The sequence below is a fragment of the Aegilops tauschii genome, chromosome 7 (genome assembly GCF_002575655.3).
Source record: "Aegilops tauschii subsp. strangulata cultivar AL8/78 chromosome 7, Aet v6.0, whole genome shotgun sequence".
Lineage (NCBI taxonomy): Eukaryota > Viridiplantae > Streptophyta > Magnoliopsida > Poales > Poaceae > Aegilops > Aegilops tauschii.
The window spans coordinates 251,930,664-252,002,752 of record NC_053041.3 but is presented as its reverse complement, the minus strand read 5'-3'; positions in this window follow the sequence as shown (position 1 = coordinate 252,002,752).

The following is a 72,089-nucleotide window of genomic DNA, read 5'->3' as shown; positions in this document are numbered from 1 at the left end:
GGATATCAAGACCCCATCTAGGGAAGGATCCCCATCATAGGATCATCAAGACCTCTCTCCTCATAGGATTGGGATGAACTAGTTACCTCTTGTATCTTCTTGTGTTGGATTTGGACCCTTGTATCTCTCCTTGTGTGATTGGATCTAGCATATGTGTGACTAGATCTAGTCAATTTGAGTGTTTCCCCTCTCTTGTGTTCTTCGTGTTCTTGGGGATTTCCCCTCCAATTCATGAAAGATCTCCATCTAGGGTTCCACCCTACAACATCTTGGTATCATGAGCCATAGTTTCTCACGAAATTGGAGCCCCCTTCTTGTTCTCTAGCCTAATTTTGTTGTGTTCTTCCCCAATTTTGAAAATTCTCCACCGAAAATAGCCCCAATTTTTTTGTGATTTGTTGGTTTGATGAGGTTTTATTGGATTTGATCCATGGATTTTCTTGGTTTCAAGTGGATCTAGCCTTCCCCCATCCATCTCCACCTTTCCCTCCACGAAATCGACCAATTTCTTCCATTTCTCCATGATTTTCCGCCCAAATCCGCGACCCCCGGGCACCCGGACCTCAAACCCCGGGCACCCGGACCCCCCATGCATCCCCGCTGACCACCCCAGGTGCCCGCACCCGAACCCCCGGGCACCCGCACCCCCGGGTTGTTTGCCCCGGACCACCCCGGGCACCCGCACCCCCCGAATTAGTCCAACACCATTCACCATTTCGGCCATAACTTTCGCTCCTGGAGTTCAATTTTGACGTTCTTTAGCTTGCTGAGTAGCTATTAACATCCCCCATCCATCTAGATAGGTTCCAACACCATTTGACTCCATCAAAATTTTGGCATTTTGGCATCTTTGCCTAGGCCATCCACCATAGCTTTCCGCAACCTAACCCATTTAGTTCCATATAGCATTTTTGGTTACTTGAGGGGTGACTTGAGTCTCCTAAGGTGTTTCGGCTACTTAGGGATGGTCGCTTCGTCATCAACCACCACCACCACCACTTCCGCATTGCTAACTCCGGAACCACCAACGCTTTCCACTACCACCATTTGACATTTTCCTTTGAGATTTTGAGCTTGCGGTTTTTCCTGTTTCCTAGGGTGTTTCGGCTAACTAGGAATGGTTCTACATCGACAACACCGCCACTCACTTTTGACAAGGATTCTCCATCGACCACTTCACCAATTTGACACCCTAACCGTAAGCAAGAACGGTAACCGCTGTATCATCTTGGTATCGTGGTATCCCATCATTGTACATTCTTGCCGTTACATTGTTAACCCCTTAGCCCATTTTGCGTCACTTGCCTATCGAGACTAGCCATTTGAGTATTGCCGGCAACGTTACTTGTGCACATTAGTGATCATTGATCTACACCTTCCATTGCATACATACCATATCATATTGCTATCATCTTGGTATCATATCATCCCTTGTGTCACAAGATTGTTCCTGCATATACACAATTGCTATCTTGGTTTGTGCATTTCGCATAAGTGGCCATATCAAAAAAAGAGAAAAAAAAAGAATAAGCTTTTAAGCAAAAGAAGAAGAGAAAAAGAAAAGAAACTTGTAAGCAAGAGCCGTAGCATCATACCACATTGCACATAATATTGTCATATCCGATCATCTTGGATCATCTTGAGAAGAACACCGGGAACATCATACATTTTGCATCTTATAGGTTGTGCACAAGTGTCGTATGTGCCTATTGAGCAATTGTGCTAGCGTCTCTCTTGAGTTGTGAAACACGAGCGTTTTCCGTGGATTCCACATTTTGTGCTCATTCCTTGGTTGCACGACCCCATTTATCTATCTGTGTGTGTGTTTTCGTGTGCCACATATTGCTATTGGTCTACTTGGTTTCACTTGCAAATTTGTGAATCTTTTCCAACATTATTGACTCTTCCTAACATTTTTGCATCAAGTTTTTGTGCCACTATCCCCATCGAGCTCCACCATAAGCCTTACCTATGTAGGTGTGAGAATTGACAAGATCCGGTACCAATTGTGCTATTTCCTTGATACATTATTGAGTGATCATTGATCCATCTTAAACATTGGAAAGGTACATTTGGTCTAGTTCTTTCCTTTCTTCCACTCACATTTGCTCGAGTCTTGTGATGGATAGGCAAGGCATTTCATCTCTGGTCTTCCACGACAACGACGGCGCGAACAACTACATCACCGAAACGTCCATCTTTGGACTACAACGAGCAATGCGAGGCATTGAGCGACTCACCGTTGACATTCACCAAAGCGAAGCACGGACAAGGGACTACATCGACACCAAGTTGAGCGCACAATTGGATGACATCCGACATGTGTGGGCCAACTACAAGTCTTCTTCCTCTTCGTCATCTTCAAGGCGGCGACGCTCTAGTAGCAAATCTTCGGAACACCATCGAGCTCAAGCACTACAACACCATCAAGATGAAGATGCTCGACACGCGCAAACCTACAAGTCCGAACATGCTCTACTTCATGCCAAGGATAAACTTCATAAGCACAAGAGAAGACCGCGAGACGAGCACCAACAAGACGGAGCTACGACTACTACCTCCACTTCGGCATCTTCTCCAAGTGTTATCAAGGCATCTTCGCATTTGGACGTGCGACATCTTCGCCTACCTCCGACGAGTACGCCTACATCGGCCTTCATCCACGGCGACGGTGACGAGATGATCGAGCATGGAATTTTCCCTTCGGTCATGGAGGAGAGCGATGATGTGCCATTTTCGGCCTTCATCCACGGCGACGACGACGACGACGAGATGGTTGAACATGGGATTTTCCCTTCAACCACGGCGACGTATGATGACTTGGGTGACTTGTGCCACCATATTGAGAGTGAGAGTGACTTCACCACTAGCCCCATATATGATGAGTTGCCACAATTCCCATGTGAGGAGAGCCACAACCCCCACCACTTGAGTGAGATGAGTGACTCCACCATATGTGACATTGAGTGCACCTATTTTGAGGGAGTGAGTGAACCACCACATAGAGAGAGTGAGGTAGTTGATAGGGCTTGTGAGGCCATTTCGATTTCTAACAACTTAATCTCTACCTCTATTGTGTCTTCTCATTTGGTTCTAGGTCCCATATATGATGACACGCCGATCCTCGACGACTTTGTCCTTCCTTTGGACATGACGATGGCCATGGTGGACTATGATGCACCACCCACATGGTTCCATCAAGATGAAGATGACCACCATTTGGTCTTTGCCACCTCACCTACACCACATGAGCGGATTGAGAAAGGTAAAATAGGTGAAGGTGATGATCTAGTCCCACTAGTGGACATTCTCGACATTGGTTGCTTGCATGATGTTGATCCACCTATTGTCATGCTTCATTCTAGTTCGACTTCCCCATGCGATGATTTACCCATTTATGATGAGTTTGATGATTGCCATGTGGAGTCTATTAGTCGTGATGCCATGTTACATAGGATTTCTTGTGATAATTCTCTCGGTCACATCATGTTTGATAATCCGCTTGACTTGTCATATGCTATGCATGATATCAACAATATGTCATATTTGCAATCTCATCGTAGTGACTATGCATATGCCATCAACATTAACCCAATTTGCACATATGGCATAGATGACAAGCCCATGGTTATTGGCATTTGTTTCTCTTGTGATGATATTGACATGTTCCTTTTGCATCATTTATCTCATATGCCATGCCATGACCACCTAGCTTTGGTTATGCATTGTTTTGGATGTTGTTCATATTCTCCATATGGTGTTTCCACTATTGCTCATGAGGAGACCCCCATAGTTTCCTCATACATTTTAGGAGATTTTGATTCATCCTATCCATTGCATGATCCCACTACTTGCATGCACCATATGAATTCCATGAATAACAATGCTCTGCATATTTCTCATGATGCATTACACAATTTGAGTCTCCATTATGCTTTACATAAGAACAAACCTCTCATGATGGATGACATATTTCTATATCATGCATCTCATTTATTTGAGCATTGGATATTTCGTGCTAACCAACACATACATGTATGCATCATAATGGATGATGTGTACATCTATCACGCACACACAATTTTTCCTTTGTATTTGTTTTGTGTAGGTACCCATGAATACTTGTCAACCTCGCAATCCCACGAGTTGACAAAACGAGCTCTAGAGAGCAATGCTGACTTGGGATCCCATGGATTGTCTTTCCCACCGCTCTCTTCGCGCAAAGACTTCGCGCATTTCTTCTACATGACCCTCACTTGGCTATGGGTTATTGTCCATTACATATTATATGCCCATCTTTCCATGTTCACTTTGCATGACATGCTTATTCATATTCCTTTACCATGCATTTGTGACCCATGCTTTGCTTTACACGCGGTGATTGATTCTACTACTTGTATGTGTATTTGCAAGCTTGGTGGAGATATTGCTCGTTCTTGCCATGTTTCATTTATGATCCATTCCCATAATGACACTATGATCTTGCTTTATGTTCGTGCTCGTGATATGTCATGTGCATTGCCTATGCCTATATTTGCTCACATGACATGATTGCCATGATTTCCTCTAGTGTGTTGCATCTTCGCTCCACTAGTTTGCACGACTTGATTTCTATGCTTTCGCATGTTGCATCCAGTTCTTGGATTACTTGCTCCTATCATATGTTTGGTTGCAACAATGTCATTACTTCACATATGCAATGTCCCATTGCTTGTCACATGATTGACTTAATTGCCTCACACATGATGAACAATTGCTCTTTCCATTGTGTTGAGCGCCACACTATTTTCACTATACCATGTGCACATTATGCTCGGATTGTCTTGCACTTACCCCATGTGTTTAGACATATCCTCTTAGTTGGTGTTATGAATGGTTCAAATGCATACCATAGACCATTTGTTGAGCAATTTATGCATGCTTGCTATGACATTGGGGTAGATGCTTGTTTACTTGTCACACATATTAGCACCTTTACCTCACCTTTGCATGATTGTTTCCATGATGCTTTTCCATGTGCTCAATTTAGATGCTTAAATGCCATGCCACACTTCTTTGTCAAATCATATGCTATGCTTGAGGACAACACTTGTTGGGTTAATCACCTCTCGAATGCTTGGTTTTGCACTAACGCCAACCACATTTGTTTTTCCAAGTGCTTGTTATCTTTGCTCCTTTTGAAGGAATCACAAGACGGTGCGACATTGGAGAGTGCCCATTTCGAGCTTCAACATGATACGTGCTTGGTGGTCATCCACTTCTACACGGCGACGCCCTCTCTTTCCCATGGTGATGAAGATCACGATCCGTGGATGGATCTCTCCCAAGGGGGGGAGATGATGCGGAGCATCCCTCGACCATCCCCATGGACGTCACACCACCACTGCAAGCACAGAGAGGACCTAGGATAAGGGCACATGCACGTGCCGTCGAAACCGAGGTTGACTCCTTCCCCTTCGAACTCCATTCGAATTCACATGAGAATCGGGTTCTACCTCAAACGGAATTGTTGTGCATTCTTAGGTACCAAGAAGAAGTCCATGAAGAAGCTAGGAGGGAGACCCAAGCACCTATGGAGGAGGAGGAGGAAGGACGCGTGAGGCGCGAAGCAAGAGAGGTCTCGGACCTCCCCGGGTGTCCGGCCACCAAGGGCCCGGGTGCCCGGCCACCACCAGCCGCTGGCTGGACGTGCCTCTGGCCACCCCGGGTGCCCGGCCACAGCTGGGCCTCGCCCCAGCCACCCCCCGGGTGCCCGGCCGCCCGCCCGGGCCACTCCAGCTGGCCCCGGGTGCCCGGCCACCTCGCGCCTGGAGCTGCTCCTGCGCGCATCGGGTGCCCGGGCCCTCAGCCCCTGGGTGCCCGGCCCCAACAGCAACTAGGCCGAGGCCTCTCTGACCGGATCGGGCCCGGTCCTCCGCACCCCGGGTGCCCGGACTACTCCGAAGTGTCTGCGTTTTCAGGGTCATTTTGGACCTTTGTATCCCTCTCTCCCTCTGTTTTGTCCCTAGACTATATATACCCTTTCCCTAGCTCATTTGTAGGATAGCAAAGCATTGGATAGACAAAGAGAGAGCTTTGCTCATCTTCCTCCTCATGGAGATCATGGCCTCCTAAGGGAGAAGATCGTCTTGTGGATATCAAGACCCCATCTAGGGAAGGATCCCCATCATAGGATTACCTCTCTCCTCATAGGATTGGGATGAACTAGTTACCTCTTGTATCTTCTTGTGTTGGATTTGGACCCTTGTATCTCTCCTTGTGTGATTGGATCTAGCATATGTGTGATTGGGTCTAGTCAATTTGAGTGTTTCCCCTCTCTTGTGTTCTTCGTGTTCTTGGGGATTTCCCCTCCAATTCATGAAAGATCTCCATCCAGGGTTCCACCCTACAACATAGGGGGTGACTAGTAGTCTTGATTACATCTTGTAGTTGGTTACTATATGGTTTATTTGGTGGAAGATTATATGTTCAGGTCCATTATGCATATTAATACCCCTCTGATCATTAGCATGTTTATTGTTTGTGAGTAGTTACTTTCGTTCTTGAGGTCACGGGATAAATCATGTTGCAAGTAATCATGTGAACTTGATATGTGTTCGATATTTTGATAGTATGTATGTTGTGGTTCCCTTAGTGGTGTCATGTGAACGTCGACTACATGACACTTCACCATGTTTGGGCCTAAGGGAATGCATTGTGGAGTAGTAAATAGATGGTGGGTTGCGAGAGTGACAGAAACTTAAACCCCAGTTTATGCACTATTCCTGAAGGGACTGATTGGATCCTAGAGTTTAATGCTATGGTTAGAATTTATTCTTAATACTTTTCTCGTAGTTGCGGATGCTTGCGGGAAGGTTAATCATAAGTAGGAGGTTTGTTCGAGTAAGAAAAACACCTAAGCACTGGTCCACCCACATATCAAATTATCAAAGTAGCAAACACAAATCGAACCAACATGATGAAAGTGACTAGATGAAATTCCCGTGTACCCTCAAGAATGCTTTGCTTATCATAATAGACCGTTTTGGCCTGTCCTTTGCCTCAAAAGGATTGGGCTACCTTGCTGCATACTTGTTACTATTATCGTTACTTGCTCGTTACAAATTATCTTGCTATCAAACTACTCTGCTACTTACAATTTCAGCACTTGCAGACATTACCTTACTGAAAATTACTTGTCATTTCCTTCTGCTCCTCGTTGGGTTCGACACTCTTACTTATCGAAAAGAGCTACAATTGATCCCCTATACTTGTGGGTCATCATCTCTATCATTGCAAGCAAGAATATCTCTAGTTGCTTCTTCACTCATAACATAACCTTCCGGTACCTTAGGCAATTCATATCTAGGAAGGCTAGTTCTAGCAGGTGTTTCAGGAGTTTCAGTTTCAAGCTCATCATCAGATTCAACAACATCATGTTGTATTACTCTAGCAATTTGTTTATCAAGAAAATCACCAAGTGGCACATCATCATTATCAAGCAAGGTACTAGCATCATCATAAGCATCATTCATAGTATAAGTAGCATGATCAACAACTTGCGACATATTAGAATTCATAGCATGTGGTGGTGTTGCAAGTTTACTCATAACATAAGGTGAATCTAAAGCAGAACTGGATGGCAGTTTCTTACCCCCCCATACTTGAGGGAAATATCTCCAGTTTAGGATCCTTCAGATTCTTCATAGTGATAATATGATAATAATCCCAAGTGACTCAACAAATATAGCTATGCTCCCCGGCAACGGCGCCAGAAAAAGGTCTTGGTAACCCACAAGTATAGGGGATCGCAACCGTTTTTGAGGGTAAGTATTTAACCCAAATTTATAGATTCGACATAGGTGGAGCCAAAGAATATTTGAAGGTATTAGCAGCTGAGTTGTCAATTCAACCACACCTGGAGATTAATTATCTGCAACAAGGTGATCTGTAGCAAAGTAGTTTGATAGTTTTGATAGTAGTGACAACAGCAATAGTAACAGTAACAGTGATAGCAGTAATTTTGTAGCAAGTGTAACAGTGATGATATCAGTAGTAACGCAGCAAGATCAATGTAAATAAATTCGTAGGCATTGGATCGGTGACTTGTTGGATGATATTCATCATGTGACAGTTATAACCTAGGGCGATATGGCACTAGCTCCAGTTCATCGATATATTGTAGGCATGTATTCCGTAAATAGTCATACGTGCTTTATTAAAAGAACTTGCATGACATCTTTTGTCCTACCCTCCCGTGGCAGCGGGGTCCATATTGGAAACTCAGGGATATTAAGGCCTCCTTTTAATAGAGAACCAGAACAAAGCATTAACACATAGTGAATACATGAACTCCTCAAACTATGGTCATCACTGGGAGTGGGCCCGGTTGTTGTCACTCCGGGGTTGCCAGATCATAACACGTAGTAGGTGACTATAACTTGCAAGATCGGATATAAAACATGGATATAATGATGAATTCATAAACGGTTCAGATCTGAGTTCATGGCACCCGGGCCCAAAGTGACAAGCATTAAGAATGGCAAAGTCATAGCAACATCAATCTAAGAACACAGTGGATACTAGGGATCAAGCCCTAACAAAACTAACTCGATTACATGATGAATCTCATCCAACTCCTCACCGACCAGCGAGCCTACGAAGGAATTACTCACTCCCGGTGGAGAGCATCAAGGAATTGGCGATGGAGATTGGTTGGTGACGACGAAGAACGAAGATCCCCCTCTCCGAAGCCCCAAACGGACTCCAGATCTGCCCTCTGAAGGAAGAACAGGGCTTGGCGGCAGCTCCATCTCGTGGATCACGATAATTCTTTCTCCCTGATTTTTTCTGGAATAATGTGAATTTATAGTACCAGGGGGTCATCAACGGGGCCACCAGGTGGGTACAACCCACCAGGGCTTGCCAGGAGAGGGGGCGTGCCCTGGTGGGTTGTGCCCACCTAGGGGCCCCTCTCTGGTGGGTCTTGGCTCCAAAAATCCTTATTATTGATATAAAAAATCATTGCAAAGTTTCGTTCCATCCCGAGAACTTTCATTTCTGCACAAAAACAACACCATGGTAGTTCTGCTGAAATCAGCATTAGTCCGGGGTTAGTTTCATCCAAATCATGCAAATTAGAGTCCAAAACAAGAGGAAAAGCGTGAGAAAAAGTAGATACGTTGGAGACGTATAAACTCCCCCAAGCTTAAACCTTCGCTTGTCCTTAAGCAATTCAGTTGATAAACTGAAAGTGAGAAAGAAAAACTTTTACGAACTCTTTTGCTCTTGTTTGCATAAATAAGCTTAAACGGCACCTAGGTTTTCAGCCAACATTATAACTAACCATGTCAAGAATAACTCTTAAAGATTATAATGACTCTTATCAATGACATAATCAGCTAGCGAGTGCTACCTCTTGAGCATACGTTGGTTTTTCCCTTGAAGAGGAAAGGGTGATGCAGCAAAGTAGCGTAAGTATTTCCCTCAGTTTTTGAGAACCAAGGTATCAATCCAGTATGAGGCCACACGCAAGTCCCTCGTACCTACACAAACAAATAATAACCTTGCAAACCAACGCGATAAAGGGGTTGTCAATCCCTTTACGGCCACTTGCAAAAGTGAGATCTGATAGAGATGATAAGATAATATTTTCGGTATTTTTATGATAAAGATTAAAAGTAAAGAAAGCAAAATAAACGGTGACAGAAATAGCTCGTTGACGGGAGATTAATATGATGGAAAATAGACCCGGGGGCCATAGGTTTCACTAGTGGCTTCTCTCAAGATAGCATAAGTATTACGGTGGGTGAACAAATTACTGTCGAGCAATTGATAGAAAAGTGCATAATTATGAGAATATCTAGGCATGATCATGTATATAGGCATCACGTCGGTGATAAGTACACCGACTCCTGCCTGCATGTACTACTATTACTCCACACATCGACCGCTATCCAGCATGCATCTGGAGTATTAAGTTCATAAGAACAGAATAACGCATTAGGTAAGATGGCATGATGTAGAGGGATAAACTCAAGCAATATGATATAAAACCCATCTTTTTATCCTCGGTGGCAACAATACAATACATGTCGTTTCCCCTACTGTCACTGGGATCGAGCACCACATGATTGAACCTAAAGCTAAGCACTTCTCCCATTGCAAGAAAGATCAATCTAGTAGGCCAAACCAAACTGATAATTCGAAGAGACTTGCAAAGATAACCAATCATACATAAAAGAATTCAGAGAAGATTAAAATATTGTTCATAGATAATCTTGATCATAAACACACAATTCATCGGATCTCGACAAACACACCGCAAAAAGAGTTACATCGAATAGATCTCCAAGAAGATCAAGGAGAACTTTGTATGAGATCCAAAGAGAGAGAAGAAGCCATCTAGCTAATAACGATGGACCCGAAGGTCTGTGGTAAACTACTCACACATCATCGGAGAGGCTATGGTGTTGATGTAGAAGCCCTCTGTGATCGATGCCCCCTCTGGCAGAGCACCGGAAAAGGCCCCAAGATGGGATCTCACGGGTACAGAAGGTTGCGGCGGTGGAATTAGGTTTTCGTGGTGCTCCTCGATGGTTTCGGGGTACGTAGGTATACATAGGAGGAAGAAGTAGGTCGGTTGAGCCACGAGGGGCCCACGAGGGTGGAGGGCGCGCCCAGGGGGGTAGGCACCCCCCTACCTCGTGGCCTCCTCGTATGTTTCTTGACGTCCACTCCAAGTCCTCTGGATCACGTTTGTTCCAAAAATCACGCTCCCAAAGGTTTCATTCCGTTTAGCATCCGTTTGATATTCTTTTTCTGTGAAACGCTGAAATAGGCAAAAAACAACAATTTGCACTGGGCCTTGGGTTAATAGGTTAGTCCCAAAAATAATATGAAAGTGTATAATAAAGCCCATTAAACATCCAAAACAGAATATATAATAGCATGGAACAATCAAAAATTATAGATACGTTGGAGACGTATCAAGCATCCTCAAACTTAATTCCTGCTTGTCCTCGAGTAGGTAAATGATAAAAACAGAATTTTTGATGTGGAATGCTACCTAGCATATTTCTCAATGTAATTTTATTTATTGTGGCATGAATGTTCAGATCCAAAAGATTCAAGATAAAAGTTTAATATTGACATAAAAATAATAATAGTTCAAGCATGTTAACCAAGCAATTATGTCTTATCAAAATAACATAGCCAAAGAAAGCTTATCCCTACAAAATCATATAGTTTGGCTATGCTTCATTTTCGTCACACAAAATGCTCTCATCATGCACAACCCCGATGACAAGCCAAGCAATTGTTTCATACTTAGCCTTTTCAAACTCTTTCAACTTTTACGCAATATATGAGCGCGAGCCATGGACATAGAACTATGGGTGGAATAGAATATAATGATTGAGGTTGTGTGAGAAGACAAAAGGGAGAAAGTCTCACATTGACGCGGCTAATCAACGGGCTATCGAGATGCCCATCAATTGATGTCAATGCAAGGAGTAGGGATTGCCATGCAATGGATGCACTAGAGCTATAAATATATGAAAGCTCAATAAAATAGACTAAGTGGGTGTGCATCCAACTTGCTTGCTCACGAAGACCTAGGGCATTTGAGGAAGCCCATTGTTGGAATATACAAGCCAAGTTCTATAATGTAAAATTCCCACTAGTATATGAAAGTGACAAAATAGGAGACTCTCTATCATGAAGATCATGGTGCTATTTTGGAGCACAAGTGTGGTAAAAGGATAGTAACACTGTCCCTTCTCTATTTTTCTCTTTTTTTGTTTGGGCCTTCTTCTCTTTTTTTCTTTTTGGCCTCTTTTCTTTTTTTTCTTCGTCCGGAGTCTCATCCCGACTTGTGGGGGAATCATAGTCTCCATCATCCTTTCCTCACCTCGGACAATGCTCTAATAATGATGATCATCACACTTTTATTTACTTACAACTCAAAGATTACCACTCAATACTTAGAACAAAATATGACTCTATGTGAATGCCTCCGGCGGTCTACCGGGATATGCAATGAATCAAGAGTGACATGTATGAAAGAATTATAAAGGTGGCTTTGCCACAAATACGATGTCAACTACATGATCATGCAAAGCAATATGAAAATGATGATGCGTGTCATAATAAACGGAACGGTGGAAAGTTGCATGGCAATATATCTCGGAATGGCTATGGAAATGACATAATAGGTAGGTATGGTGGCTGTTTTGAGGAAGATATAAGGAGGTTTATGTGTGATAGAGCTTATCATATCATGGGGTTTGGATGAACCGGCGAAGTTTGCACCAACACTCAAGGTGAGAAAGGGCAATGCACGGTACCAAAGAGGCCATCAATGATGGAAGGGTGAGAGTGCGTATAATCCATGGACTCAACATTAGTCATAAAGAACTCACATACTTATTGCAAAAATCTACAAGTCATCAAAACCAATCACTACGCGCATGCTCCTAGGGGGATAGATTGGTAGGAAAAGACCATCGCTCGTCCCCGACCGCCACTCATAAGGAAAACAATCAAAGAACACCTCATGCTTCAAATTTGTCACATAACGTTTACCATACGTGCTTGCTACAGGACTTGCAAACTTCAACACAAGTATTTCTCAATTTCATAATTGCTCAACTAGCACACCTCTAATATTACCACCTTTATATCCCAAAACAACTATCAAGTATCAAACTTCTCTTACTATTCAATGCACTTTATAAACTACCATGCTGTTCTAAAGGACTTTCAAAATAATATAAGTGAAGCATGAGAGATCAATAATTTCTATAAAATATAACCACCACCGTGCTCTAAAAAATATAAGTGAAGCACTAGAGCAAAATTGTTTAGCTCAAAAGATATAAGTGAAGCACAAAGAGTATTCTAATAAATTCCGATTAATGTGTGTCTCTCTCAAAAGGTGTGTACAGCAAGGATGATTGTGGTGAACTAAAAAACAAAGACTCAAATCATACAAGATGCTCCAAGCAAAACACATATCATGTGGTGAATAAAAATATAGCTCCAAGTAAAGTTACCGATGGACGAAGACAAAAGAGGGGATGCCTTCCGGGGCATCCCCAAGCTTAGGCTTTTTGGGTTTTCCTTAGATTTTACCTTGGGGTGCCTTGGGCATCCCCAATCTTAGGCTCTTTCCACTCCTTGTTCCATAGTCCATCAAATCTTTACCCAAAACTTGAAAACTTCACAACAAAACTTAACAGAAAATCTCGCGAGCTCTGTTAGCGAAAGAAAACAAAACACCACTTCAAGGTACTGTAATGAACTAATTCTTTATTTATATTGGTGTTAAACCTACTGTATTCCAACTTTTCTATGGTTCATAAACTCCATTACTAGCCATAGTTTCATCAAAATAAGCAAAGAACACACGAAAAACAGAATCTGTCAAAAACAGAACAGTCTGTAGTAATCTGTAACTAACGCAAACTTCTGGAACTCCAAAAATTCTAAAATAAATTTCTGGACGTGAGGAATTTATCTATTAATCATCTGCAAAAATAATCAACTAAATATCACTCTCCAGTAAAAAGTTGAAGCTAATCTCGTGATCGCTAAAGTTTCTGTTTTTTACAGCAAGATCGCAAAGACTTTCCCCAAGTCTTCCCAAAGGTTCTACTTGGCACAAACACTAATTAAAACACAAAACTACATCTAAACATAAGCTAGATGGATTATTTATTCCTAAACAGAACCAAAAAGCAAGAAACTAAAATAAAATTGGGTTGCCTCCCAACAAGCGCTATCGTTTAGCGCCCCTAGCTAGGCATAAAGGCAAGGATAGATCTAGGTATTGCCATCTTTGGCATTTATCTTTTTAATGGATTTATGCTCGGATCCGGGAGGTTCCTTACGTTTCCCTTCATACTCGGAGACTTTTAGATCTAAAGCATCTAATCGCTTATTGCAAAGTGTAATCAATGTATTCATGCGGTGAAGGTTCCCTCCAACATTTTTAAGAGGCTCAATAGACTTTTGCAATTCGCATAATTTCTCTAAGATTTGGGTTCCCTCTTGAGTAGGGGGTGGTCCCTTTTGTGGGGGAAGTACTCCTACTACCCCCTCTATAATTTCATAAGCAACACTGGGATCAACATCAATAAAATTCCCTTTGGCGGCAAAATCAAGGAGTTGTCTATGTGATATGGTTAGCCCAATATAAAAATTGCGAAGTAAAATCTTGAAGTCTCCTTCTATAGTCCAACCACAATAGGATTCTATCATCCTATACCAAGCATCTTTTAAGTTTTCTCCTTGTCTTTGTTTGAAGTGGAGGACTTCAAAATCGGGTGACAAAGGAGTAGATAAAGGACTAGCCATAATGGCACACAGGACACAAGGGGCAAGCGAAGAAAGGCGAACGGAAAGAGAGAGCGAATAAAGCGGCAAGGTGAAGTGGGGGAGAGGAAAACAAGAGGAAAATGGCAAATAATGTAATGCGAGGGATAAGAGTTTGTGATGGGTACTTGGTATGTCTTGACTTGTGCGTAGACTCCCCGGCAACGGCGCCAGAAATCGCACGTTGGCGGGAGTCTAATCTTTACTTGACTTGGTGTAAGCCTCCCCGGCAACGACGCCAGAAATACTTCTTGATACCTCTTGAGCACACGTTGGTTTTTTCCTTGAAGAGGAAAGGGTGATGTAGCAAAGTAGCGTAAGTACTTCCCTCAGTTTTTGAGAACCAAGGTATCAATCCAGTAGGAGGCCACACGCAAGTCCTTCGTACCTACACAAACAAATAAGAACCTTGCAACCAACGCGATAAAGGGGTTGTCAATCCCTTCACGGCCACTTGCAAAAGTGAGATCTGATAGAGATGATAAGATAATATTTTTGGTATTTTTATGATAAAGATTAAAAGTAAAGAAAGCAAAATAAACGGCGACAGAAATAACTTGTTGACGGGAGATTAATATGATGGAAAATAGACCCGGGGGCCATAGGTTTCACTAGTGGCTTCTCTCAAGATAGCATAAGTATTACGGTGGGTGAACAAATTACTGTCGAGCAATTGATGGAAAAGTGCATAATTACGAGAATATCTAGGCATGATCATGTATATAGGCATCACGTCCGTGACAAGTAGACCGACTCCTGCCTGCATCTACTACTATTGCTCCACACATCGACCGCTATCCAGCATGCATCTAGAGTATTAAGTTCATAAGAACAGAGTAACGCATTAGGTAAGATGACATGATGTAGAGGGATAAACTCAAGCAATATGATATAAACCCCATCTTTTTATCCTCCATGGCAACAATACAATACGTGTCGTTTCCCCTACTGTCACTTGGATCGAGCACCGCATGATTGAACCCAAAGCTAAGCACTTCTCACATTGCAAGAAAAATCAATCTAGTAGGCCAAACCAAACTGATAATTCGAACAGACTTGCAAAGATAACCAATCATACATAAAAGAATTCAGAGAAGATTCAAATATTGTTCATAGATAATCTTGATCATAAACCCACAATTCATCAGATCTCGACAAACACACCGCAAAAAGAGTTACATCGAATAGGTCTCCAAGAATATCGAGGAGAACTTTGTATTGAGATCCAAAGAGAGAGAAGAAGCCATCTAGCTAATAACTATGGACCCAAAGGTCTGTGGTAAACTACTCACACATCATTGGAGAGGCTATGGTGTTGATGTAGAAGCCCTCCGTGATCGATGCCCCCTCTGGCAGAGTGCTGGAAAAGGCCCCAAGATGGGATCTCACAGGTACAAAAGGTTGCGGCGGTGGAATTAGGTTTTCGTGGTGCTCCTCGATGGTTTCGGGGTACGTAGGTATATATAGGAGGAAGAAGTAGGTCAGTGGAGCCACGAGGGGCCCACGAGGGTGGAGGGCGCGCCCGGGGGGTAGGCGCGCCCCCTGCCTCGTGGCCTCCTCGTATGTTTCTTTGACGTCCACTCCAAGTCCTCTGGATCATGGTTGTTCCAAAAATCACGCTCCCGAAGGTTTCATTCCGTTTGGACTCCGTTTGATATTCTTTTTCTGCGAAACACTGAAATAGGCAAAAAAAACAGCAGTTTGCACTGGGCCTTGGGTTAATAGGTTAGTCCCAAAAATAATATGAAAGTGTATAATAAAGCCCATTAAACATCCAAAACAGAATATATAATAGCATGGAACAATCAAAAATTATAGATACGTTGGAGACGTATCAACGAGCAATTATAAGATATTTCAAACAGCAACATGTTGTGAAATCAACCATGGTATAATATGATAATAGTGTTATCTCGCTAGCCCTTTCTGAGACCGCAAAACATAAATTGTAGCGACCCGACCTCAGACGGTCAAGTCTCTGTGCTTAAGTGTCATCCCTGGATCGGGTATGCTGACACACACAATACTCGAGGATTTATAACAGAGGTAAATCACATGTATAAAATAACGTAAATACTATTACCTCAATCCAAATAGCAGAAGTAACAACAAGGTTGTGGATTCCCATCAACACCAACGGCAAAGTTGAGTGTAGAAATCGTAACCCTAACGTATCACTTACTCGTCGTAAGATTCCTGCAACATGAGACGTTGCAGCCATATAGGTCAGTACATTCAATGTACTGGCAATTTCACACTATAGAGCAATGCTGAATAATGGCTATCACTACATGCATATATGGCTGGTGGAGGCTCTAAGTTTAATTTTGCATAAAGCTAATTTTTTCCTACAACAAAGGAATATATTTTATTTAACTACAAAGTTTGTTGAAATATTGAGAAGGTTCCTCCAACTCAATCCCAAATTAACATCAATAACCCAACAAATTATTTAAGTAACGTGATGAGATCAACATGATAATTCAAGAACCAGATACTCAAGATGTCCATAACCGGGGATACGACTAACCATGATTAGTTTATACACTCTGCAGAGGTTTGTGCACTTTTCTCCACAAGACTCGATCTCCTCCGTTGAATTTCTCGCACTACATGATGTTTGAGAAAAGGATGATCGAGACACAGTCTTTCAGAAGCATTAACTCTTTACTCTGGGTAGACAGTACCACCTACATCCCCTACATCTGCTGGCCTACCACTGAAAGAGGTCACACAACATACTCAACTATGCGAGAGCCCATAATGGCTTGTGGCTGCACACGGAAGTTTCTAGCATGAATAATCTTATGATCCCTTTGAGCCTGGGTGGCATTCCATAGGGTGATCACACGGGTACTCCGGGATCCCCTAGGGCAAGCACTGGGTTCTCCAGGTGCCCGGGCAAACCACTGGGTGCTCCAGGGTGCCCCAACCAATCCACCCAGATGTGTATTAAAGTAGCCACCTTAAGTTAAACCTTAGTTAACAATAACTCTCACATCTTTCATGAATTCTCTCAAAACCAAACCACGTCTACGAGCATAGCATAGCAGTAAGCATAACGTAGTAACTCCCAAGGTTTGAATATAAGACAATAGGTTCTACCTCATCAACTACTTCCCAATACCCACATGTTATCAATCCTACTCATGCAATGTTTGAGGGTTGAAACTAATGCATAAAAACTGGGTATGAAAAGTATGATCAAAGTGTGAACTTGCCTTGTACTATTGATGAAGATGATTCACACTCATATCTCCTGATAGTTCTACTCGTCACACTCCGGTCAATCTATCGTGAGCAAGCAATTGCATACATAAGCACTCATGCAAAAGAATCGAAGAAAAGACCTGAGAAAGCTTGAAAAACAAGCAATTAACTCTTGCAACCTAAAACAATTTCTAACAGTACCAAAATTGGGTGAGTTTGGTCTTATTATAAAGTTTATGTCAAGAGCTTCAATTAGCAAAAAGAATCAATTAAATCGGAGTTATAAAACTCGAGTTACGATCAAACGAAGTTCAAATACAATCTGTTTGAATTCAAATTTTAAAACTTTCAAAAACATGTTTGAGTTGGATTACTGGATAGAGGAGATCATAACAAAGAAGTGGGCGTTGGTTTCGTTGGATTTGGATAAACGAGCGAGAAGTAGCGAAGGTTTGAAGATCAGGGCCTAATCTGTAAATAAAATATTCACGGATGGGTCCCTGGCCGAAATTAAAAAGAAAAAGAAAAAACTATCGAGCGAACGCTTGCTAACAGAACCTAAGTGATGAAACCGTTCACTCCAAAGGTTTAAACTGATGTTTGCTAATTAGAGAATACCGATTCAAAGAAAAACAAAGCCGATCTAATCCTAGCCATCTATTCTAGATCGGACGGACGGGAAGGGGCGGGGAGTTACCGCGGCGGCGGCGGCGAAGTCCGGCGACGCGGGACGGCGGCGGTGGCTCGGCTCCGGTCGGGGTGTCGGCTCTGGTCGTCGGGGAAGGCGGCGAATAGCACGGGGAGGGGCGGCGTGGAGTGGCGGTTGCGGTGATGGCGTCGGCGGCGGTCGACGGCGACGAGGGCGGTGAGATTCGGCGATGGCGGCATGAGATGAGGGGAGAGAGGGGCCGGGGCGGCGTACTTATAGGGGGAGGGAGGCGGCGTGATGCGTGGAGGAGGGGGCAGCGCAAGGCGGCGGCGGAGCGTGTCCCGGTCGGACACGGGGCGCGGCGGCGGCGGACGCTGTGCGGGAGGCGGAGACGGCAAGCGCGACTGGCTTGGGCCGACACAGTGGTGGGCCCTGGGCCGGCCCAGTCGGCGACGGAGGAAGTTTTCTTAAACAGAGAGGAAAAATAAAAAGAAAAAGAAAAAGGAAATAAAATATTATAGGCATATAATATATCAAAATTTTCAGAAAAAGATTTTCTACAACATGAACATTTTTCTAATGTCAAATAAAATCCACACAAATTGAAATAAAGCAAAGAGTGCTACTATCGCAATAAAACCCAACAAAAATCATTTTAGAAAATACCAAAATGATTTCAAATTTATTTCTCTCCAATTTTCTGATGTAGGGAATCATTTTACCCTATTTTCCATATATTTTATTTTTGGAGGAAAATAATTTGAATAAAACCAAGTAACTCCAAATTGAAAATAATTTCAAAAGGGACTTTAAATTTGATCCTTTTAAACTTCCAACTCATATTTCATATGTTTTAAAGAAGTCATTTTATCTTCTCTCATGAAAATCATTGAGTTGCATAAAGTTTCTGAGTTTGAAAGGTTTCCAAATGAAATTCAAATATTTTCAAAAACCCTTTTAATTTTAAATGGAAGAAGTCATGTCATCTTCTCTCTAGGGTTTTGTATTTGAAAAGAATTTGAATTCATGGAGATCATAAATGCAAAATGAAAATTTGGGAAAGTCCTTTTATTCCCTCTCATTTAACTTTCAAAAGTTTCAATTTCACTCACTTTCAGTCAATCAATCACACAACAATCAAACAAACAATCAAAACTATTTATTTATTATAACATTCCAAAATTTAGAATTTTGGGATGTTACATAAATGCAGAGCACCTCTAAAGTTCAAGCAAGGACTAAACATTGTAATTCATGGTAGAAAAGATCCAGTCATGATGCACCCAACATTAGCTATACACAATGCATAAATCATGACAGCTGTGCTCTACTCAGTTTCTGGCGCTTGTGTTTAGAAGGTGGTGACACAACATAAAAGTAAACAGAAAGTCCCTTCGCAGAGGGAAGCAGTGATTTGGAGAGGTGCGAGAGCTCAATTTTTAAAACAGAGGTAAATGATAATTTCGAGACATGCCCCCTTCTCATTCAGTTCACGACCATGAGTTATCAACATCTTCCATGTTAAGCACGCTAGTGGCAGTCCCCAAGCGGAAAATAAAAGTTTTGACTCCATTGGGGGTTTTTGTTTGATTATTCAAGAGATAAACTCTTTTTTATATTTGCAATTTTGGACTAGGCACCCCTAATACGGCCCATTTCCTCGTGCGATGGCGAGTGAATAAACACTCGATCTGAGGATAACATGCTTAGCACGGAAGATATCGACCACCTCCTGTCGTTCCATGAACGATCCAGGCACACAAAACAGATAATGTTTTTGAAGTTTTTAGAGGTGGCACATGCAAATTTACTTAGGACGGCAGGGTAATACCACATATAGGTAGGTATGGTGGACTCATCTGGAATAACTTTGGGTTCAAGGTTTTTGCTGTACAAGCAGAATTACCACTTAGTACAGGCGAAGGCTAGCAATTTAAGACTGGGAAGCGGCCAGCTAGAGAGCAACAACGATCATGACCAGGCATTATGCATAAGTAACATTGGACACTAGCATGAGTAGGATATGAACACCATGAACATAAACATTATAGAGGCTATGTTGGTTTTGATTCAACTACATGCATGAACATGTACCAAGTCAAGCCACTCAAACATTCGGAGGAGGATACCATATCATCATACTACATCACAATCATTTTAACGCTATGTTGATATCCAAGATAAATCATTATTGACTCCCAGCTACTTATGCATGGCATGAGAAACCATAATATCTAATTGTCGTTGCAAACATGTTTAATCATAATGGGTTGAATCATGGGCACTAGGTTAAACATATTTACACAACGAGAATAAGTCGAGTTTATACCGGTTTATCTTTGCCATGGCCAGATCATCAAATGTCGTCATTATTGCCTTTCACTTGCACGACCGAATGATATGAAAATAATAATAGTGCAAGAGTGCCATGGACTAAGATGGAATCTGCAAACATTTTATTCAATAGGAGAAGACAAGGTAAAATGGGCTCTTTATTAGTTCAACATTTATTCATATGAGAGCCACTCAACATTTTCATCGTGGTCTTCTCCTCTGTACAACTCGAATAAAAAGAAAATAAATTCAGAGAAACACACTGAAATATTTTTGGAGTTTTTATTTTCTTCAACAAGCAAATAAAGAGAAAAAACGAGAAAAATTATTTACACGGGAAAGCTCCCAACAAGCAAAAGAAGAACAAGGAAATCTTTTTGGATTTTCTTTTTGATATTACTACTAAGCATGCATAGAAAGTAAATTACTACAACTAATTTTTTTGGCTTTTCTAAAGTTTTTCAAACACACAAGAAGAAAGCAAGAAAATAAATCTATGCATGGATGATACAATGGAAAAAGTGTGAGCACCGACAGATAGAATAATATGTGAACATGAATATAATGTTGGTGAGAAACACGTACTCCCCCAAGCTTAGGCTTTTGGCCTAAGTTGGTAATCGATCAGTAGCCTGGAGGGTAGTAGTCGGCGTGGTAGCTCATGGAGGCTCTCGGTGCGGATGCATCAGCCTGCCGGGCTGCCACCACTGCTGCGTTGTGAGCTCGGGCCTCACTCTCAAGAACAAAATATCTTCCCCTGCTGTTACAGTCAAAGAGAGCAGGCGCAGGCAAATATGTGTCCACAACATGTGATTGGTTAAACAACAAATTATAAGTGAAGTTATCAGCACTTCCCTTGAGAATCTTATGATCTTTTAAGGCATCAAAATCTAAATACCGAGTGGGTAAAATGGGATCAAAGGGTAAAGGTGAAACACCCGGTCCTCGTGCTAAATGTATGGCGTAAATTCCACCATAGAACCAACCACTTTTGGCGTTATGCTGAAGTCTACGTGCAACAATTGCTCCAAGGTTATAATGCCTTTCACCAGTGAGAGCAGTGTGAATGAGGCTCAAGTCTGGCTAACAAAGTATGCTGCAGTCTTGCTTGCCTACTATGCATTTCCCGTTAAATAATGCAAAATACTAGATTGCAGGAAAGTGAACACTTTTTATTCTTCCTTGTCTCACTCCTCTATTTTTACCGTAAAAAGGCTAGTCAAGAAGGTCTCATACTCAGCCTTCGCTGGCTCATCAAGCGAACCCCAAAATGGAACTTTGCGGTGGTGAGCAAAGTTCTCTAGTGAAATAGTATATGGGTTATCATAAAGCATAAACGACACCCTAGACTCACGAGGAAAATATTTAAATCCTTTGGCAAATGATTCAGTGAGAAGGTGGCGCTGTTCACACTTATCTGAGAGGTAGGGACCAAGACCGGCATTGTGAACATATTGCTCAAATTCCTCCTTGATGCCCAACTGCACCATATATTCATCTTAAGGCCATAAGCATGTTTTGGTGGCGGCATCTCGCGTGGAACTTTCACTTGGTTCAACATAGGAACGACGAGCAGAACTGTCACTAGAAGACGCCCCCGAGGATCTTCTCCTCGAGGAACTCCTTCCAAATAGGTTCATCATGTCCGCGTACAGTTTTTCTGATGAACTAAAATCTGAATTTTTAGTTCACAAATTTTTTCCAACAAAACTAATAGCAACTACTCATAGGGATACATAGAGGCCATAACAAGCATTTAAACTACTTTGAACACTAAGAATTGAACTTGCAAGAACATCTACATCAGCACCAAGAGTAGCTATTTATTCAAAGTATAAACCACTAGAACAAAAACTAATTGGACAAATGGTGGAGTCACATACCAAGCAACAAATCCCCGAAACAGTTTCGGAAATGGAGCTTCGAGCAAAGAGATCGAAAATGTTAGCAAAATGGGCAAGAACGCGGGAGAGAGAGCAATGGGGATTTTTTTCTGGAGGTAGGTGACAATGTGGGATGAAGGGATAAGTGAGGGGGCCCACATGGGGACCACAACCCCCCAGGGCGCGCCAGGGGGTGCTGGTGCGCCCAGGTGGGTTGTGCCCACCTGGTGCACCTCCCTTTGGTTATTTTTGCACCAAAAATCCTTAAATATTCAGGAAAAATCATATAAAATTTTCAGGGCATTCTGAGAACTTTTATTTTTGGGTCATTTTTTTATTGCACGGGAAATTCAGAAAACAGACAAAACATGGCATTTTATTTTATTTAACTAATAAAAACAGAAAGCAAAAGGTAGGGACGGAAGGTAGTGCTTACTAAATTCATCAACTTCATACCGTTCAAAAATGATTCATTAATAAGGTTGATCATGTCTTATTAACAACCACTTTTGATTATCATAAAACCGAAGAACTTTCGTAAATCACTAAGTTACCTCAATGGGGATTTGCATTTCCCCAATAATAAGCATTTCATATTTCTTTTTGACAGTAGGTAAAGGTATTTGAAAACTTCCAATAGTGATTGTCGGAGATTTTTCAATAACATTAATACCATTCACTTGGAATTGTTTCTTCGGAAAGTGCACCGTATGCTCATTGCCATCAATATGAAAAGTGAACTTGCTTTTATTGCAATCAATAACATCCCCTGCAGTATTCAAGAAGGGTCTACCAAGGATAATCGACATGTTCTCGTTCTCGGGCATCTCAAGTATAACAAAGTCAGTCAAAATAGTCACATTACCAACAACAACGGGCACATCCTCACAGATACCGATAGGTATGGTAGTTGATTGTCAGCCATTTGCAAAGATATTTCAGTAGGTGTGAGTTTATTCAAGTCAAGTCTTTTATATAAAGAGAAAGGCATAACACTAACACCAACTCCTAAATCATACAAAGCAGTTTTCACATAATTCTTTTTGATAGAGCAAGGTATAGTTGGTATTCCCGGATCCAAGTATTTTAGGTACTCCATCTTTAAAAGTATAATTAGCAAGCATAGTGGATATTTTTCAGCTTCCAGTATTTTTCTCTTATTTGTGATGATGTCTTTCATATACTTTGCATAAGGAGGCATTTTCAAGATACCAGTCAAGCGAGTACGCAAAAAGACTGGCCTCAGCATTTCATCAAAGCGTTCAAATTCTTCATCATCATTCTTTGTAGTTGACTTGGGTGGAAAAGGCATAGGTTTTTGAACCCACGGTTCTCTTTCTTTACCGTGTTTCCTAGCCACAAAGTCTCTTTTGTCATATCTTTTATTCTTAGGTTGTGGGTTATCAAGATCAACAAGTGGTTCTATCTCAACATCATTATCTGGTTCTTTGTCATTGGTTGGTTGAGAGTCTTCATGAACCTCATCATTATATTTTTCATTATCACTAGGTGAGTGTTCATTACCAGATTGAGTTTCAGCATCAGAGATAGAAGTTTCATTTTCATTGTCAGGAGGTTTCTCTATTTCAGGTTCACTAGAAGTATGCAAAGTCCTATCATTTTTCTTTTTCTTTTTAGAAGTACCAGGTGCACTAGTGTTAGATATTTGTGAATCTTGTTCAATTCTTTTAGGGTCTCCCTCAGGATAAAGTGGTTCCTGAGTCATTTTACCTCCTCTAGTTGCAACTCTAATAGCAAAGTCATGCATATTATGATTCATTTCATCTAGCAATTCTCTTTGTGATTTAGCAACTTGTTCTAGTTGGGTTTGAACCATAGAAGCATGTTTTCCAACACCTCTAACATCATTTGAGATTCCAAATAACAAGTCACTCAAGCGAGCAATCATATCAGAATTATATTTCAATTGTTTCATAACATTTGCATTGAAGTGATCTTGTTTTCTAATATAGTTTTCAAACTCATAAAGGCATTGACTAGGATGCATATTGTGAGGATTATCATTTTCATTGAACTTCATAATAGAATTTACCTCTACCACCTTAGGCAGTGGTGGTGTATTAAGCCCATGTATTTCTTCAGTAGGAGGTAAAAATTTAACATCCTCTGCTTTAATACCTTTTTCCTTCATAGATTTCTTTGCTTTTGCATATCTTCAGGACTGAGATATAATATACCCTCTTCTTTGGAGTGGGTTTAGGCGGTGGTTCAGGAATAGTCCAATCATCATAAATTTTCAATATGTTATTCAATAATTCTTCAGCTTGAGCAACAGTTCGTTCCCTGAAAACACAACCAGCACAACTATCTAGGAAGTCCCTAGAAGCATCAGTTAGTCCATTATAGAAGATATCAAGTATTTCATTTTTCTTAAGAGGATGATCAGGTAAAGCATTAAGTAACCAGAGAAGCCTCCCCCAAGCTTGTGGGAGACTCTTTTCTTTAGTTTGCACAAAGTTAAATATTTCCTGTAAGGCAGCTTGTTTCATATGAGCAGGAAAATATTTTTCAGAGAAGTAGTAAATCATATCCTGCGGACTACGCACACAACCAGGAGCAAGAGTATTGTACCAAGCTTTAGCATCACCATTTAATGAGAAAGGAAATAATTTGAGAATAAATTAATAGCAAGTTTTCTCATCATGAGTAAAAAGGGTGACTATATCATTCAACTTAGTAAGATGTGCCACAACAGTTTCAGTTTCATAACCATGGAAGGGATCAGATTCAACCAAAGTAATTAACTCTGGGTCGATAGAGAATTCATAATCCTTATCAGCAATACAGATAGGTGAAGTAGCAAACTTAGGATCACATTTCATTCTAGCATTCAGAGATTTTTCTTTATACTTGCATAGTAATTTCTCTAGGTCATCTCTATCATTGCAAGCAAGAATATCTCTAGTTGCTTCTTCACTCATAACATAACCTTCCGGTACCTTAGGCAATTCATATCTAGGAAGGCTAGTTCAAGCAGGTGTTTCAGGAGTTTCAGTTTCAAGCTCATCATCAGATTCAACAACATCATGTGGCACATCATCATTATCAAGCAAGGTACTAGCATCATCATAAGCATCATTCATAGTATAAGTAGCATCATCAACAACTTACAACATATTAGAATTCATAGCATGTGGTGGTGTTGCAAGTTTACTCATAACAAAAGGTGAATCTAAAGCAGAACTGGATGGCAGTTTCTTACCTCCCCTCGTACTTGAGGGAAATATCTTCGGTTTAGGATCCTTCAGATTCTTCAGAGTGATAATATGATAATAATCCCAAGTGATTCAACAAATATAGCTATGCTCCCCGACAACGGCGCCAGAAAAAGGTCTTGATAACCCACAAGTATAGGGGATCGCATAAGTTTTCGAGGGTAAGTATTTAACCCAAATTTATAGATTCGACACAAGGGGAGCCAAAGAATATTTAAAGGTATTAGCAGCTGAGTTGTCAATTCAACCACACCTGGAGATTAATTATCTGCAGCAAGGTGATGAGTAGCAAAGTAGTTTGATAGTTTTGATAGTAGTGACAGCAGCAATAGTAACAGTAATAGTGATAGCAGTAATTTTGTAGCAAGTGTAACAGTGATGATAGCAGAAGTAACACAACAAGATCAATATAAATAAATTCGTAGGCATTGGATCGGTGACTTGTTGGATGATATTCATCATGTGACAGTTATAACCTAGGGCGATACGGCACTAGCTCCAGTTCATCGATATAGGCATGTATTCCGTAAATAGTCATACGTGCTTTATTAAAAGAACTTGCATGACATCGTTTTTCCTACCCTCCCGTGGCAGTGGGGTCCATATTGGAAACTAAGGGATATTAAGGCCTCCTTTTAATAGAGAACCGGAACAAAGCATTAACACATAGTGAATACATGAACTCCTCAAACTACGGTCATCACCGGGAGTGGGCCCGGTTGTTGTCACTCCGGGGTTGTCGGATCATAACACGTAGTAGGTGACTATAACTTGCAAGATCGGATCTAAAACATGGACATAATGATGAATTCATAAACAGTTCAGATCTGAGTTCATGGCACTCGGGCCCAAAGTGACAAGCATTAAGCATGGCAAAGTCATAGCAACATCAATCTAAGAACATAGTGGATACTAGGGATCAAGCCCTAACAAAACTAACTCGATTATATGATGAATCTCATACAACTCCTCACCAACCAGCGAGCCTACGAAGGAATTACTCACTCCCGGTGGGGAGCATCATGGAATTGGCGATGAAGATTGGTTGGTGATGACAAAGAACGAATATCCCCCTCTCCGGAGCCCCAAACGGACTCCAGATCTGCCCTCCCGAGGAGGAACAGGGCTTGGCGGCAGCTCAGTCTCGTGGATCGCGATAATTCTTTCTCCCTGATTTTTTTCTGGAATAATGTCAATTTATAGTATCAGGGGGGTCATCAGCGGGGCCAACAGGTGGGTACAACCCACCTGGGCACGCCAGGAGAGGGGGGCGCGCCCTGGTGGGTTGTGCCCACCCAGGGGCCCCTCTCTGGTGGGTCTTGGCTCAAAAAAATCCTTATTATTGATATAAAAAATCCTCGCAAAGTTTCGTTCCATTCCGAGAACTTTCATTTCTGCACAAAAAACAACACCATGGTAGAGCTGAAAACAACGTCAGTCCAGGGTTAGTTTCATCGAAATCATGCAAATTAGAGTCCAAAACAAGAGGAAAAGCGTGAGAAAAAGTAGATACGTTGGAGACGTATCATTTGCCTATTGAAACTGTTGGAGGTCCACCTCCACCTAAAGGTGATCCTGTGTTTGAATTAAAACAATTGCTAGACACTTTGAAATATGCTTATCTTGATGAAAAGAAGATATATCCTGTTATTATCAGTGCTAACCTTTCAGAACATGAAGAAGAAAGATTATTGAAAGTTCTAAGGAAGCACCGAGCTCCTATTGGATATACTCTTGATGATTTAAAGGGCATTAGTCCCACTCTATGTCAGCACAAAATTAATATGGAACCTGATGCTAAACCCGTTGTTGATGACCAACGTCGGTTAAATCCGAAGATGAAAGAAGTGGTAAGAATGGAAATATTAAAACTTCTGGAAGTAGGAATAATCTGTCCTATAGCTGATAGTAGATGGGTAAGTCTTGTTCATTGTGTTCCTAAGAAAGGAGGTATAACTGTTGTTCCTAATGATAACAATGAACTCATTCCACAAAGAATTGTTACAGGCTATAGAATGGTAATTGATTTTAGAAAATTAAACAAAGCAACTAGAAAAGATCATTACCCTTTGCCTTTTATTGATCAAATGCTTGAAAGATTATCTAAGCACACACACTTTTGCTTCCTTGATGGATATTCTGGTTTTTCACAAATATCTGTTTCTCAACCTGATCAAGAAAAGACCACTTTTACTTGTCCTTTTGGAACCTATGCTTATAGACGTATGCCTTTTGGTTTATGTAATGCACCTGCTACCTTTCAAAGATGTATGACTGCTATATTCTCTGACTTTTGTGAAAAGATTGTTGAGGTTTTCATTGATGACTTTTCTGTTTATGGGAAGTCTTTTGATGATTGTTTAAGCAATCTTGATCAAGTTTTGCAGAGATGTGAACAAACAAATCTTTTCTTGAATTGGGAGAAGTGCCACTTTATGGTTAATGAAGGCATTGTCTTGGGTCATAAAATTTCCGAAAGAGGTATTGAAGTGGACCAAGCTAAGGTTGATGCTATTGAGAAAATGCCATGTCCTAAGGACATCAAAGGTATTCGTAGTTTCCTAGGTCATGCTGGTTTCTATAGGAGATTTATTAAAGACTTCTCTAAAATTTCTAGGCCTCTCACTAGTCTTTTGCAAAAGGATGTTCCTTTTGTTTTTGATGATGATTGTTTAGAAGCCTTTGAAACACTCAAGAAAGCCTTAATCTCTGCACCAATTGTTCAACCACCTGATTGGAACTTGCCTTTTGAAATTATGTCTGATGCTAGTGATTATGCCGTGGGTGTTGTTCTAGGACAAAGAGTTGATAAGAAATTGAATGTTATTCATTATGCTAGTAAAACTCTAGACAGTGCTCAAAGAAATTATGCTACTACTAAAAAAGAATTCTTAGCAGTGGTGTTTGCTTGTGATAAGTTTAGACCTTATATTGTTGATTCCAAAGTAACTGTTCACACAGACCATGCTGCTATTAAATATCTTATGGAAAAGAAAGATGCTAAACCTAGACTTATTCATTGGGTTCTCTTGTTACAAGAATTTGATTTGCATATTGTTGATAGAAAAGGATTTGAGAACCCCGTAGCTGATAACTTGTCTAGGCTTGAAAATGTGCTTGATGCACACTTCCTATTGATGATAGTTTTCCTAATGAGCAGTTAGCTGCAATAAATGTTGCTAATAGTACTCCTTGGTATGCTGACTATGCTAATTACATTGTTGCTAAATATTTGCCACTTTGCTTTACTTACTAACAAAAGAAAAAATTCTTCTATGATTTAAGACATTACTTTTGGGATGATCCACATCTTTATAAAGAAGGAGTAGATGGTATTATTGGATTTTGTGTAACTGAGCATGAACAGGGACAAATGCTATGGAAATGTCACTCCGAAGCTTATGGAGGGAATCAGCTGGAGATAGAACTGCCCACAAGGTATTGAAGTCTGGATTTTATTGGCCTACTCTCTTCAAGGATGCTCGTAAGTATGTCTCATCTTGTGATGAATGCCAAAGAATAGGTAATATTGGTAAGCGTCAAGAAATGCCTATGACCTATTCTCTTGCTGTTGAACCGTTTGATGTTTGGGGATTTGATTATATGGGACCTTTTCCTTCTTCTAATGGGTATACACATATTTTGGTTGCTGTTGATTATGTTACTAAATGGGTAGAAGCTATTCCAACTAGTAGTGCTGATCACATCACCTCTATTAAAATGCTTAAGGAAGTTATTTTCCCAAGGTTTGGAGTCCCTAGATATTTAATGACTGATGGTGGTTCACACTTTATTCATGGTGCTTTCCGTAAGATGCTTGCAAAGTATGACGTTAACCATAGAATTGCATCACCTTATCATCCTCAGTCTAGTGGTCAAGTTGAGCTTAGCAATAGAGAAATAAAATTAATTTGGCAAAAGACTTTAATAGGTCCAGGAAGAATTGGTCTAAGAAATTGGATGATGCACTTTGGGCTTATAGGACAGCTTATAAAAACCCTATGGGTATGTCTCACTGGTATGCGTCGATCCTAAACAAACGATTTTTAACCCCTTTCCGCGACGACATTTGGAACCGTCGCTAAGTGAGTGTGGGCGATAGGGGGGTCCTTCCCACACGACCCAGAAACCGTCGGGGATAGGGCCCCTACAGTACCCCTACTCGTTTCTGCTCGCATTGACATCGCAGTCGGTATTCCATGGTGCTACGTTTACGATGCGCGGCCCATCACAAACGGTTCACTATTATAGAACGTGTATGATGCGCGACCCATCACAAATGGTTCACCGTTAAAAAGATTAGCTAATCATCATACGAGTGTCGGACAGGATTATGAAACGTCGGACCGTCGTAACATCATCGTACACGACAACTATCGCACACGCTATTCTGTGGTGCAACGTTTACGATGCATACTTCATCAGAAATAGTTCATGGTTGCGAATCGTGTACGATAAGGCAACTAACACAAACGTTTAGTTTGCCCGCACCGTTTGTGATATTCCTCTCTGTGAACCGTCTCTTATTATGGTGCAGATCGCAAACGTTTGTGTTTTACCAACTGTGTGTGCCGTAACAACTTGGAGAGCATAATTTCACCATAATTTAATTGCTGCTTTTCCAAATTGTACCGGATTTGGATTTGAATTTGAACGTATACTACAGCTTTATTCATATCCATCAGGTTCAAACAACCAATGCATTATTCGATTCATAGGTACATATGTTCAAGAATTACATAAGAACCAAATAAAGAATGATGAACCACAGTTATATACTTGTACTATTAAAGACGGTAAAGAAAGAGGTGAAATATATTCTGGTTGCTGAACAAGGTGAAGCGGAATGCCCATATTGTGCCCTCCTCCATGCAAAAGGCACGCACGACTCTAGTCCAACCCCTTGTGATGGCCGACCGCCCATCCTTCACGGTCTTCACGAAAACATCTAGATAATCATCGTGTTTTGGTAGAAATGCTTTAACCTTTGCATGCCCACCAATCATGTAGTTTGAGAGGTAATCTTGAGTAAACTGCTTTGGCAACCACTACAAAGGAAAAAGATTCAGACATTGTCATCTAACACAACTCATTATGGGCAGTAAAAAGAAGGCTGCAGAGTTCTTACTTACCATCCTGCAGTTCGCTGTTGTCTTGGATAAAGTGTAAACAAATAGTTTAATTGCCATGTTTGGACCCAGTTTACTAACAATCTGTATCAGCTTCCTCACTTGATGCTGGTTCATCGATATCTCATTTCCCCATACGCAGAAAGGGTTGAAACACGGATCTTTACCAATGACATATGTACTTAAAAGCACCAAGTTAATATTAGAAGCTAAACAACAATTGCACAATGATGTAGTACAACACTCTTTTATAATATGTCTATATACATCCGTATGTGGTAGTCCATTTGAAATCTCTAAAAAGACAAATATTTAGGAACGGAGGGAGTATCTTATAACATCCAATATACTCACATATTAGATGAATTAACATATTATATTATGGGCCGGAAGGAGTTTAGTTCATTCTTACAAATTATCAGCAGATTAACTGCTGTTGTATCCATGGGTTACAGTTAGTTTGAGCTAGTTCGGGCTCAAATAGCCCTAAAGTATATCTAAACATGAGGGCTAGTTTCAGCTAGTTGCATCTATAACCCACCCAAAAAAACTAGTATCCAATCCAAGAGGTGCTAATTGGAGCTAGTTCTCCTAGTGCATTTATTGTCAATCTAACCCTGCCATCCAAACAACTCTTTGGATGGAGTTAGTTCAGGGTTAGTAATGAGCTAGAAACTAACTCTAACCTCTAGCTAAGTTGAGTATCCAAACAGGGATGTGTTATTGTTGCTGTTGCTGCTGCTCTTCTACGTATATCTAGACATCATTAGAACACTAATGTAACACTCTTCCTTGTTGCTATGTAGCCTAGGATTGCATATTTAGACATTAAGTACAGTGCATGTTGCTATGTAGCCTCGGATATATTACATATGGCCCTAGTTAACCTAAGGAAAAATGGGTTGCAGATATATATTCAGTTAAAAGTCCGATTCACCGATTAGTCCCTTATCAGCTGCCGGCCTATATGGTACCAGCTACCGCTATCCTGAAAAGTGAGCAGATATAAGCCATGGGATGAAACTAACCTCGATGGAAAACAACAGTTGTTCCCAAAATTGTCCTGTGTAGGTACATCGAGAAGCATGTTAAGCACAACAGGCCAAACATCAACCAAAATTACACATGGCAGAGAAAATAATCTCCAAAAGATAGCTTCAGTGTGCAGGTTTAAGCATGCTAGTAAAGCAAAACAAGTGGAAAGGTGTGCTAACTGCAACAGGCCTAACATTTAACAACAAGCAAACATAGTCATTCAAACTGGTATTGTGCCGGTCTAAGTACACTGGTTATGGTTAAATAAAAATGGAAAGGCGTGTTAACTACAAGATGCAGCAACCAAATGTAGTCATTCATAGTGGTATTGTTGAAACTAGTACTGATGAAATTGAACTGCACAGTTCATACTTGCACATATAGAACATCACGTTGTGAATAACTGGAATAAACAAGGCATACTACGAACAACCAAAGATAGCATTTGAAACTGAACATATGCTAACTACAAACAACCAAACAATCAAAAAACTTTAAAAGAGGCATATGCTAGCTATAACAGGCTTAACAGCAAGCAAATATATTCATTCCTATCGGTATGTTTAAAACTGGATTGATGAAATGTACTGCACAGTAAATATTTGCACATATAGAGCATCACATTGTGAACAACTGAAATAAACAAGGCATACTACAAACAACCAGATATAGCAATTAAAACTGGACATATCCTCACTACACTACAAAAGGGACTCGACAAAACAAATCATGGGTTTCCCCCTGTGAAGAGGCATGGCAAAACAAATCATGGGTTTCCTCACTTGTCACGGATGGGCTCGTTCCCGTGGGAAGAGCACGGACCCTGGATGCGCTCCATGTTGTCGCAGATGGGCTCCCTCCCCTTGGAAGAGCACGACTGTAGGGTGCCCTCCCTGATGTCGCAGACGGGCGCTTTCCCCTTGGAAGAGCAGATGGACTCTTTCCCCTTGGAAGAGCTGGAGAGGGTGCCCTCCTCGTGGTCGCCGTTGATGAGGTCTGACTTGGAAGCTATGGATCCCAAGCCAGCATCGCAGAACATGTCCTTCAGAAATGACAAAAGGGGCTCGATGGCGATGTAGAATGGCAAATTGTTGACAGCGAGCTAGAGGAGATCAGCGGCGGGGCCATGGATGAGATTGACGGCGGTTGAACCCGAGGGGTTGGGGGTGGGCCAGTTAACCTGTGACACAGCCCGCCTCAGGGCGTCGCTGTCGATGACGTTGATGTTGTAGCCAGCGGATGAGACATGCCCGCATACTCTAGCCCGCTGCTTGAGTGCCTTCCACCAGTAATGGTCGTCAGCTTCCTCGGCGATGTCGGGCGAAGAGACCGCTATACACCTCTTTTGGGCCAGTCGCTCCTCGAGCTCCACGGGAAGCGTAGCCGGGCTTAGGTTGTGACGCTCTGGAGTGGGGGATGGGGATGGGAATTTGTGGGAAAGGAGGCGTTTGGCAGGCGTCATCTAAGAAACTCAAGGCGGCCTGGGTATGAAGATCGGTGGGTAAGCTGCACGGGCAAACCGACAGATGTTGACAATGGAGGCCTTGCGGCGGCGGCGGCAGCGGCGGCGGGGACCTTGCTAGGGTTTCGAGCGAGGGAGGGTGTGTGTGTGTGTGCGCACGCCCGAGGAGGTTTTGGTGTGTGTGTGTGTGTGTGTGTGGAGGGGGGGGGGGGCGGGGTGTTTGAGGAAATGACGCAGGTACTGAAAATTTTACTACGCGGGAGTGAAATGCCGGGATATTGAAATTTTTGATGATAGTGCATCGCACACGGTCCGGAGATAACAACCATGTGTTATGAAACAGAAAAACCCTCGAGGCGGGCAGATATTTTCTAGGGATGTAGGCGGGATTGGGAACAAGAAACATCACACACGGTCTGGAGATAACAACCGTGTGTTATGAAACAGAAAAACCCTCGAGGTGGGCAGATATTTTTGAGAGGGGGAGCCTCGTGGAGCCCAATGTACTATGCGGATGTGTGCGTGACAGGTGCACGGGCGTGGCACATGGTTAGTTTGAGTGAACCGTGTCTGTTGCGTCATCCGACTTGTCTAATGTTCATAAATTTGGCGAAAAATGACGCGGGAGAGGGTCAGAACACGAACACACTTGCATGTGGACCAAATTTATGTATCAAAAGGGTGGTTTGATTTTCAAATACCAAATGCAACTTCGATGTGGAACCTCTCTCGCAAAGCGCACGGTATTGCTTGCCCCCACCCCCCTCGTGTCGCCACGAAGGGAATCCTAATTAAGCTATGAATGCATGCCCCCCCAACCTAGGTTCACCTAGCAAAGTGCGAAGTAGCAACCCTCCCCACACACAAACTTTCAGTCGGCGGTCCAGAGAGGCATATATCTCACCAAGATGGATCGTTAAACAGACCAAGAATAATCCACCTTGGTCGTACAACCTCTCTCTTGTTGTTGGTCAAAGTGATGGCCGTCCATGCGACCCCGGAGATGGGCTAGCTTGCCAATAATCACGCAAATAGCTAGTCCCCGAAGACAACGACTGTATTCGTGTGGCCCAAACATATGTATGGAGAGGTGTGTTTTTGAGTAACAATGGAACAACTTTGATGTGGCACCGTGATTTCGAACTAGAAATCCCCACACTGAGTGAGCGTTAGGTTGACGATGCATATGTATGTTACACCACACTTCAAGCCAATGACGGGGATTCATATATGCATGCATGCGTGCATAGTATATGCGCTCAAACTTAATTAGGTCTGAATCTCACCATGACCTATACTACGATAACACGAACCAAATGAAGAATCCGCCACTGTAACCTATATTGTTGTTGGTCAAGGTGATCATGGATGTCCACGCGGGCCCACGAATATATAGGCTTGTCGCCGATAACCACGCGAGGGAGTGTATCGTTCGAAGGCAACCACTACATGCATATGTATGGAGGTGATGCGTGCATGCATGTTTGAATACACAACATTGGTGTGGCGCGTGTGTCAAAAATCGTACACTAGCTCCCCACACAGAGCGAGATCGGTTCATGATGTGTCGTTGTACTAGCCACTTCGTCTCGATGGGAGGGATTCATGCGTACACATGCATGTGTGTGTGCTTAAAGTGTATCATGCATGTCATCTCAGAGCAAAAATAATAATCCCCTCCTAAGTCAAATTAACCTCTCTTGTTGTCAGACAAAAAGAAGTGATGGAGCAAGCGGGCCCACAGGTGGAAAGCATCGATATCGCTGATAACCGCTTAAGTGGGTGCGAAAGGACAACCACCACCGCTTTGCATGTGGGCCAAACATATATATGTTGAATACCCAAAATGCACAACTTTGATGTGCCACATGCCTCAAAAACCGCAAACCATGCACCCACACAGAGCGAGGTTCATATCAAGTGTACTACATATGATGGTCCTCTTCCCCCCTCTTCACCGCATACTATATGCTCCTGCTGTAATATATGTACAACCCAAAAGAATCCTCATCGATGGTGAAATTAATTAACCTCTCCCGATGTAGGTCAAAGTGATGCATGCATGCATGCATCAACGATGGCCTCGTGGGCCCACATATGGAAGCGTCACACGTGAGTGTCCTAGCTAAGATATATATGCATGTGGCCCAAAAAGGTGTTGTGTGATGTTTGAATAACCAATTTCACAATTTTGATGTGGCACGTGCCTCGGTAACCAAAAAGTCCCGACACTGAGTGAGGTGTACTTGTTCACGGACGCATACGTATAGTATATATGCTAGTCCCCTCCCACCTCTTCGACGCGTACTATATACCACCATAACACAAACAAAAAAGATTCGACCTTGCTGGTCAACTTAACCTCACTGCCGACTGTTCATCAAAGTGATGGACGACAACCTCGCGGGCCCACAGAAAGCGTCACACGTGAGTATCGAGTGTCGTGTAGGATAACCATCATCTGCATGTGTGGCCAAAACATTTATGTATGAAAGGGTTGTGTAATGTTTTAAATAACGATTTCACGACTCTGATGTGGCACCGGCCTGCCTAACAAAACGGCCAACCCACATGGTGGCTCACAACTCGTAGTGTACTGCGAGCCACCCGCCACCCCCAGACGCACACACCCACACACACACACCGCGAATCCACCGCAACTACGATGCATGTTAAATTAATTATCCCGCGGTGAACATACATGTTACCAAAGGAGGGACGTTTTAATTTCAAAAAAATCACAGAGATCATTAAGACGTTTTAGTACATTGATTGATTGATTTCCTATGAGTATAATGTGCGAAAATCAAATTTGAGCTACATGCACACGTGATAGTGCACCTAAATGGATTGCAAAAACACATGTGTCTCGCTGGGTGCATGTTTACTCCCCGTGCAGCAAATTTTAAACATTGAGAATCTTGATTTTGAAATTCTAGTGCATCCAAAACTTATTTGAAGTTGATGAAACTTATCGTGTTGTCATATGGACACCAATACAAAGTGGCATTGTACTTTTTTTGGTCAAATTGAGACAAGTTTTGATGTAATCTTTATCTAATTACAGACGGGAGATTATTAATAATTGGGAACCAATATCCCAAACGGATTATTTATTCGAACCGTGACCGTTAGACCAACAATGGATACGTCCCATGCTTCGGTTAAGCAATAAAGTGGCATCATTAACCATCCAAATAGAAAAACAATATACGTGCCGCTGCGCGACCCGTGTGGCCTGCGAGCAGGCGTGAGTTGACGGGACGTATGCGAGCAGTCCGCCGCGCAGAAAGACGGGGAGGCGTGCGTGCAGGTGTGTGAATTGACGGAGGCGTGCTCGCTGCGCAGTGTCATTGGGAGGCGTGCGAGTAGCTGTGTGAAACTTTGGTAGGCATGCCAGCAGTCCGGTGCGCAGGCTCACCGGGAGGCGAGCCATCGGTTTGACTGCCGCCCGCCTCTCTCCCACAACTCCCATTACTCCATATTAAAGGTGCGCCCGAGCGGCCGCACCCCCCATCCTCGCTACACACACAAAATCCTCTCTCTCCGCTTGCATCCTCGATGCCGCTCTCAGTCCTCAAAGCCGTCAGTGTATGAGGATGCCGCCGAAGCGCCCCATCGGAGGGAGTGGCGACGTCGGGGCTGCAAAAGCACCGGAGCACGGCGCGGAGATGGATACAGAGGTTGCCGTCACCGGCGGCGAGTTATCGCTGCACCCTGACGTCGTCGAGCTTCCACAGCCGGAGGCGGAGTTCCACACTGACTCCGACGACCACTCCGGTGACGACTCCGACGACCACTCCGGCGACGACTCCGATGACGATGGACGGCTGGTTAGTCATCTATACCCATTTATGTCTCAAATAGATCATAGGGTTTCTCTGGTTACTCCTGCCTCCCCCTTTTTGGAATAGAAATCATCTGGTTATGTTCTCCCAATCCATGAAATCTGAGTAAGTTTCGTTAGATCCGTGTAGTGTATTGATTGTTTGAATGGTACAGGTGGTAAGTGATTAGTTGTTTCATCTGTGCAAATGATTTCTGCTAGTAATCTGACTAGGGTTAGTGTTCGTGCTAATAATTCCTAGCCAGGACTTGACAATTGATTTTGAATGACCTACATATGTTTATGCCATTATTTCTTCAAGATTGGTCTGTACATAGACGACTGTGCTTAAAAATCAAACCATAATCTCTGGATATGTATAAATAAATAGCCATAAATTCGTAATCCTACTTCACGGCATGTAATCAGTGATTTGATGCCAAATTTGTTTTACTATTTGTATAGGTGCTATCTGACGATGTGGAAAACAAGGATGAAGATACCCAGAAGAGGTACAAGAGGCGAATCCAGAGGGAGCTTTATGCGGGAATGCATAACAGGAGTATTAGGACCTGAAACGACAACTATGGATGCCCATTTTGCAACCACAAGATTCATGACGCGTATCTAAGTGTTCTGGCGCATGCAAGAGGACGGGCCGTTGGCTCCTTCAAGCAAAAGTATTCTCGCAGGGTGGCGCACGACGCATACGCCGAGTACCTGGAGAAGCTTCAGGATCGTGCCGGCCGCATGTGAGATGAGATGTGGGATGGATCGAACTATGTACGCTTGAGTATGCTTAATGACGGTTGAACTATGTACTTATGGTTGAACTATGCTTATGTACGTGTACGCTTATTATCTATGTCTGAGTATGTTAAATATTTCGCCAAATTTTGGTAAAAATTACAACAGGGGACCAATAAACCAGGACGGAGGTAGTACGTCAATCACGCATGGTTCCCAAAATTGGAACCGTGTGCAATGACTTCCATTTTGCCTGCTGCGTCGATCACACTTCGTTCGCTCTAGCAAACCGTCGTCCCCAAAATTCTTTGTGGGACAGAAAACCCTCACCACCCAATTCAAAAAATAAAAAATAAAATCCTCACCATCCCCACGTCACAAAAACCCTCACCCCGCCCGCCACCCCCTCGGCCCCTCCGGTAAGTTCCCCATTCACACCTGCACAAGCTCCTCCGCATCTATGCCATGGCACCGCCTATCGCGGCGGTAAACACTTAGCTCGACGCCTGCCGCCGCCAGGCTGCTGGCAAAGCTCACCGCATTTCGCCACCTCCACTTGCCGCCGCCTATCGCCATCGACTTTCGCGATGCTGCTCGCGGTCGACCCAGCTCCGCTCGGTTGGGGAATCTGTCGTACTGAGGGTTCTTTCTCATGGACGACAAGGTAACTAATTTAACGAGATATTATCTCATCTCTTATCTCAGTTCATCCGCCTCCTTTAATCACCCGGCGGAAATCGCCGTGAATTCATTTTTATTCGAGCTGATTTGAGGGTTTTCTTTCATTCATAGAATGTACAGTGCGCCGACACTTCAGGACTTTGCGACCGCCGCCGGAGATTCCATCTCATCGTACCAGATAACTTGAGGATGCGCGCGGTATGCTTAATCTCACCCTAAATCGGTTGGAAGGCCTACTTTCCTGAACATATTCTAAATATTGCTACATTTGGATAAAAGGTGCCACATGCACCATATACGTCAAAGGGGACTTTCCCCTCTTCTTTCTATATTAGGCAAATTAATGATGTATTGTTTTTTTATTACTCTCATTTTTCCATGACATCATGTTTACCCTATCTGTTTAATTATAGATTTTTGTCCTTCAATTTCAACTGATGTACAGTTCTTTCAATTTGGGTCCATATTTGCATGTTACCATATTTTCTTTAACAATCCTGCCATTTTCTGCAGGACATCCCTCGCTATGCAACATATTATGTAGTGCACAATTTTTCCCTTTACATAGATCAAGGCTCCACGAATGTCATACTACACACAAACCATGGATTTACAATCGCTGCTATTGTAAGATTTGATGAACGTGGTGACTCCTATTTTGGCACTGGCTTTTGGAATGAAATTGCAAAGTTTTATGTACTGAGATATATGCCAACTTCCCCGACAAAATCATCCATCCAGACTTTGTTCCAAGTAAGTTTTCTTTTCAACTATCTGCATATGTTGACTTACCCAACAATGTCAAATGAATTGTGTAGTATTTAAGCAACCAATTGTTATTCCCTTTTCTTACTATATTCCTACGTAATAACTTCTAGTTACCAATACACTTTTCTATTGCCCTGTTTTAACTAAATATTCCCTGTACTTCCATTTCTATCAGAAAGCGCCGCTGACAAGGAGACTCCGGAGGTGGAGAACGGGGCTGCCAACAAGCGGAGGCGGGGCGAGCTAGAACCGCAAGCGACTCCAGCAGGACTAGACTTAATCAGTAGCCTCCCTGATGATATGTTGAGAGTCATCATCTCCCTCCTCCCAATCAAATATGGGGCGCGGACAACCCTCCTTTCCCGACGGTGGCGCCCCATATGGAACTCCAGCCCACTCGACCTCATCGACACCCACGAGCTCTACCATGGCTATCGCAAAAGCTTGGATGCGTCCTCCAGTCACCTTGGCCCAACCAAAGGTCTTAGAATGGGCAAGTTCCGTTCCAACGGCAAGGACCGAGCCAAGCTTGACGACTGGTTCCGATCCCCCGCCCTAGATCAGCTTGAGGAGCTCACTTTTGATGATGGGCATATGCGGTCGCTGCCAACGTCCGCACTCCGCCTCGCGCCCACGCTGCGCGTCGCCAAGTTCAGGAACAACCATTTCCCGCCCCTTAATGACGCACCCGCTCTTATTCTACCACGACTGAAGCATCTCGAGCTCGTCGTCGTCTGCCTCTCAAAGGGTGATATGGAGCGCCTGCTCCGTGGCTGTACTGCACTCGAGTACCTTCGTCTTCAGGCGATCAATGGGTTGAGTACCTTCCACATCACCTCCATGACTCTCCGGACTATTTATGTTTGTTGCTGGTACGGCAGGAAGACATCACAAGATGTGTACCACGGTATGGTCATCCAGGACACACCTACACTTGAGAGATTACTTGTAGTTGATCAAGAAGGTCCAACAAGAATCACTGTCATTTCTACGCCGAAATTGACAGTGGTGGGTTACTCGTCTGACAAATACTCCGAACTTGTTATTGGATCCACACCCGTTTAGGTACAACAGCCGCCTTCTACCTTTCCTTCTACAAATTAACATTATTTCTAATTTTGAAGATGTTTGTTCGTCTGTCATTCAGAAAATGATTCTGACAAGCTTGACCCCGAAACTGCGCACAATGAAGGTCTTGGCACTAGAATCTATTGGGCCCGACCTGGAGCAAGTTGTCAGTTTCCTGAGATGTTTTCCGTGCCTGGAGAAGCTATATATCGAGGTGATGTTCCTTTCCTGTTAAATGTTAACCATAAGGGAGTTCAATTTGTGGCACCTTTTTCCAAGTTTACAATGACAATGTACTATGATTTATGAAGGTTCTTTTGGAGGATTTCAGTACACACATGTCCCCCCATATTGGTTGCTTGATCCATATGATTACTATCAATAAGCATTTCTCCTTTGGATTCATCTGTACTAGTTTTCTTAGGGAACTTTTCATCCACTCCAACCTCTTGTGAAGAAGGCTACATTTTTCTAGAATGTAATCAAATGCCCATGTTAATCATGTCAGATCAAAGATGGCATGTTAGTGCATTTTACAAATCCTACAAACCAAATAGCTAGGCCTGTAGTAATGTTCAAAACTGCATGTAGGCACTAACACGTTTTCTTCTTTTGCAGATAAGATTAGGCCCAGTGGTGGATAATGTGATACAATATAACAATCACGTCGAATGCCTAGATCTGCATCTCTTAGAAATTACTTTGAACTCCTACCGAGGGACCTTACCGGAGATATTCGCCAGGTTCTTTGTTCTTAGAGCAAGGGTCCTGAAGGAAATGAGGTTTGCCCTACATTTATTTCACAAAAATGAATGGTTTGTTGATCAGCGCCGGTGCCTGCGGCAGAATGGAGTATGCTCCAAAAATGCTGAATTTCATTTTGGAACTTCAGATGACGGAGTAATTGGAAGTCATCGTGTCAACCCCATACATGACTTCTCAGTGGCTGACCCCTTTGCGAAAAATGTGAGGTTTCGAAGCCAGAATTAGAAGCGGTGATATTAGTTTGAACCTCTCTGATATCCATGTGCGGCGGATCAGCACGAGCGTTTGCAGCTGATGAGCTGAATTTCATTTCTAATATCAGTTTGAACCTTGTAATCTTTGAATTTGAGCCATATAACTCTGGAATTTGAACCTTGTAACATTTCGAGCTTTTGTGGTACAATCGTTGAAATGGCATCGTATGAGACTCGTATATTGCTAGCACTATTTTGACCTTAATATGCAATAGTCTTAGATTTTATTAACCATTCTTGAATTAGTTTACCTTGTCGATCTCACAGCACACGATCTGTATAGCTAACTCGACTGTGATCTTTGACATTATTGCACACAGTTGGTTTCTTCCGCCGTGTGCACTGTAGAGCACAGAATTAATTTTCACACTTGAGTGTCCATCATCACCCTTCTGTGTAACTTTGACCTCATCACCCAAGGGTAAACTTATGACCGAAGTCATTCCACACACTTCGTTTTTACAAAGCTTTTTGCCAATAAACGCCCATGATTTGTCCCTCTTCTAGCCGATGCGTGGCCAAACTAGCCGAGCGGGAAGCTTGCGCGGTAAACAGTGCGGTAGCGCGGGAACAGGCTCACCGAAGATATATTTGGCTCCTCTTCGAGCCCACGCGTGCGGTGCGGTGTTGTCAAGCGTGCACTGGAATCCTCCGCTATGAACGCTGTGACAAGACGTGACGATTACAGGCCGGCCGGCCCCCATTTATTACAGCGGCCATTTAACCTACCCTTGTGTCTCTTCAACCTTTCGATCGCACCCCACCATTGCAAGAAGCACACCCACCACAAGAAATTCTTAGAGGGTATCCCGCGTGGCTCCAATGGCGCTCCGAGCGGCTGCCGACGACGAGCAGCAGTTCACCATGCGTGCCGTGGTGGACACCCACAGAAGGTTCATGGACCTCTCAGTGGTGTACACCAACGACCCGGTCTGGGTGGAGCACTCCATCCACATCATGGAGCTGTTGCTTGCCGAGGAGAAGTACAAGGTGGCCGGGTTCGACCTCGAGTACACCCGCGCTCATGCCGGGTCTCGTCCCTAGGTCGTCGTCGCCCAGATGTGCATGCGCCAGCACGTCCTTGTCTACCACTACTGCCTGGCCACAAGGCCTTGTGAGCGTTTCGCCAGGTTTGACAACAGCCCCCACAACATGTTTGCTACGGTGGGCATCACCAACGATGTAAAGGCGCTCGAGAATTCGGGCATTGCCTGCCAGAATCTTGTCGACATCCAGGGCCAATACAAGATCAGGGGCAGCAAGGAGCATGAGAAGGACTCACTGGTTCACCTCGCCGAGGCCATCATCGACACCTACTACAGAGACATGAAGGATTCATGCAACAAAGACAAGCATGCCTGGCACTCGGCCTGGATGGAGAAACTCGACAAAGCTCACGTTGTGTAAGCGGCCAAGGAGGCGTACACGAGCTACGACATGTACAGGCGGATCGTTGAAATGAGGAAGTCCCTCCTTCCCCAAAACGGCCAGGGATCCAGCCGGAAGTAGAGCAATGGCAAGCGTCATCGCAACAATAAGTAGATGATTAGATCCTCGTTTCTCCTACTTTAGTATGCATGTAATTGCTTTCTTTGGTGTGTGGAAATGTTATGTGTGTAGTTACTTGTGTAATTGTATGCTTAATTTGGTTATGCAAAGCTGTCTTTTTAAGTATATATGTTGATGCTCTGTAGACACAGCATAGATGTTGTGCGTACAAAGAAAATCACATCGCACATGGACTAAACAATGGAACTCGCCGGTGATGTTTTCGTCAATCACGCACAATTGTATACCAGCAATCGTTTGCTCACAACACACATGGCTTGTTAGCAATAATTGTTTGTGTTGTTATCGGTCTTCGCACACGTTTCCGATTACAGACCTGTTTGCCTCATATCACACACATCTTGCTCATTTGAACCGTTTCTGTTCTCATGTCTCAACGCAAACAGTTCATACGAGTGAACCGCATGCCGTATATCGCACACACCTTTGATCTGGCTGACCGTTTCTTTTGTGTTGCCTAATCACAAACAGTTCATCCGAGTGAACCGTATGCTGTACATCGCACACACCTTCATCTGGCTGCCCGTTTCTTTTGTTCGTCCTCATCGCAAACGGTTAATTGAGCTGAACTGTATGCCCTACATCGCACATGCAACTAAAATCTGAACCGTGTTTGATGCATCCTCCATCGCAAATGTTTTGCACCTTTTTTTGACTGGTTTTTTACACCACCATTTTGCGGTTATGGTATCGCACACAGTTTCGTCGAATGGTCTCTGATCGTAGTGTCGCATTAGCAGCATCCTACAGTAGTTTCTCCTTATAAAATGGTTTATGGAAAAGCTTGTCATTTACCTCTTGAGTTAGAACATAAAGCATATTGGGCAGTTAAAGAACTCAATTATGATTTCAAACTTGCTGGTGAAAAGAGATTATTTGATATTAGCTCATTAGATGAATGGAGAACCCAAGCTTATGAAAATGCAAAGTTATTCAAAGAAAAAGTTAAAAGGTGGCATGACAAAAGAATTCAAAAACGTGAGTTTAAAGTCGGAGAGTATGTTCTTTTGTACAACTCTCGTTTCAGATTCTTTGCAGGGAAACTCCTCTCAAAATGGGAAGGCCCCTATGTCATCGAGGAGGTTCACCGGTCTGGAGCCATCAAAATAAATAATTTCGAAGGCACTAACCCGAAGGTTGTCAATGGGCAACGAATAAAGCATTATATCTCAGGTACGCGTATTAATGTTGAAAGCAATATTGTCCAAACTTTGACACCGGAAGAGCACATAAAAGAGTCCTTCCAGAACACTCCAGAATCGTCAAAATAAGGAGGTACGTGATACGGTAAGTAAACAGACTCCGAAAAATCTGCAAAAATATTTTTTGTCAGTTTTGGAATAATTTAGAATTTTGGGAATAAACAAACTACCAGGAAGCGTCCCCTGGTGGGCACAAGACACCAGGGCGTGCCAGGCTTGCCTGGCGCGCCCAGGTAGGTTGTGCCCACCTGGGACACCTCCCGTACTCTGTTTTTCTTCCATGTACTTGTCCACCAAGATAAAAAAAATTATATATACTTCCCAAACCTGTTAACTACCATATCGCGAAGAAATCCTCTGTTCTCTTTTTCCCTTGCTGTTTTCTGTCAGATCCCATCTATCATGGCTTCTTCAAGCTCCTCCAAGGACAAGTTCTTCAAGAACGTCATCAACCCATATCGGCGGGAGGTGGTGCAGCACCCTCAGGTCATTGAGATGCATGAGGGGGTGCTTCACCTCTCCCGTGATCTCAAGGTGGATGGCAAGCCCATGAAGGACATCGTCTTCACCTTCAACGAGCAAATCAAGTTCCTCCAAAACCAGATCTATGACCTCCAGAACCAAGTCTTTGAACATGAGGCGAGGTTTAAAGACCTCTACTTCATCACCACCACCATCTTCTTCACCACCAAAGGAGAACTAAGTATCGGGTATGGGCACTCCCCTTGGCTTCCGCCAAGCTTGGGGGAGGTGCCCCGGTATCGTATCACCCCACTATCTTCTTGCTTTTACTTATCTTAGTTTGATATTTTTGCTTTAGATGAATAAAGTTTAGTTCGATCTTTTCTTCTTTGAGAGTTTGCTTAGTGATCTATCATTATAATCGTGTGCAAGTTATATAATAAAGTTTAGTTTGAGTTTTGCTTTCTTTACTTTCATGTTGCAAATAAAGAAAAGAAATAAGAACGAAAGGAAAAGAGAAAGGAAGCAAATAAAAGAAAGGAAATAAATCAATAAGATCATATACTAATCCTATGGTAGGTAATGGCACCACATAAGGAAAAGTATAAGTAAGAAAATTTTATTAGAGATTGACAAACATAGCATTAGTCAATGATGCAACTCATGAAAGAATTAATATGGGAAGAGAAGATTCACATATAGATATACTATCCTAGAAATCTTTTGTGATTGTGAACCCTCATCAAAATATTATATGCCAAAATTGTTGACGTTGGACAAGGAAGACAACGTAATGTTTATGTATGTTTATATTCACATAGAAGTCATATTGTCATAGATCCTTTAACATGTGATGCTTGCTCCTATCTTTGCTAGCCAAAAAATTCCGCACTAAGTAGTGATACTACTTGTGCATCCACCATACCTACCTAGGGATTGAACAATATCCCTCAAGTAAGTTGTCATCGGTGCAAAATATGTAAGATCATTTAGTGTAAGAGAAAATTGAGCGTTGTACGAACTTGGATGACAAAGAATAAAAGCGATAGACTGCATAATAAAGGTTGTCATCTTAAGGGGCAATACAACGTGACGTTCTCTTGCACTAAGGGATTGAGCATGCAAAAAAATAAGCGCATAACAACCTCTGCTTCCCTCTGCGAAGGGCCTATCTTTTACTTTTATGTATTTACTTTTATGCAAAGAGTCAAAGTTTTCCTTCTATTCCTTTTTATTTTCTCTTTTGGCAAGCATCATGTGGTGAGGAAAGATCTAGGCACATATGTCCAGTTGAATATAGATAGCATGAGTTATTATTGTTGACATCACCCTTGAGGTGAGTATGTTGAGAGGCGAAACTATAAGCCCCTATCTTTCTATGTGTCAGGTTGAAACGTTTTGCTCATGTGTACGAGGTGAGTGTTAGCAATCATACAAGACTATATGATGGTTGAGTATGTGGACTTGCTTAAAAGGCTCCAACACGTGACTCTTCCTGAAAAGATGATGAATTGTAGTTGCAAAGTTGACTGAGAACATAACTTGTTGGTTTCTAATAGAGTTTTTGCTTCATACTTCGATTATGTGATGAACTGTTACTTATTCATGGGAAGTATTTGATGCAAGTTCTATGATAAAAGTCCTATGTTAAATTTTGTTGTTGTTATAATAATCAACATGATTCTTCTATGTCCGTATTTTGTTTTTATCGAGACCTCTCTCTCAAAGCATGTGGACATGTTTTCGATTTCGGTTTTCGCTTGAGGACAAGCAAGGTCTAAGCATGGGGGAGTTGATATGTCCATTTTGCATCATGTTTTCTTACTGTTATTTATAATGTTTTTATCCATAATAATGCTTTTTGGAGTAATTCTAATGCCTTTTCTCTCATAATTTGCAAGGAATACACCAAGAGGGAGAATTCCGGCAGCTGGAAATCTGGACCTGGAAAAGCTACGTCAGGCCACCTATTCTGCACAACTCCAAATGAGTTGAAATTTACGGAGATTTTTATGGATTATTGAAGAAATATTAGAGCCAATAAACACCAGAGGGGGGCCATAGGTGGGCACAACCCACCTGGGCACGCCAGGCCCCCCAACCGCGCCCTGGCGGGTTGTGGCCTCCTCGGACCACCTCCGGTGCCCATCTTTTGGTATATAAGTCATTTTGACCTAGAAAAAATAGGAGGAGGATTTTTGACAGAGCGCCGCCGTCTCGAGGCAGAACTCGGGCAGGAGCACTTTTGCCCTCTGGCGGAGTGATTCTGCCGGGGGAACTTCCCTCCCGGAGGGGGAAATCATCGTCATCATCATCACCAACAACTCTCCCATCTTGGGGAGGGAAATCTCCATCAACATATTCACTAGCACCATCTCATCTCAAACCCTAGTTCTTCTCTTGTATTCAATCTTGTTACCGGAACTATAGATTGTTGCTAGGGGGTGACTAGTAGTGTTGATTACTGTAGCGACCAGACCTCAAACAGTCTGTGCTGCTGTGCACCAGTGTCATCCCTGGATCAGTAATGCTGACACGCACAGTACAAATGGAGGATTTATAACAGAGTAGCAATCACACATTTATTACAACGAGTATCTCAAAAGAGAATATGTATGATAAATATGGCTTAAGGCCATCTAAATACGATAACAGCGGAAGACATGGAAGATAAGTGAGTCCATCAACTCCAACGACATCACTGAGTATAAGACCACGACCTAAGGCACCTTACTCGTCGTCTGAAAAGTCTGCAACATGAAACGTTGCAGCCCGAAACGGGTCAGCACATGGAATATGCTGGCAATGTAACACATAGAGAGTAATGAACATAATAATGCTATACTACATGCATATATGGCTGGTAGAAGGCTCTATGGTTATAGTTTTGCGAAAAGCCAATTTTTCCCTACTGCAAAGGAATAAATTTTATTTAACTATCATGGTGGTTGTTAAACCTTGAGAATGGTTGACAGCATTCTCAATCCCAATTAAGTATCATCATTAACCCAACAAAATTAATTAAAGTAACATGGTGATGAGATTCACATGATAATCCAAGTACTAGATACTCAAGATGTCCATAACCGGGGACACGGCTAACCATGATTAGTTTGTACACTCTGCAGAGGTTTGTGCACTTTTCCCCACAAGACTCGATCGCCTCTACTTGATTCTCGCACTACATGATGTTTGAGAAATGGATGACCGAGAGGCAGTCTTTCAGAAGCATTAACTCTCTACTCCGGGTATACAGTACCACCTACAACCCCTACATCTGCTAGTCTACCTCTTCAAGAGCTCACACAACCTAATCAACTATGCTAGAGCCCATAATAGCTTGTGGCTGCACACGAAAGTTTCTAGCAGGAATAATCTCATGATCCCTTTGAGCCTGGGTGGCGGTCCTTAGAAAAACAGGCAATCCTGGAATACCCAGGTACCTCAATCCACCCAGATGTGAGTTTTAGTTGCCACCTTAGGTTTAACCATATATTAACAATCTCACATCTGTCATGGATACACTCAAACCCAATCCACGTCTACTAGCATAGCATAGCAATATAAGCAAACATAGAAGTAACTCCCAAGGGTTTGATAATAAAACAGGTAATAGGTACTACCTCAACTACTTCCCAATACCCACAATTTAATTAGATCCTAACCATGCAATGTTTGAGGATTTGTCTAATGCAATAAAACTGGGTAGTAAAAGAGGTATGATCAAAATTGCCTTGCTGATGATCCGTGAAACTTAGAGATTCGAAGTAGCAAGCGGCGCACTCCGGGTACTCTATCGCAAACAATCAAGCATACAATAAGCACTCATCAAATGCACAGGTAAAACTCAAATAAAAAATGTAACCAGAAAGTTCAACTTAAGAACTCCGGTTTGCAAAAAGAAACAAATCGAACGAAGCAACGAAAGTCAAACGACGAAAGAAACAAGCTTCATTTACTAATCTGGATCTAGGTCAAATTTTACAGTAGCAAAAACTTGTTTGAGTAAGTTAAACGGAAAGAGAATTTTGAGATGAAACTCTAGGCGCTTGAATCGCCTGATTCCGATAAACGAGCGAAAAGATAAACCAGAACGAAAATCTGATCAGAAATCGCGATCTGGAATAATCGCGGAAAAACCGACGAAAAAGAAAACTGATGAGTAGTTAAACGAACGGACGTTCGTTAGCTGCGACAAACCGATGAACACGTTCGTTAAAACGAACAGATCGGTGAACGTTCACTAATTAACTAAACCGAGAAAAAAATAAACCGATCTATTGAAAAAAGAAAAACTAGGGTTTCAGAAAAAATAAACCGAACGGTTTTTTAAAAAAAGAAAAAAACCGGCTCGGCGGCGGCGGCTCGGCAACCTCGTCGGGCAACTCCGGCGGGCTCGGGGGGTGCGGCGAGGGGCGGCGGGGCTCGGGCGATGTCGGGGCGGCAAGACGGGGCTTCGGCGGCGGCGTACGGGCTCCGGGGCGGCGGCGTCTTCGGCGGCGGCGTCGGGCGCTCCTGGCGGCGGGGACGGGTGCGGGTCGGGGCGACGGGGTGAGGAGAGGGACGGGGGGGAGTATATAAGAAGGGGGGTTGCCTTGGGGAAGGGGCGACGGCGGCGGCGTCATGGCCGTGCGGGAGTCGGGCGGCGGCTCCGTCTCCAGGTGGGAGATGACTCGCGGCTGGGCCGCGCGGGGAGCTAGGCTGTCGGCTGGGCTTCGGCCCAGTCGGCGCGCTCGGGATTTTTTTTAATAATATTCCACCGAACTAAAAAAATCGTAGAAAAATAAATAAAAATCCAAAAATGCCAAAACAAATTTTCACCGTCTAATTAAAATAATTAGAACGACATGAACATTTTCTTGGCCCTAAAAATGCAGTTTTTAAAACGTGCAATTTTTCTAATGCAATTAAAATTGCAAATAAAATCCGAATAAAATCAAATATTTGATTTTAATATTTTTCCTCCAATATTTCAATTATTTTGGAGAAGTCATATTTTCTCCTCTCATTTATTTTAATATGAAATATTTTTCGGAGAGAAAAATAATTAAAACCAAAAATCCTCGTTTTATTATTTGATAAAAATCAAATATGAAAACCGGGAAAAATCCCCAACTCTCTCCGAGGGTCCTTGAGTTGCTTAGGATTTTCGAGGATTCGCCAAAATGCAATAAAATATGCTATGCAATGATGATCTAATGTATAACATTCCAAATTGAAAATTTGGGATGTTACAAACCTACCCCCTTAAGATGAATCTCGCCCTTGAGATTCGGGTTGGCTAGAAAATAGGTGAGAGTGGTTCTTCCGTAGATCTTCCTCTCGCTCCCAGGTGGCTTCATCTTCAGTGTGGTGACTCCCATGAACTTTGCAGAACTTGATAACCTTGCTGTGGGTGACTCGGCTGGCATACTCAAGAATCTTAACTGGTTTCTCCTCATAGGTCAAATCACTTTCCAACTGAATCGCTTCCAGTGGCACTGTATCTCTCAGTGGTATCTCAGCCATCTCTGCGTGGCACTTCTTCAACTGGGAAACGTGAAATACATCATGAACTCCTGGCAATCCTTCAGGCAATTCCAGCTTGTAAGCAACTTCTCCCATACGCTCCAAAACTCTGTATGGTCCTACAAAACGTGGCGCTAACTTTCCTTTAACTCCAAAGCGCTTCACTCCTCGAAGTGGTGATACTCGTAGGTAAACTCTGTCTCCGACTTCGTGAACTGTCTCCTTGCGTTTAGAATCCGCATAACTCTTCTGCCTGGACTGGGCTACCTTGAGCCTATCGTGAATCAACTTCACTTTCTATTCTGATTCCTTAATCAAGTCTTGTCCAAACAACTGGCGGTCTCCAACTTCGTCCCATAACAATGGTGTCCTACACCTCCTTCCGTACAAAGCTTCGAAAGGGGCCATCTTCAAACTGGTTTGATAACTGTTGTTGTAAGAAAACTCTGCATATGGCAAATTGTCGTCCCAACTAGATCCATAATCTAGTGCACAAGCTCTCAACATGTCCTCCAAAATCTGATTGACTCTCTCGGTCTGTCCATCTGTCTGTGGGTGAAAAGTTGTACTGAATTCTAGCCTGGTTCCCAAAGTTTCATGTAACTGATTCCAAAACTTCTAGGTAAATTGGGTTCCTCTATCTGATACAATGGTCCTCGGAACTCCATGCAAACATACGATTCTGGTTATGTATATCTTTGCCAACTTAGCACTGGTGTAAGTGGTCTTCACTGGGATGAAATGAGCTACTTTCGTCAAACGATCGACTACAACCCATATTGAGTCATAGCCTGAACGAGTCCTGGGCAATCCCGTGATAAAATCCATGCCTAGTTTATCCCACTTCCATTCGGGTATCGGCAATGGCTGTAGCAATCCTGCTGGCTTCTGATGCTCTGCCTTCACTCTCTAACATACATCACAAACGGCTACATACTCCGCAATATCCTTCTTCATTCCGGTCCACCAGAAAGTATCCTTCAAATCCAAATACATCTTGGTATTTCCTGGGTGAATCGAATACGGTGAATCATGGGCCTCTTGCAAGATCAACTTCCTGATCTCCGGATCATTAGGCACATAAACGCGGTCCTCAAACCATAAGGTATCGTGCTCATCCTCACGAAATCCCTTGGCTTTTCCTTTACTCATTCTTTTTTTTATCTCGTCAATCTCCTTGTCTGTCTTCTGAGCTTCTCTGATCTTTTCCATCAAGGTAGACTGAATCTCCAACGTTGCTACGTAACCTCTCGGTACTATCTCCAAACATAGCTCGCGAAGATCCTCGGCTAATACTTTCGGTAATTCTCCGGTCATGAGTGTGTTGACATGACTCTTGCGGCTCAATGCATCAGCTACTACATTAGCCTTCCCTGGGTGATAATGCAATCTCATATCATAATCCTTAATGAGCTCCAACCATCTCCTTTGCCTGAGATTCAACTCCTTTTGCGTGAAAATGTACTTCAAACTCTTGTGATCCGTGTACACCTCACAGTGATTTTCGATGAGAAAATGTCTCCATGTCTTCAATGCATGCACTACGGCTGCTAACTCCAGATCATGCGTGGCATAATTCTTCTCATGGGGTTTAAGTTGCCGTGAAGCATATGAAACAACTCTTCCTTCCTGCATAAGCACTGCTCCAAGTCCTCGACGAGAAGCGTCGCAATAAACTTCATAATCCTTGCGTTGGTTTGGCAGAATCAACACTGGTGATGTAACCAAACGTTTCTTCAACTCCTGAAAACTAGCTTCACAATCCTCAGTCCAATTGAACTTGGTGTCCTTCTTTAATAGCTCTGTCATGGGTTTAGCAATCTTCGAGAAATTCTCAATGAACCTCCGATAGTATCCTGCAAGTCCAAGAAAACTCCGGATCTCTCCAACTGACGTGGGTGCTTCCCAGCTTGTTACTGTGTCAACTTTGGCGGGGTCTACTGCTATTCCTTCTCCGGATATAACATGTCCGAGGAATCCAACTTCCTTCAGCCAAAACTCACATTTGCTGAACTTGGCGTATAACTGATGTTCTCTGAGCTTCTCAAGTACCAAACACAAATGCTCCTTATGCTCCTCTTCGTTCTTTGAGTAGACTAAAATATCATCAATGAACACCATGACGAACTTATCCAAAAACTCCATAAACACTTTGTTCATCAGGTTCATGAAATAGGCAGGTGCGTTAGTCAGACCAAATGACATAACAGTATACTCATACAGCCCATACCTGGTGGTAAAAGCCGTCTTAGGTATATCCTGCTCTCGAATCTTTAATTGATGGTATCCTGATCGTAGATCGATCTTGGAAAATACCTTAGCTCCTTGCAAGTGGTCAAACAAATCATTGATCATCGGCAGTGGGTACTTATTTTTGATGGTCACTTCATTCAATCCACGATAATCAACAACCATCCTCAACGATCCATCTTTCTTCTCCACTAGAAGTACGGGTGATCCCCAAGGTGACGAACTTGGGCGAATATAGCCTTTATCCAGTAACTCCTTAATCTGCTTCTTAATTTACTCCAAATCTTTGGCGGGCATCCTGTACGGTCTCTTAGATATTGGTCCTGTGCCTGACAAAAGTTCAATCAAAAACTCTATGTCTCTATCTGGTGGCATGCCTGGCAACTCTTCTAGAAATACGTCAGGGAAATCCTTCACCACTGGTACTTCCTCCTGTACAACTCCTGATAAGGAATTCATCTGAGTCCTCTTCGGAATATGCCGGGATACATACTTAATCCTTCTTCCTTCTGGGGTGGTAAGCAAAATCGTCTTACTGGCGCACTCAATGTTCCCTCCATACTTTGGTAACCAATCCATGCCTAATATCACATCCAATCCTTGCGATTCCAGTACTATTAGGTCCGAGGGAAACACGTAGTTACCAATCCTTAATGGTAACCGATCACACCATAAACTAGCCATATACTCTGCTCCTGGCGTGGTTACTAACATGGGTGACCTAAGGGCTTGGGTTGGCAGTTTATACTTATCCACAAATCCCATTCATACATATCAAGGGGATTCAGCCTCAAGAAACGGGCTAAGTGATCAACAGGTGGTGGTGGTGGGTTGTTGTTGTTGTTGCCTTGGTTCTGTACTAACACTTGCATCAGGGCATTCTGCTGCTGAATCAACTGAGTGATCTCCGGTGGGAAAACAAATCCGGTGTCGCGTCTCAGAGGCATCTGATAGGTTTAGAAAAGATGAGATATAGAATAGAATGAGGTCTAGAGAGGAAACACTACCCATATGCTCAGGAGACAAACACAATCAATATCACTCAATCAAACAAACAAGGCATTCAATCGCTCTAACTATCGTTACAAAAGTGCTCGGACTATACTATTTACATGGGGGAATACTACTACCGATATGGTGGTCTACTAGAAATTTTGATCGGTCGAGGACTTCATGATATCTGCTCCAGCTTCATCAACAAAGTCATCTTCACTGGGGTCTGAGTCGGTGTCGTCGATGATGATGTAGTTATCCGGGTAAGTAGAATCGTCGTCTTGTCCTCCAGGTGCTGGGTCTCCCATGAATACTCCGATCTTCTTTATCAGGTCGTCATTCTTCTCCAACAACGTGGCGATCTCCTCCTCATATCCATCGCGCGTAGCCTTGAGTTCTTCCTGCAACTCTGTGATCTTGGTCAATGCCTTCTTCAGTTCTATCATGTCTGCGCACATCTGGTTCTCCTGGCGACGAATGTGTTGGTTTTGCTCCTGGATGAAAGCTGCAATATATCCATCCTTCTTGGTGCTGATCATCTCCCATTGCTCATCTCGGCGTCCACAAATCTGATACATAGTATCCTTAAGCTCCCTGCGGTAGACTTCTCCAATGCGTCCCATAGACATGTGGCTGCCATGCTCTTCCCTAAACTCCAGGTTGGTGCATCAAAGGAAAATTCTATAGGCTCAGTGACTGGCGTAAACGTCCTTCCTGGAACTTGAACTTGAATCTTCCAGCGCTCCTCTTCTGGTAGTGTGGCATTGTAGGTTCCGGTGAAGCTTGGTATTCCGATATTCAGGTACTTAGTGACTTCCTTCAAGTGTCGTCCGAAAGGTGTCTCTTCATCCGGTTGCATGAACTTGTTCCTTGCATCCGCCATTCCAGAGTAGAAAGTGGAGAGGAGTCAGAAATGAGAAGAGAGTAGTGTTCTAGGGTTTAAGCTTAGTGGTCGTGTCCTACAGTCAGCGTGTGCTCTGATACCACCTTTGCAGCGACCAGACCTCAAACAGTTTGTGCTGCTGTGCACCAGTGTCATCCCTGGAACAGTAATGCTGACACGCACAGTACAAATGGAGGATTTATAACAGAGTAGCAATCACACATTTATTACAACGAGTATCTCAAAAGAGAATAAGTATGATAAATATGGCTTAAGGCCATCTAAATACGATAACAGCGGAAGACTTGGAAGATAAGTGAGTCCATCAACTCCAACGGCATCACTGAGTATAAGACCACGACCTAAGGCACCTTACTCGTCGTCTGAAAAGTCTGCAACATGAAACGTTGCAGCCCGAAACGGGTCAGCACATGGAATATGCTGGCAATGTAACACATAGAGAGTAATGAACATAATAATGCTATACTACATGCATATATGGCTGGTAGAAGGCTCTATGGTTACAGTTTTGCGAAAAGCCAATTTTTCCCTACTGCAAGGGAATAAATTTTATTTAACTATCATAGTGGTTGTTAAACATTGAGAATGGTTGACAGCATTCTCAATCCCAATTAAGTATCATCATTAACCCAACAAAATTAATTAAAGTTACATGGTGATGAGATTCACATGATAATCCAAGTACTAGATACTCAAGATGTCCATAACCGGGGACACGGCTAACCATGATTAGTTTGTACACTCGGCAGAGGTTTGTGCACTTTTCCCCACAAGACTCGATCGCCTCCGCTTGATTCTCGCACTACATGATGTTTGAGAAACGGATGACCGAGACACGGTCTTTCAGAAGCGTTAACTCTCTACTCCGGGTAGACAGTACCACCTACAACCCCTACATCTGCTAGTCTACCTCTTCGAGAGCTCACACAACTTAATCAACTATGCTAGAGCCCATAATAGCTTGTGGCTGCACACGGAAGTTTCTAGTAGGAATAATCTCATGATCCCTTTGAGCCTGGGTGGCGGTCCTTAGAAAAACAGGCAATCCTGGAATACCCAGGTACCTCAATCCACCCAGATGTGAGTTTTAGTTGCCACCTTAGGTTTAACCATATATTAACAATCTCACATCTGTCATGGATACACTCAAACCCAATCCACGTCTACTAGCATAGCATAGCAATATAAGCAAACGTAGAAGTAACTCCCAAGGGTTTGATAATAAAACAGGTAATAGGTACTACCTCAACTACTTCCCAATACCCACAATTTAATTAGATCCTAACCATGCAATGTTTGAGGATTTGTCTAATGCAATAAAACTGGGTAGTAAAAGAGGTATGATCAAAGTGTTACTTGCCTTGCTGATGATCCGTGAAACTTAGAGATTCGAAGTAGCAAGCGGCGCACTCCGGGTACTCTATCGCAAACAAACAAGCATACAATAAGCACTCATCAAATGCACAGGTAAAACTCAAATAAAAGATGTAACCAGAAAGTTCAACTTAAGAACTCCGGTTTGCAAAAAGAAACAAATCGAACGAAGCAACGAAAGTCAAACGACGAAAGAAACAAGCTTCGTTTACTAATCTGGATCTAGGTCAAATTTTACAGTAGCAAAAACTTGTTTGAGTAAGTTAAACGGAAAGAGAATTTCGAGATGAAACTCTAGGCGCTTGAATCGCCTGATTCCGATAAACGAGCGAAAAGATAAACCAGAACGAAAATCTGATCAGAAATCGCGATCTGGAATAATCGCGGAAAAACCGACGAAAAAGAAAAATGATGAACAGTTGAACGAACGGACGTTCGTTAGCTGCGACAAACCGACGAACACGTTCGTTAAAACGAACGGATCGGTGAACGTTCACTAATTAACTAAACCGAGAAAAAAATAAACCGATCTATTTAAAAAAGAAAAACTAGGGTTTCGGAAAAAAATAAACCAAACGGTTTTTTTGAAAAAAAGAAAAAAAATCGGCTCGGCGGCGGCGGCTCGGCTACCTCGTCGGGGCAACTCCGGCGGGGCTCGGGACGGGCTCCGGCGGGGCTCGGGGGGGGGGGGGGCGGGGCTCGGGCGACGTCGGGGCGGCGAGACGGGGCTTCGGCGGCGGCGTACGGGCTCCGGGGCGGCGGCGTCTGGCGCTCCTGGCGGCGGGGACGGGTGCGGGTCGGGGCGGCGGGGTGAGGAGAGGGACGGGGGGGTATATAAGAAGGGGGGTTGCCTTGGGGAAGGGGCGACGGCGGCGGCGTCGTGGCCGTGCGGGAGTCGAGCGGCGGCTCCGTCTCCAGGTGGGAGACGACTCGCGGCTGGGCTGCGCGGGGAGCTGGGCCGTCGGCTGGGCTTCGGCCCAGTCGGCGCGCTCGGGATTTTTTTTAAAATAATATCCGCCGAACTAAAAGAAATCATAGAAAAATAAATCGAAATCCAAAAATGCCAAAACAAATTTTCACCGTCTAATTAAAGTAATTAGAACGACGTGGACATTTTCTTGGCCCTAAAAATGCAGTTTTTAAAACGTGCAATTTTTTCAATGCAATTAAAATTGCAAATAAAATCCGAATAAAATCAAATATTTGATTTTAATATTTTTCCTCCAATATTTCAATTATTTTGGAGAAGTCATATTTTCTCCTCTCATTTATTTTAATACGAAATATTTTCCGGAGAGAAAAATAATTAAAACCAAAAATCCTCGTTTTATTATTTGATAAAAATCAAATATGAAAACCGGGAAAAATCCCCAACTCTCTCCGAGGGTCCTTGAGTTGCTTAGGATTTTTGAGGATTCGCGAAAATGCAATAAAATATGCTATGCAATGATGATCTAATGTATAACATTCCAAATTCAAAATTTGGGATGTTACAATTACATCTTGTAGTTGATTACTATATGGTTTATTTGGTGGAAGATTATATGTTCAGATGCATTATGCATATTAATACCCCTCTGATCATGAGCATGTTTATTGTTCGTGAGTAGTTACTTTCGTTCTTGAGGTCGTGGGATAAATCATGTTGCAAGTAATCATGTGAACTTGATATGTGTTCAATATTTTGATAGTATGTATGTTGTGATTCCCTTAGTGGTGTCATGTGAACGTCCACTACATGACACTTCACCATATTTGGGCCTAAGGGAATGCATTGTGGAGTAGTAAATAGATGGTGGATTGCGAGAGTGACAGAAACTTAAACCCCAAGTTTATGCACTATTCCGTAAGGGACCGATTGGATCCTAGAGTTTAATGTTATGGTTAGAATTTATTCTTAATACTTTTCTCGTAGTTGCGGATGCTTGCGGGAAGTTTAATCATAAGTAGGAGTTTGTTCAATTAAGAACAACACCTAAGCACCGGTCCACCCACATATCAAATTATCAAAGTAGCGGACACAAATCAAACCAACATGATGAAAGTGACTCGATGAAATTCCTGTGTAGCCTCAAGAATGCTTTGCTTATCATAAGAGACCATTTTGGCCTGTCCTTTGCCTCAAAAGGATTGGGCAACCTTGCTGCATACTTGTTACTATTATCGTTACTTGCTCGTTACAAATTATCATGCTATCAAACTACTCTGCTACTTACAATTTCATCACTTGCAAACATTACCTTACTGAAAACTACTTGTCATTTCCTTCTACTCCTCGTTGGGTTCGACACTATTACTTATCGAAAAGAGCTACAATTGATCCCCTATACTTGTGGGTCATCAATCATCAAGTTCTACGTTCCTCCCACTCACTTCTTTCGAGAGAAACTCCTTCTCTAGAAAGGATCCATTCTTAGCAATGAATATCTTGCCTTTGGATCTGTGATAGAAGGTGTACCCAATAGTCTCCTTTGGGTATCCTATGAAGACACATTTCTCCGATTTGGGTTCGAGCTTATCAGGTTGAAGCTTTTTCACATAACCATCGCAGCCCCAAACTTTAAGAAACGACAGCTTAGGTTTCTTGCCAAACCACAGTTCATATGGTGTCGTCTCAACGGATCTAGATGGTGCCCTATTTAACGTGAATGCAACCGTCTCTAAAGCATAACCCCAAAACGATAGCGGTAAATCAGTAAGAGACATCATAGATCGCACCATATCTAATAAAGTATGGTTACGACGTTCGGACACACCATTACACTGTGGTGTTCCAGGTGGTGTGAGTTGCGAAACTATTCCACATTGTTTCAAATGAAGACCAAACTCATAACTCAAATATTCACCTCCATGATCAGATCGTAGAAACTTTATTTTCTTGTTACGATGATTTCCACTTCACTCTGAAATTCTTTGAACTTTTCAAATGTTTCAGCCTTATGTTTCATTAAGTAGATATACCCATATCTCCTCAAATCATATACGAAGGTCAAAAAATAACGATACTCGCCGCGAGCCTCAACACTCATTGGACCGCATACATCTGTATGTATTATTTCCAATAAGTCAGTTGCTCGCTCCATTGTTTCGGAGAACGGAGTCTTTGTCATCTTGCCCATGAGGCATGGTTCGCAAGCATCAAGTGATTCCAAAAGCCCATCAACATGGAGTTTCTTCATGCACTTTACACCAATATGATCTAAACGGCAGTGCCACAAATAAGTTGCACTATCATTATTAACATTGCATCTTTTGGCTTCAATATTATGAATATGTGCATCATTACAATCAAGATTCAGCTAAAATAGACCACTCATCAAGGGTGCATGACCATAAAAGATATTACTCATATAAACAGAACAACCATTATTCTCTGATTTAAATGAATAACCGTCTCGCATTAAACAAGATCCAGATATAATGTTCATGCTCAACGCTGGCACCAAATAACAATTATTTAGGTCTAAAACTAATCCCGACGGTAGATGTAGACGTACCGTGCCGACGGTGATCACATCAACTTTGGAACCATTTCCCACACGCATCATCACCTCGTCCTTAGCAAATCTTCGTTTAATCCGTAGCCCGTGTTTTGAGTTGCAAATATGAGCAACAGAACCAGTATCAAATACCCAGGCGCTACTACGAGCATTAGTAAGGTACACATCAATAACATGTATATCAAATATACCTTTCACTTTGCCATCCTTCTTATCCGCCAAATACTTGGGGCAGTTCCGCTTCCAGTGACCACTCGTTTTTTAAAGTGCAATCATGCCCTTAATCCTATTTTGATGTTGATGACAACCTGCATATAGGGGACTAATCATTTTTATCAAGTATATCTCAGGATTAAGTCTCAAGGGCCGTGTGTGTGTGTGGATCATGACTACGGACAAATATATATCACTCAAGAGCGGAGATACATGAAAAATAGCTTTGGCACTTTCTCGGTTTGTTCTTGAGTATAGGGATCCCTCACTATTAAGAGGGGATCGTCGGATTTCGTGAAAGACTTGCTCAAAACCCACAAAGTATCCTATCACAACATCTCTGTTTCACCCCTAGCTCTTCCTCTATCTTGTGCACAAAGTTCTTTGTGCTCATGAGCTAGTGTGCTCTGTTTTCACTGCTAGTGTGCTCTGTTTTCACCGGACGACCGGTATTCTATGGATGTCCGGCCCTTCACAGCCGACCGGGCATCTGGCTCTCCGCGAATGTCCGGTGCATCCTCACAGAAAGAACATAGAGGAAAACCGGTCCACTCCGGACGTCCGGTCGTCGGACGTCCGTTTCTCACCGAAAATCCGGTACAGCCTCAACAGATCACTAATTAACGAATTTCTGATCCTTGCCAGAAGTCCGGTCACCGGACGACCGGCACCTTCTGGATGTCCGGTGGCTGTGTGTCTCATGATGCTTTATGGCCTGGTTGGATTGTCAACGACCGGACGACCGGCTGCCCGGCCGGACGTCTGGTCCAATTTGTGCCACCGGACATCCGGTACTCACCGGACGTCCGACAGCTCCAGTGCACTAAGTGGCTCAATAGTTAGTTTTTACACTACCACTATATATAGCCACCTCCCTCCCACGGGATAGGTTTGATCATTCACTTTGATTTTTCTAAGAACACATCTCACTCCCTCTCTTGATCCCCTACACCAAATCCTAGATCCCCAAGGGATTTGTGAACATTTGAGAGAAGTTCTCCAATCAAGTGATAGATCCACTCCTTCCCCTTCTTCTCACCAAAGGAATTCGTGATTTGAGCAAGTTCTTGAGCATTTCCCATCGTTCTTGTTACTCTTGGAGGTTGGAGACTCCTAGGCGGTAGGAGTCATTCAGAGAGGAATCGATCATTGTGATTACCCCCGGAAAGTTTGTGAGGGTTTGGAGATCACCCCAAGGTCTACCACTAGCGGTTGAGAAACGCCTTCGTGGTGTTGTCTAAAAGGGAGAATAGGGTGAGCCTTCGTGGCGTTGGTGTGCCTTTGTGGTAACATCCACCTCTCTAACGGTGACGTAGCTTCCCTCCAAGGAAGTGAACATCGGCATACATCCTCGTCTCTGGAAGTTGCGGTTATTCCTAACCCTAACTCCCTACTTGTGCTTACTTGTCTCTTGTCCTTACTTATATCATATTGTGCTTGTTTATTCACATAGTTGTGTTACTTGTTTACCTTGCTTAGCTCTTAGCTTCATACTAGCAATTGTTAGGCCCACTTTCATATTCCGCATTATTGCCTTAAATTGCTAAGTAATAATTAAAATTTGTAATTGTACCTCTTCACCCCCTATAGGTCCATGTCGATCCTTTCAATTGGTATCAGAGCCTCGTGCTCTATTCTTAACCACCCTAGAGCGAGATGAACCCCGATGGGACACCCCTTGTTGCAGATCCTAAGAAAACGGGCGCGGCTTCCACGGAAGTCAAGTCCTTCACATCTGAGGATTTGGAACGGGCTCTTGCTAAGCAAAAGGAAGAGCATGATGCTTCTCTTGAGGCCTGATACGTCTCCAATGTATCTACTTTTTCTCACACATTTCCTCTTGTTTTGGACTCTAATTTGCATGATTTGGATGGAACTAACCCCGGACTGACGCTGTTTTCAGCAGAACTACCATGGTGTTGGTTTTGTGCAGAAATAAAAGTTCTCGGAGTGGAACGAAACTTTGCGAGGATTTTTATGGAATAAATAAGGATTTTTGGAGCCAACAACCACCAAAGAGGGGCCTCTGGTTGGGCACAACCCACCAGGGCGCCCCCCCTCTTCTGGCGCGTCCAGGTAGGTTGTACCCACCTGGTGGCCCCGCTGACGACCCCCCTGATACTTCAAATTCACACATGTCCAGAAAAAAAATTAGGGAGAAAGAATTATCACAATCCACGAGACAGAGCCGCCGCCAAGCCCTAATCTTCCTCGGGGGGGGGGGGGCAGATCTGGAGTCCGTTTGGGGCTCCGGAGAGGGGGATCTTCGTTCTTCGTCATCACCAACCAATCTCCATCGCCAATTCCATGATGCTCCCCACCGGGAGTGAGTAATTCCTTCGTAGGCTCGCTGGTCGGTGAGGAGTTGGATGAGATTCATCATGTAATCGAGTTAGTTTTGTTAGGGCCTAATCCCTAATATCGACTATGTTCCTAGATTGATGTTGCTATGACTTTGCTATGCTTAATGCTTGTCACTTTGGGCCCGGGTGCCATGAACTCAGATCTGAACCGTTTATGAATTCATCATTATATCCATGTTTTAGATCCGATCTTGCAAGTTATAGTCACCTACTACGTGTTATGATCCGGCAACCCCGGAGTGACAACAACCGGGCCCACTCCCGGTGATGATCGTAGTTTGAGGAGTTCATGTATTCACGATGTGTTAATGCTCTGTTCCGGTTCTATATTAAAAGGATGCCTTAATATCCCTTAGTTTCCAATATGGACCCCGCTGCCACGGGAGGGTAGGACAAAAGATGTCATGCAAGTTCTTTTAATAAAGCACGTATGACTATTTACGGAATGCATGCCTACATTATATCGATGAACTGGAGCTAGTGCCGATCGCCCTAGGTTATAACTGTCACATGATGAATATCATCCAACAAGTCACCGATCCAATGCCTACGAATTTATCCTTACTGATCTTGCTGCGTTACTATTGCTAGCATCACTGTTACACTTGCTACAAATTACTGCTATCACTGTTACTGTTACCGTTGCTGCTGTCACTACTATCAAAACAATCAAACTACTTTGCTACTGATCACTTTGCTGTAGATAATTAATCTCCAGGTGTGGTTGAATTGACAACTCAGCTACTAATACCTTCAAATATACTTTGGCTCCCCTTGTGTCGAATCTATAAATTCGGGTTAAAGACTTACCCTTGAAAACTGTTGCGATCCCCTATACTTGTGGGTTATCAAGACCTTTTTCTGGCGCCGTTGCCGGGGAGCATTGCTATATTTGTTGAGTCACTTGGGATTATTATCATATTATCACTATGAAGAATCTGAAGGATCCAAAGACTAAGATATTTCCCTCAAGCATGAGGGGAGGTAAGAAACTGCCATCCAGTTCTGCTTTAGATTCACCTTCTGTTATGAGTAAACTTGCACCACCACCACATGCTATTAATTCTGATATGTCGCAAGTTATTGATGATGCTACTTCTTCTATGAATGATTCTTATGATGATGCTAGTACCTTGCTTGATAATGATGATGTGCTACTTGGTGATTTTCTTGATAAACAATTTGCTAGAGTTATACAACAAGATGTTGTTGAATCTGATGATGAACTTGAAACTGAAACTCCTGAAACACCTGCTAGAACTAGCCTTCCTAGATATGAATTGCCTAAGGTACCTGAAGGTTATGTTATGAGTGAAGAAGCAACTAGAGATATTCTTGCTTGTAATGATAGAGATGATCTAGAAAAATTACTATGCAAGTACAAAGAAAAATGTCTGAATGCTAGAATGAAATGTGATCCTAAGTTTGCTACTTCACCTATCTGTATTGCTAATAAGGATTATGAATTCTCTGTCGACCCAGAGTTAATTACTTTGGTTGAATCTGATCCTTTCCATGGTTATGAAACTGAAACTGTTGTGGCACATCTCACTAAGTTGAATGATATAGCCACCCTTTTTACTCATGATGAGAAGACTCGCTATTACTTTATTCTCAAATTATTTCCTTTCTCATTAAAGGGTGATGCTAAATCTTGGTACAATACTCTTGCTCCTGGTTGTGTGCGTAGTCCCCAGGATATGATTTATTATTTCTCTGAAAAATATTTTCCTCCTCAAATGAAACAAGCTGCCTTACAGGAAATATTTAACTTTATGCAATTAAAGAAGAGAGTCTCCCACAAGCTTGGGGGAGGCTTCTCCGGTTACTTAATGCTTTCCCTGATCATCCTTTTAAGAAAATGAAATAGTTGATATCTTCTATAATGGACTAACCGATGCTTCTAGGGACTTCCTAGATAGTTGTGGTGGTTGTGTTTTCAGGGAACGAACTATTGCTCAGGCTGAAGAATTATTGAATAATATATTGAAAAATTATGATGATTGGACTCTTCCTGAACCACCGGCTAAACCCACTCCGAAGAAGAGGGGTATATTATATCTCAGTCCCGAAGATATGCAAGAGGCAAAGAAATCAATGAAGGAAAAAGGTATTAAAGCTGAGGATGTTAAAAGTTTACCTCCTATAGAAGAAATACATGGGCTTAATACACCACCATTTCCTAAGGTGGTAGAGGTAAATTCCCTTATTAAGTTCAATGAAAATGATAATCCTCACAATATGCGTGACGCCCGGATAATCAAGCTACAGTAAAACTCTGCTAATGATGCCACGTCACCTCCGTTACTATTTCTAATCCTTCGTTAGTTCAAAACCGATTCAAAAATCAATTCAAAATATGGCAAACAACAAAAGTTTTCAAACATTGAAACTAAAATGTTCGGAGTGAACCAAATATTGCACAGATAATTATGGTGGAGAAACCACACCTTTATAAAATGTTTAAATACTATGAGATGAATAAAACAGTAGCAAAAACAATTATATAAGTGTTATTAAATATAAACAAATAGTAAACTAGTTTATTTAGTCACTAAAAACTTTTTACAACTCCGATTTAGGTGTGGGCTTTAACTTATTATAAAACTATAACTATTAAAGAAATAAAATAAAATAGTAAAGGAAAATAAAAGATAACACAAACAAAAAAAACAAAACAAAATAAAGAAAAGAGGCCTGCCCCCCCCACTGGGCCTCCCAGCCCAGCTAACCGGCCGGTCCAAACCGGCCCACCAGCCGCCCCCCTTATCCACTCCAGCCCCCCCACTCCCCACCGACAACCTCCACCTCCCCACTCGCCCTCCCCCCACGTTCACTCCCCTCTCCCCTCGATCTGGATCGGGGAGGGCTCGACCCCGCCGCCGCTGCCTCACCTCGCCCCCGCTGCCGCCGCCCGGTGCCGCCCCGACCCCGTCGACGCCATCGCCCCGGTCGCCCTGACGCCGCCGCCACCGGACGCCTCGCAGCTCCTCCCTCGCGCCCCGTCGCCTCTCCCTCGTCGACCGACGCCTGCAGACGCCGCGCCCGTCGCTCGTCACCGCGCCGTCGTCGTCCCGTCGTCGACCATCGCCACCCCGAGCCCCCCCTCGAGCATGCTGCCCCGTCCCTACAGCCCCGCCGTGAGCGCCCTCCTCCTCCCCCCTCTTCCCCTGTCACCGCGCGCCCGAGGCCGTGCTCGCTCGCGGCCTCCCCGCGCTCGTCGCGCCTCCTCTGGATGGCCATCGCGCCCGAGCCGTTCCCCGTCGTCGCCTCGCCGTACACGGCCGCCCTACCGCGCCCTGCGCCGTGCGTGCTTGCCCCCGACGCCCCTCTGCACCCGCCAGCCCCTGCTCTCGCCGTGTCACCGCCTTCCGCGTCTTGGCCGCCCTCGCCTGTGCACGCGCGCCCGTGGGCCGCGCCCAGCCCCAGCTCCGGCCACCGCCCCTGCTACCTCCTCGAACGGCGACGCCGTCGTCCACCTACCGACAACCCGGCGGCCCCCGTTCGCCCCTTCAGACGCGCGCGAGCGTGGGCAGCTCGTTGGTGCCCTCCACAGCCGCCGGCCGCCGCTCCCCGAGCCATCTTCAGCCGCCGGCGCCCGCTGCAGATGCGCCCACCCCACGCTGATGTGGCGGGGCGTGCCCCCTTATGCCACTGACAATGGGCCCCGCGGCCCTAGTTGACTGGTCAACTGGCCCAGTTGACCAGCTGACTGGGCAGTTGACCCAGGTCAACGGGGACCCACTGGTCAGCCTCACTGGTGCACCTCTGGTGCACTGCACCGGGTGCACCCAATTTTTAACTGCTGATTTATAATAAATAAAAATAATAAATAAAATAATAATAATAAAATTAATAAATAAATTAATAATAGTAATAATAATAAGAATAAATTAATTAATAAAAATAATAAATCAAATAAAAATAAAAATAAAAATAAGATAAATAATAATAATAATAAGAATAAATTAATTAATAAAAATTAATAAATAAATAAATAAAGAAAATAAAAATAAAAATAATTTTAATTAATTAATTAACTAAATTAATTAAGTTAATTAATCCTGTTTAGTTTAATTAAGCAGTAATTATTTAGCTAAACACTAATTAACCTAAACAGTGAATGACAGGTGGGTCCCACTGGGCCCACATGTCAGTTGACTTAGTCAACCCCTGTTGACTGCTGATGTCAGCATGACATCATGCTGATGTCATAAATCCAAATTTCGAATTAAATTAAATAATTAATTAAATTCCAGAAATTAATAAAACCTTTAGAAAATCATATCTTTTAATCCGTAACTCGGATTAAAATATTTTCAACATGAAAGTTGCTCAGAACGACGAGACGAATCCGGATACGCAGTCCGTTCGTCCACGACACCTCCCTAACCTATCGAACTCGCAACTTGCCCCCTCCGGTCCGTCTGTCCGAAAACGCGAAACATCGGGAATACATTCCCGGATGTTCCCCCCCTTCGTCGGTACCACCTACTGTCGCGTTAGGACACACCTCGCACTGTTCATTGTCATGTCACGCATCGTCATGCTTATGTTTGCATTGTATTTACTGTTTCTTCCCCCCTCTTCTCTTCGGTAGACTACGAGACCGACACTACTGCTGCCCAGTTCGACTACGAAGTTGACAACCCCTCCTACTTGCCAGAGCAACCAGGAAAGCCCCCCCCTTGATCACCAGATATCGCCTACTCTACTCTCTACTACTTGCATTAGAGTAGTGTAGCATGTTACTGCTTTCGATTAATCCTATTCTGTTGCATAGCCTGTCATTGTTGCTACAGTTGTTTCCCTTACCTGCTATCCTACTGCTTAGTATAGGATGCTAGTTTTCCATCAGTGGCCCTACATTCTTGTCCGTCTGCTGTGCTATACTATCGGGCCATGATCACCTGGGCGGTGATCACGGGTATATACTATATATATTATATACATGACACATGTGGTGACTAAAGTCGGGTCGGCTCGAGGAGTACCCGCAAGTGGTTTTGATGAGGGGGCTGAAAGGACAGGTGGCTCCACCCCGGTAGAGGTGGGCCTGTGTTCCTGACGGCCCCCGACTGTTACTTTGTGGCGGAGCGACAGGGCAGGTTGAGACCGCCTAGGTGAGAGGTGGGCCTGGCCCTGGTCGGCGTTCGCGGATACTTAACACGCTTAACGAGATCTTTGTATTTGATCTGAGTCTGGCCATTTGGTCTATACGCACTAACCATCTACGCAGGAGTAGTTATGGGTATCCCGGCGTCGTGGTATCAGCCGAAGCCTTCTTGACATCAGCGACTGAGTGGCGCGCGCCGGATTGGACTGGAACGCCACTAGGCTAGGTCTGCTTCCGGCCGCGTACGCAACGTGCAGGTGTGCATAGGGCGATGGGCCCAGACCCCTGCGCGCATAGGGTTAGACCGGCGTGCTGACCTCTCTGTTGTGCTTAGGTGGGGCTGCGACGCGTTGATCTTACGAGGCCGGGCATGACCCAGAAAAGTGTGTCCGGCCAAATGGGATCGAGCGTGTTGGGTTATGTGGTGCACCCCTGCAGGGAAGTTTATCTATTCGAATAGCCGTGTCCCTCGGTAAAAGGACGACCCGGAGTTGTACCTTGACCTTATGACAACTAGAACTGGATACTGAATAAAATACACCCTTTCAAGTGCCAGATACAACCCGGTGATGGCTCTCTAACAGGGCGACGAGGAGGGGATCGCCGGGTAGGATTATGCTATGCGATGCTACTTGGAGGACTTCAATCTACTCTCTTCTACATGCTGCAAGATGGAGGCTGCCAGAAGCATAGTCTTTGACAGGGTTAGCTATCCCCCTCTTATTCTGGCATTCTGTAGTTCAGTCCACTGATATGCCCCTTTACACATATACCCATGCATATGTAGTGTAGCTCCTTGCTTGCGAGTACTTTGGATGAGTACTCACGGTTGCTTTTCTCCCTCTTTTCCCCTTTCTATACCTGATTGTCGCAACCAGATGCTGGAGTCCAGGAGCTAGAGATCCCGAGGATGGTTCTACATGGAGTTCGGCTTCGAGGAGTAGTTAGGAGGTCCCAGGCAGGAGGCCTTGCCTTTTCGATCGTTGCTACTTTTGTGCTAGCCTTCTTAAGGCAAACTTGTTTAACTTATGTCTGTACTCAGATATTGTTGCTTCCGCTGACTCGTCTGTGATCGAGCACTTGTATTCGAGCCCTCGAGGCCCCTGGCTTGTATTATGATGCTTGTACGACTTATTTATGTTTTAGAGTTGTGTTGTGATATCTTCCCGTGAGTCCCTGACCTTGATCGTACACATTTGCGTGCATGATTAGTGTACGGTCATATCGGGGGCGTCACAAGTTGGTATCAGAGCCAACTGCCTGTAGGAATCCCCCTTTCCAACTCCTTGGCCGAAGTCGAGTCTAGACATTACAAAACTTTTACTAACATGGCTGTGTGGCTTACGGGCCCACGTTGCCATTGGGTGGTATTAGGATCTTTTACTCCTTGCCTATACTCTCGGACTCTGATCTCTCTTCTATTCGGGTTAAATGATTTTACTAAATCTAACATTAGGATCTCGTTATCACTTTCACCCGGAGAGCCCCTTATTACTGATGATCGTCTGTTGCACGTGAAGACCCTGAAGATACTCTCCGCTGATAACCCGAGAACTTGTGTTCTTCGCTTTTGCAATTCCCTTTCATCGATAAACTCCTATGGATAACCACGTATACTCGCCATTCATACAATGTTTCCCAGATGATCTTGTTATTACAAGATACCCCGAAATTCTCTCTGTTGTTCCGAGAATCCTTTGAGCTTACTACCTTGCTGTTCATTGTCACCTGAATACCCCTACGGATAATCCTCGCACTTACCGAGTATCTGATCATCCCCAGTTGATTCAAGTATTTCACAAAAGTGTTCAAAATATCATTCGATCTTCCGAAAATCTTCAGGAGCCTGTTGCTCTTGAAATTCTTGCTTACTAGCATTATGGTTAATCCCATAAGTCTATAATCTTATTGGCATCTTTTGTTATTATCATTTTGAGTCCGTTGATTCAATTTGTTGCGAATGCTCGCAATCCTCAATCATATCCTAGAATTCATCCTTCCGGCTCAGACGTCATTTTAAACGTGAGCTGGATCTCGACCTATCAAATTGCCATCGATTGTACCCCTAAGCCTACTCAACTTATCCATCCTTGATCAGAGCGTTGCTTCTGACCCCCTGATTTGGAAATCATAATTCTTTTGCATTTGAACTTTGAGTTAGTCAGTTGTTTCTATAATCAGATCTCCTTGCATTCTTCTTCCTATGGTTGAGTACCGATGCTCACATCAGATCCCTTGTGGACAATCGGTTCCTTTGTTGGATTTTATCCGACAGTGTCCTTCCTATTGAATAACCTTGTGAGCCTTTCCTCGGATACATAATGCCTTTGGTAGATTGTATCCTCTGCTTTGTCAACCATGCTCTACTTTTGAGCTTGTGTTATTTACTTCTGAAGTTCGTGGTATATGTTCCTAAGAAGCCCTGATGGGTTGAACCTATGCCTTCCTTAATATGTGTGAACTCGAAAGTTTTCACGAGTCATACTCTCCTGGTATTTTGCCATATAAAATTTCAACACTACAACTTCATCGAACGCGAGAAGTAAATGAAAGGATATGCATTGGAGAAGTGGGAGTCGACCTTCAACCTTTGTGTTCATGCCCATGGACACGATGTATACCTTACCATGGAAGCTTCTCTTAAAATAATTGCCCCCTTGTAATAAGTTCATCTAGTATCCGTGGACGTCGTTCCGACCATGTTCTCCTTTAAATACCATTTCTCGTGCAAGTTTAAGCACTTGTCTTCTGCAGAGCAATACCCTAGTCCAACCTCTACTTTGATCTGTCGTCGAGCATTACCCCTGGTATCTCGAGATTATCACGGAACTGCATAACTTATTATGAGTTCTCCATCAAGTGCTACGTTCTCATTGATTCCAATTTTCCACGGGCTCTGAGTTATTAATCATGCAAAGACACCGATAACTGAACCGAGTCCACACTACGGTTCAACAACTCTTAGTAATCTTCTTTAAGTACGAGTTTGTACCCGATCACGCCATTCCTAGCCTGTTTGGCTATATCATTATCTTGATGATTTTAACTGTGCTACCTGGTCCTTCCTAGCGCACAAATTTTGACAGTGAGCTAATCTTACGTCGATTTTCCTTGCCATATCATTTAGCCTTGAACAACAAACTTGATTTCGAGTTGTGTCGTACCCCTGGTTCCAATAACTTTTTGCTTCATCATTCCCTTGACTTAATGTCATCGCCAATCGATTACATCTTCATGAAATCTCTCGACAAATGTGTCGTGATCATCATCAACCTTATGCGCTCTTCCAGGATATCGATTGAGTTCGTGATGAGAAATACCATCCTTGCCCTCGATGATCTGTGTTATCATCGACCACTTTATTGCCTTCCCACCAACACAAGCTTGTTCGTGTTTGATGTTATACCTTGAGTTCCTTGCTATCCAGCAATTGTTCTTCTTTACCTTGGAGTATTACCATCTTTTATTTCAAGTATGTCGTAAGAATTTCACCACCTCGTATGACATCTTGGTACCGTGATACTTCTCCCCATCACCATTCTTTCTTGGTCCCCGTGTTGTTTCTAAAAGGAATACCGACCAATGGTCTGTGATGTGTAAATTCTAAACTTCTAGTAACCCTATTGCTTTGAAGTCATTGGTCTATAGTTTCATTCTACGTCTATGGCTTAATGAATCATCATTCGAACATTGATTGTGCTACCTAGCCCATATTTCGGGTGCACATTTCAACCAATGTTTAACTGTGTATGTTTTCCTCGAGCATACACCATTAAGTCATTCGATCTAGCTAATGTTATCTCCTTGTTCACATAGTGGTGGAAATCCACCTTTTGGAAATCTCAATGGATTGTCGCTGAGTCAAGCAGTCACCTCCTCACCTCTCCTTGATTTAATTATGAACCCTTGTTCGGAACTCGCTTCCATAGTTCATCTCCCGAGAATCTTCGATGTCGTTTCGACAATTTGTGTTGCACCTTTTCTTCTCAGGCCTCCTAAGTCTGAGTTATCCTGACACCAATCAGATCTGAATCTCGGTCAGATATGATGGTTGGAACTTATTTCCAAGAGTTATAACATTGGCCTATTTATGACCCGGTAAGGTGATGATACCCAGCACACCTGGCGGGAGGCCCTATTGTTATAAGTTTTTCCTTTTAGCAAGGTTAGCTGTTCTTCCATGAGGAAATTGTAAGACTTATTCTATAAGTTGTTCCTGATGGATCCTTTTTGTTTTTTAAGTCTGATCTTCCCCTGTTGACCATGTCAATGCTATCTCGAAGCATGTCTATGGTACTCTGATTTTAAACAGGAACATTTGAAGCCCAATACTAAATGTTTCTTTCTCAATTATCCAAACACCGCTGTATGGGTGATGTCATGAAATTCCTCTCCCCTTACCTAAAGAGTTTTCTACATTATATCCTGTCATGAATATCATGCTCAGCTTGTCCTTGGGAAGGATATACCCTTGAAATATGTGTTCAAACACATTTTCCTTTCCATTCTTCTGTTTAATCTAATAATCATATTTTCCTTTCCATTGTTTGGTTTAACCTTTCTGGTGATCTATATGATCTAAGCAGTAATATTCTCCTGCTTATGTAAACACCTCGGTGTACAACTCTGTCAGTAAGACCCTATTATTATTGTTGGTGACATTTCGGTAACCACCGATGGACGAGAACTTTGCCTAATGGTCCGCCTCGTTTCAACGAGCAGGAAAATGGTTCTCTTCGTCCCTCACCCTTGGTACCGACGATGTTGCTGACATATAACTGACAGGCTACCCTCTGACATGCCTTGCTATCATGATCGTGTAAGATGTCACCGCCCTTCCTACTTTTAACCCACATGGTGGGCCCATAACCCACAGTTCCACAGGATCGAAAACTGACTCTCCTGTACACCGTGTTGTCAGAGTTATTCCTCGCTCTTGACTTTGTATGTAATTCACGGGCCACCTGCCTAGTGATCTATACTCGTATTAGATGCAATGCTTATTCACATTGCTCTAAACCCCTTCAACACTTGTTTCAGGCAACGAACGATTGCCTATGCGCTTGAAAACTTCTATTTTTGTACCTTCTTACGTTCCTCTCGATAATTTCTTAAGTTGCAATTCGAGAGATACTTTCCACCACTTTCCCCGATGATGTTGACCAGATAGTAAACCCTACAGAAGTCCGTTCTTCCAGAATACCCCCCTTACTCTATCGTAAGTACGATGGAG